Genomic DNA, 61352 nt, shown 5'->3' with positions numbered 1-61352 from the left:
TCTCTCTCTCTCTCTCTCTCTCTCTCTCTCTCTCTCTTTCTCTCTCACTCTCTCAAAAATAAGTAACCATTAAAAAAACTTTTTTTAAAAAAAGAAAAGAACTCAGAGGTTGAAACAATCCAGATGTCTATCAACTGATGAATGGGTAAGCAAAATATGGTACATCCATACAGAAGAATATCATTTGATCAGAAAAAGTAATGAAGTTCCAATCCATGCTTACATCATAGATGAATCTTGAAAACTGTGCTAAGTGTAAGAAGTTAGTCACAAAAGATCTTGCCTTATGTGATTCTATCTATATAAATTGTCCAGAACAGGCAGATCTATAGAGACAGAAGTTAGTTTGGTAATTGCCTAGTACTGGGAAGCATAAGTGTCAAAGGTGATAGCTAAAAGATATGGGGATTCTTTCGGTGGTGATGGAAATAGTCTATTGATTGTAATGATGGCTATCCAACTCTGTGAATATACTAAAAACCACTGAAATGTACACTTTAAATGGGTGAATTGTCAGGTATGTGAATTGTATGTCAACAAAGCTATTGCAAATAGAAAAAAATTAGACGAGCTGGAAACCATCATTCAGACAGGTGTGTTAAGGAGCAAGGAATACACACATTTTGGATGACATGCAGAGAATAAAACTTTTCACATAGATTACCTTATTTAGTTTAATTCCTACAACATTCACATACAATTAAAAAATTTGTTTTTTACATCCTCAATTCAGGGGATGCCTGCATGGCTTAGTCAGTTGAACGTTTGACTTTGGCTCAGGTCATGATCTGACGGTTCATGGCTTCCAGCCTCACGTCAGGCTCTGTGCTGACAGTTTACTCAGAGCCTGGAGCCTGCTTCAGATTCTGTTTCCATCTCTCTCTGCCCCTTCCCTGCTTACACTCTATTTCTCTCTGTTTCTCAAATAAATAAACAAAAAAAATTAAATCCTCAATTTACAAAAGTACAAAAGTAGGCTCACTGTGTTTTCAAAATCTTTACCTTTGGCATTTTTTGAAGCATAATGTCTCCATGTGGCTCCCTCCAACATCAGCTTATTTATTTTGTCCTCAGTTGGGTTCCTACGTTATTGTTCTTTTCGTTCTCTATTTTAATGGGTAGGTATTTTCAATAATCACTCCAAGTTCTTTTCTAGAGCATTACTCCATTCAAAGAATTTCAGTATTCATTTAGACTTTAGTGTTCAAATCTAGCTGAAACCCCTGTTAAAAATCCTACTGTTAAAAGTAGTTTTTGGTTTGTTCGTTTTCTTACAGTTTTCAAAATAGCATTCATTGTCCTACATATGAATGGGTTCAGCAATCTTTGGTCACACTTCTTTTCTTCCAGATTATGAGTGTCATCAGAGGTGAAATAATTACAAATAATCATAGTGTAGTGTAACTGTGTAGTAAGGGCTAAAATAGATTGCTTTTTCAATTACTATGTGCCAGGCACATAAACTGTTTACATATATTAGAGGAACTCAACAAATATGTATTTATTGGAATGAATGATGTATCTGAAAAAACAATTGTATGTAGCAGAGGATATTTAAGCTGAGTCATTAGGAGTTGGTAACAATTTTATGTCGCTAGTAACAGAGAAGTGCACTAAGGAACACTTTTGAGGAGGAACTGAGGTCAAGGTCATTGGTATAAGATAGACCTGAGTTCAATTCCTGCCTGAGCCTTTCTTTTTTTTTTTAATAGTTTATTGTCAATTTGGTTTCCATGTAATACTCAGTGCTTCTCTCCACAAGTGCTCCCCACCATGACATCACCCCCCCTCTTTCCCTCCCCCCCCCCCTTCAGTCCATGGTTCGTTTTCAGTATTCAATAGTCTCCCATGATCTGTGTCCCTCACTCTCCGGAGCTCTCTTTCCGCCTTCCTCTCCCCATGGTCCTTTGCCAGGTCTCTCCTGTTAGACCTATGAATGCAAACATATGGTATCTATCCTTCTATGCCTGACTTATTTCACTTAGCATGACACATAGATTTTCACATAGATTCTATCGATATAAATTGTCCAGAACAGGCAGATCTATAGAGACAGAAGTTAGTTTGGTAATTGCCTAGTACTGGGAAGCATAAGTGTCAAAGGTGATAGCTAAAAGATATGGGGATTCTTTCGGTGGTGATGGAAATAGTCTATTGATTGTAATGATGGCTATCCAACTCTGAATATACTAAAAACCACTGAAATGTACACTTTAAATGGGCGAGTTGTCAGGTCCATCCACTTTCCTACAAATGGCCATATTTCATTCTTTCTCATTGCCATGTAGTAGTCCATTGTGTATATATATATACCACATCTTCTTGATCCACTCATCAGATGATGGCCATTTAGGCTCTTTCTATGTTTTGGCTATTGTTGACAGTGCTGCTATGAACATTGGGGTACATGTGCCCCTATGAATCAGCATTTCTGTATCCCTTGGGTAAATCCCTAACAGTGCTATTGCTGGGTCATAGGAGAGTTCTATCGATAGTTTTTTGAGGAAACTCCACACTGTTTTCCAGAGCAGCTGCACCATTTACATTCCCATCAACAGTGTAGGAGGGTGCCTGTTTCTCCACACCCTCGCCAGCATCTATATTCTCTTAATTTGTTCATTTTAGCCACTCTGACTGGTGTGAGGTGGTATCACAGTGTGGCTTTGATTTGTATTTCCCTGATGATGAGTGATGCTAAGCATCGTTTCATGTGCCTGTTGGCCATCTAGATGTCCTCTTTGGAGAAGTGTCTATTCAGGTCTTCTGCCCATTTCTTCACTGGATCATTCATTTTTCGTGTATGGAGTTTAGTACGCTCCTTGTAGATTTTGGATACTAGCCCCTTATCTGATATGCCATTTGCCATTGTCTTTTCTTATTCTGTTGGTTGCCTGTTAGTTTTTTTTTTTTTTTTTTTGATTGTTTCCATTGCCTTGTGGAAGCTTTTTTATCCTGATGAGGTCCCAGTAGTTCATTTTTGTTCTTGATTCCCTTGCCTCTGGGGATGTTTCAAGGAAGAAATTGCTGAGATTGAGGTCTAGGAGGCTATTTCCTGCTTTTTCCTCAAGGGTTTTTATGGTTTCCTGTCTCACATTCAGATCCTTTATCCATTTTGAGTTTATTTTTGTGAATGGTGTGAGAAAGTGGTCTAATTTCATGTTGCTGTCCAGCTCTCCCAACACCACCTGTTGAAGAGGCTGTCCTTTTTCCACTGGACACTTTTTTCTGCTTTGTCAAAGATTAATTGGCCATATACTTGTAGGTCCAGTTCTGGGTTCTCTATTCTATTCCATTGGTCCATGTGTCTGATTTTGTGTCAATACCATACTGTCTTGATGATGACAGCTTTGGGAAACTAGAAAGGGAGCAGCAAGAACACCCCAAACCCAGCAAAAGGAAAGAAATAATAAAGATCAGAGCAGAATTAAACAAGATAGAGTCCACAAAAACAATTGAACAGATCAATGAAACCAAGAGTTGGTTTTTTGAAAAAATAAACAAAATTGATAAACCTCTAGCTAGGCTCCTCAGAAAGAAAAGAGAGAATATGCAAATAGACAAAATCATGAAGGATGGATCTATTACAACAGATCCCTCAGAAATACAAGCAATCATCAGAGATTACTATGAAAAAATATATGCCAACAAACTGGACAATCTAGAAGAAATGGACAAATTTCTAAACAAATATGCACTACCAAAATTCAAACAGGAAGAGATAGAAAATCTGAACAGACCCATAACCAGTGAAGAAATCAAATCAGTTATCAAAAATCTCCCAATGAATAAAAGCCCAGGACCAGATGGATTCCCAGGGGAATTCTACCAGATGTTTAAAGCAGAGTTAACGCCGATCCTTCTCAAGCTATTCCAAAAAATATAAATGTAAGGAAGACTACCAGACTCATTCTATGAAATACATATCACTCTGATTCCGCCAGGCAGAGACCAAACAAAAAAGAGAACTACAGGCCAATATTCTTAATGAATACAGATGCAAAAATACCCAACAAGATACTAGCAAATCGAATTCAACAGCATATAAAAAGTATTATCCATTATAATCAAGCGGGATTTATTCCTGGGTTACAAGCCTGGTTCAATTTTCCCAAAACCATTAATGTGATACACCACATCAACAAAACAAAAGAAAAAAATCATACGATCCTGTCAATAGATGCTGAAAAAACATTTGACAAAATACAACATCTCTTCTTAATAAAAACCCTCGAGAAAGTTGGGGTAGAAGGAACTTACTTAAACATCATAAAAGCCATTTACAAAAAGCACACAGCCAATGTTATCCTCAATGGGAAAAAACTGAGAGCTTTCCCCCTGAAATCAGAGACACGACAGGGATGTCCACTCTCACCACTGTTGTTTAACATAGTGTTGGAAGTCCTAGCATCAGCAATAAGACAACAAAAGGAAATAAAAGGGATTGGAATTGGCAAAGAAGAAGTCAAGCTTTCCCTTTTCGCAGATGACATGATACTCTCCATGGAAAACCCGACTGACTCCACCAGAAGCCTGTTAGAACTGATCAATGAATTCAGTAAAGTTGCAGGGTACAAAGTCAATGTACAGAAATCAGTTGCATTCTTATACACCAAAAATGAAACAACAGAAAGAGAAAGCAAGAAACAGATTCCATTCACAATTGCACGAAAAACCATAAAATACCTAGGAATAAACCTAACCAAAGATGTAAAAGACCTGCATGCTGAAAACTATAGAAGACTTTTGAAGGAAATTGAAGAAGACACAAAGAAATGGAAAAACATTCTGTGCTCATGGATTGGAAGAATAAACATTGTTAAAATGTCATTATTACCCAAAGCAATTTACACATTCAATGCAATCCCCATCAAAGTTGCACCAGCATTCTTCTGAAAGCTAGAACAAACTATCTTAAAATTCGTATGGAACCACAAAAAACCCCGAGTAGCCAAAGTAATATTGAAGAAGAACAATAAAACGGGAGGCATCACAATCCCAGACTTTAGCCTCTGAGCCTTTCAATCACCATGCTATCTCTGGAATTCCTAAATTTCTCTAAGATTCCATGTCCTTAGCTTTAATATGGGATGACAGAACCTATCTTTCCTATCTTTTGGGGGTATTGATTGTATAAAGAGCTTAGAACAGTACCAGGAACAAAATTCTAAGTGTATGACATTATAAAGTGTATTCTAAAGCCTCGATTTAGATTTTCTAGATTTGTTGTCTTGCTTGTGAAAGACTTTAGTGATTGGGAGAACAAATAGCCTTGGGAAATAGAACCGTCTTTACACCTCTTTTGAAGAGATAGAAAAGATTCAGTAGTGGTTGCTCTTATTACATCCATGCATAGTAATTGTCTGGGAAGAATGAATTAAGAGTATCAGTCATGGAGTAGAGATGGAACAAGACAAAACAAGAGATGGTAAGGTGAGGGGCCCTGTGTGTCATGTTACGAGATTATGGTTCCATCTTTTAAGACAGAGTCAAAGACACAAATTACTGAGGAGGACTAGGATTAGGTGACGAATGAATGAAGTAAACGGGTTATTAGAAAATGGTATTATAGGGGCCCCTGGGTTGCTCAGATGGTTAAGCATCTGACTTTGGCTCAGGTCATGATTTCACAGTTTGTGAGTTCAAGCCCCGCATTAGGCTTTGTGCTGACAGCTCAAAGCTGAAGTCTGCTTCGGATTCTGTTTCTCCTCCACACTCTCTGCCCCTCCCCCATTTGTGTTCCGTCTCTGTCTCTCAAAAATAAATGAATGTAAAAAAATTTCTTTTAAAAGTAAAAACAGAAAATGGTATTATGTTGACTCAGACACACAGTGTATGCATGCATTCACATCTGACAGAAATTTAGCTCTTCTCCTTTTTTCCCCCTTAATTCATTGCCATTTCAAGTCTATCTTTTGCATTCCCAAACTAAAAAAATTTTTTAAAGTTTTTATTCATTTTTGAAAGAGAGAGAGACAGCATGAGCAGGGGAAGGTCAGAGAGAGAGGGAGACACAGAATCTGAAGCAGGCTCCAGGCTCTGAGCTGTCAGCACAGAGCCCAATGGGGGACTGGAACCCACTCACTGTGAAATCATGATCTGAGCCAAAGTCAGACACTTAATTTACTGAGCCACCCAGGCACCCCACAACTTTAACATGAACATGGATATATGAATATTTCACCTTCTCTTAACTCTAAGGAAAGAACACCACAAAAGTAAGGACAAATGGAAGCTAACACTTGGTCTCAATGTGGATAGACAATAAGGCATGGTGGGTATTATGTTAAACTTGAGAATTAGGTCCCATTTAAAGAAGGTAGCTGGGCCAGCTGTGGCTTTGTTTGAATGAAGGGTTGACAGATCTTTAATTACTTTTTTCTTTTATTTAATTAAAAAGTTTTAAATGTTGATTTATTTTTGAGAGAGAGACAGACACAGAGAGTGAGTGAGAGAGCAGCAGAGAGAGGGAGAAACAGAACTTGAAGCAGGCACCAGGCTCTGAGCTGTCAGCACAGAGCCCTATGTGTGGCTCGAAATCACAGACTGCAAGATCATGACCTGAGCCAAAGTTGAACTCTTAACCAACTGAGCCACCCAGACACCCTGTAGAGCTTTAATTTTTTAAGAAAAATTAAATATGTTTACGTATGTAGGTGTGTGGCATGTTAAGATTTTTAAACATTGGAGAGAAATTAATTTTCTTTTCAAACAAATCATTATTGCGGCAAAACAAAACCTGTCTGTGGTCCAGATTTGACCCAAGGGGCTACCAGTTTGCAATAGTTATGTAGGGGTGGGAAGTCATTCGAACAGCTTAAGAGGTGAGTCATAGGACCATCATTTCCAAAAACAAACAAACAAAAAACCAAAAAAACAAAAAAAACCCTGTGAGAGCAAATTAGAGACTGGACTGGGAACTAGAAAAAGAATTTTACATTTGGGGAGAAAAATCTTGAAGCCTAAGTAAAATTATGATCATGTGGAAAAGAGAGCCTAGACTTGGGGGAAAACCCTGAAGTCTAATGTTTAAGATGTGACTCTTTGGAAGAAAAGGGTACTGGGAATCACCAGTGACCCCCAGGTTTCTAAACTGCATAGTGCCATTAACTAAACCACAGTTATGAATAGGTTGACCAGTCTTGTCCATGCCCAATGTGGTGTTAAATAGTGGGCTTTGAAAAAGGCACATTTGGGAAGCAGACCTCAAATGGTACATCCATGGAGATGGCGAACGTTCAGAACTTAAGCTTCGTTGTACTGGAGGATCAAGAAGGACTTCCCATGTAAGACCCTCCTCGGGTCATGCTGACTCTAATGGAAAAATACCAACCATTGTTTCACTCTCCAACCCTCTTTCTGGTGGACAATTAAGGGTTGGGCAATCGGGATCTGAAAGTCCTAAATTGTAACCCATAATTAATAACTTAAAGATTAACTTGTTTTTCAAGATACTGTTGCAATATCCCACCCATTAACTACAAAGTTCTTGCTTCTGTGCACCTGCTTCGCCTCCCCTTTGGACCTATGATTGGTCACTTCAAATTCCTCCCGAGACAAAGAACTCTAAAATTGATAGGTCTCTGCCAAATCTTACATTTGTGTGTTGAAATATGATTGACCACTATAGAATGCTGTAAACTATGATTGGTTAAGTAAATGATGACTTGTTTTGTCTTGCCAAAGCCCTTAAAAACTCTGAGCTCCTGCTTGGCGGTGCACTCTCCTGAGGACCTGTCAACACTCAGGAGGGATTGTTCCACCAACTAAAATAAAACCCACTCACTATCTCTGTTTGTGTCTGTGGGATTCACTCTCAGTGACTCACTTCAGGAGGAAAAGCTCTAATACCCAGAGGAGAAGCTACTAAGCTAAAAGTGAAAGGGCGAGTTGGAGCCCTGAAGCCATGTGCTGTGGCTAATCTGACCAATTCTCTGCCTTTCATTTCCAGCCCTACTGGGACTCAGTGGCTGAACACCTAGTACCTGCACTGGAATGTCTCATAATCCCTTCAAGAATCCATGTGCAAGAGCAGCTCCAGACTTCTGCCAGGCAACTTTCAGTTCATCTGGGGAGGGCCTGGAAAAGTCAACCCTTGGGGAACTGCATAGGTTAACACTTTATTAAACAGTCCCTTCCCCCACCCCTATGCTCTCTTCTCACTCAGGATTAACAGCCTAACTAATATCTGTCTCCATGCCTCTTCTCTCTGAGATTGCAAAGTTCCTTTGGAGCCCTCTGTATTTTCATAGGTCACAGAAGATGATGATCTTCTGCTCATGGAGACTTCCCTTCCACGACTTACAGAAAAGGTTACCCCCTTCCCACCTGCAAGTCATTTATGAGCAAAAACACTCTTCAACCCAGGTAAGCTCACAGAGCACAAAGGTCTAACCCTGAAAAAGTAACTTCACTTAGGAAATATCTTTTGCAATGTGGCAAAGGGAGGACAGTCACAAATGACTTTGGCTTTATAAGATTCTCCCCTGGCTTTAAAATTATCTGTATTTCATCCATGTAATATGTTCTCATCTAAGAACATAAGCCTTTCCTTTAGGTGACTGTAAGGCAAAGTAATTTTACGAGGTAAATGTGGCTTCTGGTTTGGGCTAACTCACACACAGAGCTGCAGACACTGCTTCAAGTAGTAAGTTCTTTTTTTTATTTTTTAAAAAGTTTTAAAAAGTTTTTTTAAATTTAATTATTTGAGAGAGACAGAGACAGTGTGAGTTGGGGAGGGGCAGAGGGTGAGGGAGAGAGAATCACAAGCAGGCTCCTCTCTGCCAGTGCAGAGCCCAATGTGAGGCTTGAATTCATGAAACCATGAGATCATGACCTGCACTAAAACCAAGAGCCTGAGGCTTAACTAACTGAGCCATCCAGGCACCCCTGAAATATTTTTAAGTTTATTTATTTATTTTGAGATAGAGACAGCTTGGCAGGAGGAGGGGCCAAGAGGGAGAGGGAGAGAGAGAATCCCAATGTAGAGCTCAGTTTGGGGCTCAAACTCACGTTACCATGAGATCGTGACCTGAACCAAAACTAAGAGTCTGATGCATAACAGACTGAGCCAACCACGCACTCTGAATACTGAGTGTGGCATTATGCTAAGCATCTTACATTCATTATACCTTTCAATTCTTACAAGTGCCTTGATGTATTATTTTTATTTTACAGATGAGAATATTGATGTCGTTAACGATAAGTGACTTACGCAAAGACACAGTTATAAAGTGTGATGTTCAGGACTCTAACTCAAGACCATTAAGATCAAAAGACTGCATTTTATTTCTTTCTTGACAACATGTGTGCTAAGAATGTATGCCTCATGAATTTTATTCACTCATTTTACAATTATAGAGTATCAGCCAAGTCTGGAGAACAGTTCTAGATGCTGGTTTTTAGGAAATAAAGAAATTCATCTGCTGGATCTGGGTGATTTATTATTAAATCCCCTCAAATAGGCAGGACCAGTGTTTGCCAAACATTGTATCATGTTTTCAATCAGTTAAAAAACATTAGTCATCATGTCCCCATATCTATTTCTTTTTTAAAGTTACATACATGTGGTACTGGTATATGTTATGCATATTTTATAAAACAGTAGATAAATCAAAATGAAGAAAAATAGAAGTAAAAAACTTAAATTGAAGTTTTAATATTTCTTTCATGCACACCAGGTGTTGTATGCCCTACTTTGGAGATCTCTGAACCAGAATATAAAGACCATAATATTTCTATACTACTCTTGAGCAATTTGTGATCCAGTTGGTGTATGTGCCATGGTACATGCTATTTGAGAAAGCATCTAGAGTTGCCTGGAAGAAACAGCAAAGGCTTTTTGAGACAGGTGACATTTTCAGTGAATTGTAAAAAGTGAGTAAGAGTGATGGCTAGTAGAAGTTCATTTCACGCAGAAGGAATAGCAGGGAAAATCATGAATTTGTGGAAGCCTTGAGTATGGGAGAGAAATAAAACGCTAGCCTGTAATGCGAACACTGGGTGTGGGGGAGAAATAAAGCTGGTGAGGTAGCTGGACTCAGATCATGGAGGTTGTTTGTGCCATGTTAAGGTCTTGGACTTTACACCGTAGGTAATAGTGAACCATTGAGTAAGTACACAGAATTGATAAACAATGGCCATGATTTGGAAAAAAAGACAGAAGCATGAATGAATGGTGTGGCAGTGGCATGGGACGAGAAAGTGGATTCAAGAACTGTACCTGAGATTGGATAGAATCGGTGTGGGCATGAGGAAGGGGGAGGCTAGAAGGAAGAGACCAGTGTCTCTGTCAGGAGTGGAGTGGAAAATTACTCCAGTGGTTGACACAAGGAACCTTTGTCCCAGTTTTCACGGATCAGTGTAGTCGAGTGTACAGCCTCTGGGACCAGAAGAACCCGAACCCAAATTGAAAACCTTGTTGCATCACTGTCTACCTCTGTGACCTTAATCACTGTATTACCCTCTGATCCACACTGTTCTCATTTGTCTCACTGACACGTTCTGGTGCTTTGTGGCAACGTGGCAATGGAGAAGGATTGCCTTAAGGAACTGAGCCAGTAGGCTCTGATAGTGCAGTCCTTGTAAAATACTTGTCTATGACTGCTGAAGCAAAGTACCATAAACGTGGTGGCTTAAAGCAGATTTTTATTGTCCTATGGGTCTGGAGGCCCATGTATCCTTGGGTCACACTCAAGGTGTCAGCAGGGCCATGCTCTCTGGGAGGATACAAGAGAAGGGTTTGTTCCTTGGTTTCTCCAGATTTTGATGGCTGCTGGCATTTCTTGGCTCATAGTAGCAAAATTCCACTTTTCGAAACCATGATCTTCAAGTCTCCATATGCTCTGTCTTCATAACGCATCTCTTCTGTGTATCTATGTTAAATGTCCCCGTGTCTCCTTCTTATAATGATTAATGTGATTACATTTTGGGCCCACTTGGGTAAACCAGGACCATCTCTCCACCTCAATACCTTTAATTTAATCACCCCCAAAAGACTCTTTTGTCATATAAGGTAATATTTACAAGGCCTAGGAAACAGGATCTGATGATATCTTTGGGTAGCCATAATTCAGCCTAAAGCAACCCTTTACTTAGTACTTTAGAGTTTTCAGATTTTACATGATGTAATCCACAGTGCATTTTTTCCCTAGATATATACCCACCCCAATGCAAAAGAATGAATAAACTTAGGGGAGGTACAGGTTTTGAAACACTTTCATTCAAAATCAAAGGAGCCCTACACACGTCAGTCAGGTCTTTTTATGTCCTTCCTTGTAGTATCAAACACTTGGAAATCTGGCATTGTGTAGCCATGGCTCATGAACAAATGGAAACTATGTGCTTAATCATTTCATTGATATTCAAAGTTGCCAGGTAACACTACTTGCATTTCCTCTGCTTTCAGTAGAATAGATTTACTTAAAATAATTTATTTCCCAAAGGGAGTAACTTCCATCACATTTTTCTGGCACTGTAGAGTTTCAGAATTTATAAATACAATACATTAGGACTGTGACACAGTGACTATGATAGATACTCAAGAAGGGCCTGCTCTCCTTTTAGAATAGTTTCGTGTAAACTGAAGGCTGGGAAGCTGAAAACCACATGGACCACCTTCCTGTGTGTTTACAGTCTTGATGCAAATTATGTTTTGTCTATTAGATGTAGTCATGACATACTTCGAAGGAGGAAGTTTGTACAGAAAAACTGTTTTTTCCCTGCTCTATACTTTACTTTCAATATGTCTCATACCACATGTGCAGGTGTTCCCACAATAAACAATTTTCCCATTCTGTGTAGACATCAGCTGGGTGTCCTACAGTTTGACTCAATTTTGACACTATCCACCTGGACATAGCATCAGACCCCACAGGTGAAGGAAGAGTCAGTCATCTGAGACTCTGCACTCCCCCTCCCACCCCAGTTCTGGTGCCAGTCTTAAGTCCAGGTTATTACCTGTGAGTCCAGCCTATCAGCTGCAAATTGGAGGCTCCCACAACCCCTCCTTAGGTTCAATAATATGCTGCAATGGCTCATAGAACTGAGGAAAGTAGTTTACTTACTAGATTACTAGTTTATTATAAAGGATTCAACTTAGGAATTCTTCCAGATGGAAGAAATGACAGTGGGAAAGGTATGAGGGAAGGGTGTGGAGCTTCTCAGAGGGTGTGTGTGTGTGTGTGTGTGTGTGTGTGTGTGAAAATTTCAGCAGCTAATCACTTGATTGGTTCCCCTGGCAATCAGCACTTGTTGGAGGCTATCCAAAATCACCTCATTAATATAAACTCAGTGTGATTGAAAGGGGTTTCTTATGAAAAATAAATGATACCTTCATCATCTTTGTCACTAAGGAAAAGCAAAGGTTTTAGGAGCTCTGTGCCAGGAATGAGAATAAAGCCCATATATTTCTTATTGCAATTTTTTTATGAATCACATGATTGCAGAAATATCTGGAAGCCATCTTCCTGCCCTTTTTTGCTTTCTTCTAACAGCTAGAAGATTTTTCTGCAACATTTTCCCAGTGTCGATTTTTCTGCTTCCTGGGCATGTATGCCTTTGTGGCAGAGACAGTAACAGTAATGGCGGTGACTTGATTCCTGTGTCTCCATTCCTGGATCACAGCTGTAGTGTGCCTTTCACCCAGTATTTCCTGTGGTGGCTTCAGGGACAGTAGCTCCTCCAGAAGTTCCACTCTGTTCTGTTCTAGAACTCGTTCTTGGAAACAGCCTGGAGCCTCTGTGTGAGACTTTCCAAAAATTTTGTCAGTGTCTAATTTCCTATATTCAATTCCTTTCTGCTTAGAATACCTATAGTCATTTGAGTGTATGTTTCACTAAATATGGACTGCCACAGTTGTTAAGGAACACAGAAATGAACAGAGAACAACCCGGTTTCACAATTCTGCAACCTTAGCCCTCATTTTAGGGAACATGATAGCCTTCCTTCCCATCATACAACCACCATTTTCTTTTCATTTATAAAGTTTCAAATAAAATATAAATATATGATATGTAATTTCTAATTCCTGAGAGTAAAATCCTTGGCATTTCCTCTCCAAAACATGTAGAAAAAGAATTCTCAAGGAAAAAGAAAACCACATAATAAAAAAGAAAAATACATATTATGGTTATTATGTATAACATGTGGGATTATGTGTTAGCTAAAGCCAGGGCAAAGGTTAACGTTATCAAAGCTGAGATGGCTTGTTCATTAATTTGATTGATTAGCTGATACTTGATATAATAATTGCTGGCTTTAGTTGTATACATTTACTGATAAACATATTGCAGTTTTCTGGTTATTCTAGGATACAGCAGACTAATTCACTAAATATTAAAAAATATTCTGTAATCTAATAAACAGTGGCAGAGTTTCTAATCTGGTCTTAATCAGCATTGGCTTTGAAGTATGCAAAGTAATTTGGGAGTCTCCAGGAAGTTTCTCTACCACAAATGATCTTCCTTAACATTTTCAGAAGTGTCATCTTTAATAAATAATACTAATTAATTTAATAATTAATTACTTATAATTAATTATGCTAAGTGTTACACCTTAGGCAATATGCTGGAGCATGGGGACCAGATGGGGGGAGGGGTCCACTCTATGTAGATTTATACTGAGATACTAGTTCAGTTCAGTTAAGACTGGCTCTTCTTATTCCACAATGAGGAACATGGAGTTTATATCTAGTTGAAGTTAAGTTGAATATGAAAGCTAATCATCAACCCAGAGCAGAGTTCTAAAGGCAGGTGGGCATCTTAAATAACGGTGTATACTAAGACTAGAATTTCAATTCAGAGAGTGGATTTCTAAAACAGTGAGGGCTTCGCAACATAGTGCTAAAGGCCATAGTTCCACATTTTAGATCCATGGAAGAAAACCCCCAGCATTCTTCTTTCCCATATACATGTCAGATTTTGCATATTGATCAGTTTTCAATTCTTCTAAATTGAGTCTTCAGTTCTTGTAAAGACAGCACTCTTAGAAGCCACTATCAATAAATAGATGTAAGAAGGAATGGCAGAAGCTGCTGATTTCCTACCCAGCAGCCATTTTCCCTCCTTATCCCCTTCTAAAGAGCCTGCCTCCACATAATAGAGTATGAAATACATACTAGATATTGTCTTATGATTCTTAATTCAAAGGCATAGACATGAGTCTTGGAAAGTACTGAATGAAACACTTATTCTTCAGCTGGATGTTGATGTGTCTACAAAGGGTGATTCCTCATATTTGCCTGCTATGGTGTGTGCATGAAGGGACAAATCTGTGTCCAAACCAATCTGATGTGGATGGCTTGGTAGAAGAACAAAAACAAAAATTCTTGTCTTTGATGCTTTTCTTGGGCCATTGAACCAACTTTGGTACTACTACTTTCTTCCAGACCTTTGTTATAAGAGAAAATGCATAAATCATAAACGCCTGAGTAAATATACAATATTTTCTCTTCAATTTCTTAAAATATATATTCGTACTTAAATGCAAACTTTTAACATTGTCATGTGTGGTTTACAATGCATGCAGATGTTACACGTATGACAACTGTGGAATAAAGGCTAGTGAACAGTAAATGGATCTCCAAGGTTGTAAGGTCTCTACATCTTTTACATCAAATGGTACAATTTTGACTCTAGATTAACTGCAAAAATGTTGAGGATGTATACTATAATCCTTAGCATAATCACTAAAAATTAATACACACAGATACATTTTACAAGCACATAGACAGATTAAATATTAAGAACTTTTTAAAATATTTACTTATTTTTGAGAGAGAGAGAGAGAGAGAGAGAGAGCGAGAGCATAAGCAAGGGAGAGAAAAAGGAAGACACAGAATCCAAAGCAGGTTTCAGGCTCTGAGTTGTTAGCACAAAGCCCAACATGGGGCTCACACCCACAAACTGTGAGATCATGACCTGAGCCAAAGTCAGACACTTAACTGACTGAGCCACCCAAGTACTTCTAAAATATTCTAAAAAAAAATCAAATAATTCAAAAGAAGGCAGGAAAAGCAAAACAGACAAATAAACCAACAAATGAAAACTAGACGGGAAAAACAGAAAACAGTAAAATGGTCTATCTAAACTTAACCATGTTGATAATTATATTACTGCTTATAATCAAATCACTCCAAATAGGGGTGACTGGAGTCTCGGACTCTTGGTTTTGGCCCAGGTCTTGATCTCAGGGTTCATGGGTTTGAGGTCTGCATCGAGCTCTGCATGTTCTGTTAGCCCAAAGCCTGCTTGGGGTTTCTCTCTCCCTCTTTCTGTCTCTCTCTCTCTCTCTCTTTCTCTGCCCTTTACCCCTTCAAAATAAATAAATAAACTTTTTAAAAAAAGAGTGAAAAAACTCCTACTGCAATTACAAAGCAGAGAGTTTCCAAGTAAATTACAAAACAAAGGAGACTGAGTGGCTCAGTCAGTTAAACATTTGACTCTTGGTTTCAACTCAGGTCATGATCTCACAGTTCATGAATTTGAACCCTGCCTCATGGGGTGCAGTGCAGTGTGGACTGCACTGGGCTGGGGCAGTATGGAACCTCTTTGAGGTTCTCTTTCTCTCTCTCTTTGTACTTCTCTGTCTTTGGCATGGGCACATGCTCTCTCTCTTTCTTTCTTCTCAAAATAAACAAGAAACCTTAAAAAAGGAAACAAAAACACAAAGCAAGACCCAATTGTAGGCTATTTATTGTAGATGCACTGTAAATATCAAGATATTGATAGGTTAAAATAAATGCATGGAAGAGGTATATCATTCAGGCAGTAAGCATACAAAAGATGGAATGGCTGTGTTAATATTGGCTATGACAGGCTTCAAGACACATTGTATTGTCAGAAATAAAGGAGAAGATTTTTGTAATGATAAAAAACTCAATTAGTTAGGAAGGTATAACAATAAATTCACATAACTTAATAATGGATTGGATCACAAAATCAAACCCAGCTGAATGCTGTGTATAATGCATATACCTAAAACCAAGTAATCTAGGAATGTTAAAAATGAAAGAATGCATACAATTCTAACAGACTAATGTGAACAAAAGAATAGAGGCTTTGATCCAAATATAATTGAAATTAAGACATAAGTAGTGTACTTACAATGTTAAAGAGTTGAATGAAGATTAGAAATTGTGACTATCTAGGCATGTAGTAGGGTAACCACAATGTTTATTGAGCCAAGATCATTAGAAAGAAAGGGAACTGGACAGAAATATGTTAATGGTAATAGGCATTAGTAACCCCTGTCAGTTCAAAATATAACAACCAGAAAAAAGTGAGGATATAAAATACCTAGATACTATTTAAGTAATGTCGATTTGATTGATAGATATTAAAACTAGAGAAGACAAGTGTCCATAGTAAAGACACAAAATATTATTTTTGGTTTGTCAGCTCCTTGGTTTTGGGTGTATTCTGAAACTGGCCTTCAAATTCAGAAGGCAGGGAGAGGTTGAAGAAAGAGGCAAGCCACTTATATACAAGGGTTATCTTGGGCATAGCAAGATGAGTCTTCCAATCACTAAATCTTAAAACTCATATACAGCCTTTAACTGGGTCCATTCATGTATACCATCCAGGTGGTTTCAACAACCACATCCCTAGCTCAAAGCTTTGTCCTTGGAGCAGCCTCTGGGAGAGGGAAAGATAAACAATATGCACATTCCGAGGACTGAAGAGGGTGTAAGTTGCCTCTGATTGCCAGGGTCCAGCTCACTGCATAACTGGTAGTCAAGTCTTCTCAATGACCTTCCCCAGTATTCCAAAGAATACTCAAGAAATATACGTTCATGAGAAAAAGACAACAAGAATATGTTCAAGGAAAAAAGACATATTGATCAAATTATTTAAAAATGATATGGAAGAAAGCTAAAAGAAATAAAAAGACTCTTAACTATAGAGAACAAACTGATGGGTACCACAGGGGAGGTGGTTGGGGGATGAGTGAAATAGGTGATGGGATTAAGGAGTACACTTGTGGTGATGATCAAGTGTTGTTTGCAATGTTTGAGTCACTACACTGTACACCTGCAACTAATATTACATACTGTATCTTAACTAACTGGAATTTAAATTAAAACTTTTTTGAAAAGGTGGGACCTGGGTGGCTTAGTTTGTTATGTATCCAACTTCAGCTCAGCGCATGACATGGGCTCTTGAGTCAGAGCCCTGCATTGGGCTCTGTGTTCACAACTGAGAGCCTGGAGCCTTTTCAGATTCTCTCTCTCCTTCTCTCTCTGTTCCTCCCCCATTCAGGCTCTGTCTCTCTCTCTCTCTCTCTCTCCCAAAAATAAATAAGCATTAAAATTTAAAAAAAAACTTTAAAAAAAGAATCAAAAAATAAATTTTATTGGAAATGTGTTCAATATGAGGTAGACAATAAGTAAACAAGATTCTTGTTCTCAAAAAATTTACAATCTAAAATGGAAGAGAGATAAGAACCTTTAAAATATAACAACAAATGAAACGTGCTATGAGAACAATATAAATATGTACTCTTGAGAACACAGGTGGGAGAGTAATTCCCCTTTTGTGGAGGAAAAGTTTAAGTCAGACTTGTTCTTCGACTGGGCTCTCCCAGAAGCTGACTTTGAGAAAAGGAGCTGAGAAGTAATATTCGGAAGCACTGGTAGGGGAATGGAAAGGAGTCAGGGAATGGATGGAAGCCAGTGTATATGAGGAGCAGTTAGGGTTCAGTCCCACAGGTGACACTGGGGAAACAGTGAACTGTGTACTGCCCAGCTGTCTCACCTAGGGAACTAACACTCATCCCCAATTGTTCACTGTTATTTAAAGGTTGCTTCCAGAGGTAACAGCTCATCAGTACTTCTGGCCCTCCCCCCAAGAGGGTCATACTTCTTTTTAAAAATTGTATTTATTTATTTATGAGAGAGACTGAGAGAGAGAGAGAGAGAGAGAGAGAGAGAGCACACAGGTGGGAGGGGGCAGAGATAGCAGGAAAGAGAAAAAGAAACAGCAGGACACAACGTTCCATCTCATGGACCATGAGATGATAACCTGAGCAGAAATCAAGGGTTATTCACTCAGCTGACTGACTCCCCCAGGGCGCCCCAAGATAGGCATACTGTGGTTCTATTGTCACAGGTTCCCAGGGATGTATGGGACAACAACAGCATTTCCTACCATATTGAAGTTTATATAGTGATTCTACAGAAGAAGATTATTTGTTGAGTAAAATACATAGATGGATGAATGAATGAATGGGTGGATGGGTGAGATAGTGGGATGGATGGAAAGGAATACTTATGTGAGATTAAAAAAATGAAACAACTGAAATGGAAACAATATTGTAGACTTTTGAACTTGTATTTTATTTTTATAGATGAGATCATGTATTGTGTATTAACCATTTTTTTTGGTCATATATACTACAAATGTTTTTTTCTAGTTATCATTATCTTAACTTTCATTAAGTTGGTTTTAGGCATTATAAACTATTTTATTATATTTTATTTTAATTAATAAATTTTCATAATGATTACATATCGAAATAGTCTAGTTGTATTAGGCTAAATTAAATACATTCTTTATATCATTTGTGGGACACCTGGGTGGCTCAATTGGTTGGGTGTCTGGCTTTGGCTCAGCTCATGATCTCATGGTTTGTGGACTTGAGCCCTGCTTCGGACTCTGTTCTGACAGCTCGGAGCCTAGAGCTTGCTTCAGATTCTGTGTCTCATTCTTTCTCTGTCCCTCCCCAACTTGTGCTTTGATTCACTCTGTCTCTCAACAATAAATAAATGTAAAAATAAAAAAAATAAAATCATTTCCACCTGCTTCTTTTTACTCTTTAAATGTAGGTATTAGAAAGGCTTAAATTACATATGTGGCTGATACCACATTTCTATTGGACACTGGATTTCTAGTGGAACACAATACTTAAATCTTTTTCTTTTTCTCTTAAATCCACGTTAGTTAACATGTAGTGTAATGCTGATTTCAGGAATAGAAATTAGTGATTCATCACTTACAATAACACCTAGTGCTCATCCCAAGAAATGCCTTCCTTAATGCCCATCGCCCATTTATTTTCCCATCTCTACGCCAGACATCCAGCCAGCAACCCTCAGCCATACTTAGATCTTAACGTGGTCATTAGCCCTTCATTTTCCTTCCTATAACAGATAGGTCAAAATTAACAATAAAGCAAAAAAATATATATAGTAATTGTGACACAGTCTGAGAGCCACCTCTCTATCCAGCTCAAGTATTGCATTTGTCAGGTAGTCATGAGACGGATAAAATTGGAAGGGTTGTGTGTGTGTGTGACTTCCAAGAAGCTTCCCAAATCAGAGGTGGTTTGAAAGTCTTTGTCCCCCTCCTGCCCCTGCCTATTACCTGGAATGTGGATGCAATGGCTGATCTTCTAACCGTCACCTTGGACTATGAGTTGGAAGGTCACAATTTAGACATGGCAGGGAGGTGAACTAGAACAATTCCTGACCTACCTACAGATTTCTTCTATTTGAGAGAGAAATAATTTTCTATGGAATTGAAGTTAGTGTTATTTTGGGATTTTCCATTATATGTTCAGATTGGAAATGGACCTTTGAGTTATTTTATTTTTTTAGATATGAATGTCACATTTATTTATTTTTTTAATATACTTTATTGTCAAATTGGCTAACATATGGTGTGTAGTTTTGGGTTTGGAGGTAGATTTCATGGTTCATTGTGACCATTGAGTTGTTCTAGATGGACTCTATCAGCAAAGATAGCTTCCTCTGCAGCTGCTCCAAGTGCTTGGAGGTACTTAGGGGCTCCTCTTTCGTCATCCTGAAACCCATTTCTGTCTCTTTAGAGATTAATTCTTCTACCAATAAGCTGTTCAGTGCTGGGAACAGTAGGATCTTTTATGTCACCCTGTCTCCTGCTCTCATGGTCCCGGTGGCCATGGTGGTCTGCAAGAGGAGTGGAGGGAGGCAGGAGGAGGGGAAGGAAGGAGGACATTATTGGTTATTTTAAAGTAAATGCAAGACTTGCTATTTGTAAAGAAGAGAAGACATCCAAAAGCAATGAAGAAATAAACAAGAGGCTGTTTCACTTTGGCGGCTTACATGAAAGATCCATTTCTAGGAATACACTTGGTTTGGTAATATGTTTTTATCATTTCAGACTGTATGCATTGATATGTATACGATCAGAAGGGTTTCTGTACCTGGAGAACTGTAACCACATAAAATGAATATTATCTGCTCTTTTATCTCTCAGTGTAAATAAAACACCTATTAAAATTTTTTAACATTTAATTTATTTTTTATTTTTAAAATTTATTTATTTATTTTTGAGGGACAGAGAGAGACAGCGTGAACAGGGGAAGGTCCTAGAGAGAGGAAGACACAGAATCCCAAGCACGCTCCAGGTTCTGAGCTAGCTGTCAGCACGTAGCAGGATGCGGAGCTCGAACTCAAGAACCATGATATCATGACCTGAGCTAAAGTCAGATGCTTAACTGACTGAGCCACCCAGGAACCTCTAAAGCACCTATTTAATATAACCTAATGCTCAAAGGTACTTTTCCAATTCCTTTCTACCTCTATATCATTTTTGTACTGTGCATGGATATACTATGGTGTATCTTTCCACATCATTTAAAAATATGATACTTCATTTCACACCTGGTCTGTTGATAATCTTGAAATCAGTAGAATTCCAAGCAGCAATTCTGTACTATAAAAACATTGTTCTAGCAGGTAATACCAGTAAAGCAGAAATGGATATCTTCTCAGAGTTCACAGCTGCTCATATGGAAAGTCTTTTAAATAGTGATACAATAAGACTAATTAAACCTTTTATAATCTAAGCATTCTGGTTTCCCCACTATCCTATGAACTAATACTTTTACCCAAGTTTCCAGTGAGTTGATTACTTATTTTCTTTGTGATCATTTTGTCCTCTTACTAGGAGTTACCTTTTTGTCACTAAATATGAATTCATAAATCTATTTACTCTTTTGTAAAATAGGAATAATACTTCTCCTAAAGATTTGATGAGAAAAAAAATAAAAGTTACGTTGCTTAAATACTTTTGAAAATCTAAGTATGATTATAGTTTTTCTCCCAGACCTGTCTCACCTGTCTGTTGGGCATAGAGATGGGAGCAGGTAACTGGCCTCCTTAGTGGACAGACCTTTGGGTAAAGAAGAGCTGGACTCCAAGAGCTGTACTTTGGACCCTAAATCTGAATTTCCATGATGAGATTCTAGACTTTCTGCTGATGTTATAGTGGGATGAGACTTTTGAAAGCGTTGGAAAGGAATGAGTGTGTCTTAAACATAGGGGGAATATATAGAGTGCATCCTGTGGTGATTTTTAAATATGTCTACAAAATCTTAGCTACTCTTCTTTTTTGAGAGATGGAGCCTAATTTTCCTCTTCTTGAATAGAGTTTGGACTTACTGTCTTTCTTCTGATGAATATATTAAAGCAAAAGTGACATATACAGTTTGGGGGAGACAAGGTTATAAGGGCCTTGAGCCTTCCTTTGTGTTTTCTCTCACGGACAAGGTAGCATGCGTTGAGGATACTCAGGCAGCCTGTGTAAAGGGTTTACATGGCCACTGACTGAGGTGTGTTATCAAAAGTATGTGAGGAACTGGGGCACCCTGTCCAAAGCTTTGTGAGTGTTCCATCTTGGGAGCATGTCTTCTAGCTCCAGTTAAGTTTTTTTTTTTTTTTCTATAGCCCCTGCCAACATCTTGACTCTAACCACTTAAAACACTCTTGAGTCAGAACCACCTAGCTACGACTCTTCAAATTCCTGATCACAGAAATGATAAGATATTAACTGTCATTTTAAACCATTCAGTTTGGGGATAATTTGTTACACAGCCATAGATAACTAATACAATGAAAGGGTGATGTATCAGTTAAATACCCCTAGAATTATGCTTACAAAATCTAAGTAACCTTTTTATTATGGGCCAGCTGTGGGTTAAATGATCTGGGCTAGGCTCAAGTAGGTGGTCCTGTTAAGCCTTCGCTGGACTTGCTTTCACATCTGGGGTGAGCTGGGAGTCATCCTTGTGACTTTCTCTTGCTCTCCCTAGACCACTAGGTAATTCCAGGCATGTTCCTCTTTGAGGTGTAAGAGAGCAAGCCTAATCATGCATATGGCTTCTACGTCTTTGGACAGGTCCCATCCACTACCATTGCATAAGCTTAAGCAAGTCACAACGTGGTCTGAAAATTTGAGCAGGTGGTGGTGGGGAGAAATATACTTTGCCATAGAAAAGAGAGGAGCTGCCAGGTTCCATGACAAAGGGTGTGAATACAAAGAAGGGTGAGAACATAAGGCTTCTAAGGCCATCTACTGCAAGTGAGGGGAAGGGACCAAGTTTTACAGCAAGTTGGAAATGGTATGAAAGGAGTAAGAGCCAGACAACACTGCAAGACTGCATGGTACGAGAGGATGGCCGATGCTGCTTTCATTGACGGTGAAATCGTCTTCTCCAGTGGATCGGGGAGAGCCATGGTGAAGGTAGTCATACCGCGAACAATTTTCAGTCTTGCTGAAATAGATACTGTCTTGTACATTCATTTCACAGATGAGAAAAAAGAAAGACACATAACCTCCTGAGATAAGCTAACACATTTAGGTAGACATTATAAACATGACGTTGAGCTCAAATTTAAGCTGATGAACCCCTTTATAAATTCTGCCCCTTCAAGAGTGTGAGTTATTATGAGCTACATCATTTTAAGAAAAGAGAATGAAAACATACCTATTTTGAGTTGGCATTCGATGTGTCTTAATTTTTTTTAATGTTTGGAGTTTATGCTCCAATATATTTATGTTAAACATAAACATGTTATGTTTATTCTGAGGAAATATTTGTTACTTGGAACAGTGTAGTACTACTCAAGTGTACTCATATATATGAGTAAACAGTCCTTGGGGTTTTAGACAAAGAGGTGTAGTTTATGAACCGAACAGTTTAGGGAAGATTATATATTTAAGTGTCCACAGTCATCTCTTTTTCCTTAATTCAAGTGAAATGTAAACAAATCCTTTTTGGCCTGTAGCTGTCAGGATAAATGTAGGTACTTGGTCCTTTGTGTGGAGTAAACAAAACGTGTGTTATAATTTAAAAAATTTTAAAGAAAGGAAGATACAGGAGAATTCTTAGGTTAAATTCTGAGCTTGTCCATTTATTTCCATTTTACTCTTTCCACTTCAGTTCCCTGATCTGAAAATTGGACATCATGTTATATCTGTTGTTGTTTTTTGTTGTTGTTGTACAAGGTATGCTTGGACAATTGATTTCACAAGAGTTATTCACACACATAAATATCTCTTCTTTCCTTCTCCATGGACTCAGAAGTTCTCCATGCACAAATCTGAAATAGGTAATGTTTCTTAGACTTGAGACTTACAAATTTGGACCAGATCATTTTCCTGTTACCTTCCAATGATAAAATATCATCAAGTATATTGGTGCAGTCCACTGCAACTGGGAGGCCTGAGATTGGGACTCAATTTGACTCATCCCAAATCTCTTTAAATAGGAATCTGTTTTCTCTCTCAATACCGAAGGCTGTTTTTAAAATTTTCTGACTATTTTATTTTCTCATTTGTACTAAAATGAGATGAAGGGATTTATGTTTTCTTTTTCTTTAAAAATATTTTTTAACCTTTATTTTTGAGAGAGAGAGAGCTAGAGAGAGAGAGAGCCAGAGTATGAGCAGGGGAGAGGCAGAGAGAGTGGGAGATACAGAATCTGAAGCAGACTCCATCCAGGCTCTGAGCTGTCAGCACAGAGCCCAATGCAGGCTCAAACTCATGAACCATGAAATCATGACCTGAGCTGAAGTTGGATGCTTAACCAACTGAGCCACCCAGGCATCCAAGTGATGAAGGAATTTAAAGAGATAGTGAGTTTTACAATAGCCAGCTATTTCTACAAAGGGCTCTTTTATCTTTAGAAAAGATTTTAGCCTCAAAATTTTTAAATGATCTGGAAAAAATACTGAAGGGTATAGGGCAAAAATTGTAATTGTTGTGTTATAGTATTAAAACTATGCAACCATTTTCCTTCTTTGGATTCACAATATTTTTGATTATGATTATATATTTTTTTGCCCTAAAAAACAGGTTTAAACAAAAAGATGGAATAGGGGCCAGGGGAGGAATACCAATCTTGTTACCAAAAATGTTTACTCTGCTATTTTTTTTAAGTATCATGTTCAAATGTTCTTTTCTGAAACCACTGCTAGACTTTGTCTGACAGTTTTCTAATGTTATTGAACAGGATTCTCACATCAGAATACCTTAGGGGAAAGAAATGGCCTTTGTCAAAGGAATCACTGGGGGTTAGCTCTAGCAGTTGAAAGGAACCTCTCTCTATTTTGCATGTATTTGACAAAGATCTAGAATTTCTTGTTTCATGCAATTGTATCACTTGGTAGTTTAACTCCTGTGTTTAAAGATGACTTCTCTTATGAATGTTTCTTTTTTAAAATTAGCTAATTTTAAAAAATGTATATCCAAGTTAGTTGGCATATAGTGTGACAATGATTTCTTTAGTAGATTCCTTAATGCCCCTTACCCATTTAGCCCATCCTTCCTCCCACAGCCCCTCCAGTAACCCTCTGTTTGTTCTCCATATTTAAGAGTCTCTTATGTTTTGGTCTCCCTCCCTGTTTTTATATTATTTTTGCTTCCTTTCCTTTATATTTATCTGTTTGTACCTTAAAGTCCTCGTATGAGTGAAGTCATGTGATATTGTCTACCTCTGACTGACTAATTTCACTTAGCATAATACCTTCTAGTTCCATCCTCATAGTTGCAGATGCCAAGATTTCATTCTTTTTGATTGCTGAGTAATACTCCATTATATATATATACTATATATATATATATATATATATATACACACCACACTCCATTATATATATATATATATACACACCACATCTTCTTTATCCACTCATCTGTCGATGGACACTTGGGCTCTTTCCTTACTTTTGCTATTGTTGATAGTGCTGCTATAAGCATTGGGATGCATGTGTCCCTTTGAAACAGCACACCTATATCCCTTGGATAAATACCTAGTAGTGCAATTGCTGGGTCATAGGATAGTTTTATTTTAATTTTTGGAGGAAACTCCATACTGTTTTCCAGAGTGGCTGTACCAGTTTGCATTCCCACCAGCAGTGCAAAAGAGATCCTCTTTCTCTGCATCCTCACCAATATCTCTTGTTGCCTAAGTTCTTAATTATTAGCCATTCTGATGGGTGTGAGGTGGTATCTCATTGTGGTTCTGATTTGTATTTCCCTGATGATGAGTGACACTGAGCATTGCTTCCTGTGGCTGTTGGCCATCTGGATGTCTTCTTTGGAGAAGTGTCTGTTCAAGTCTTTAGCCCATTTTCTAACTGGATTATTTGTTTTTCGGGTGTTGAGTTTGATAAGCTCTTTATAGATTTTGGATACAAACTCTTTATCTGATATGTCATTTGCAAATATCTTCTCTCATTCCATCAGTTGCCTTATAGTTTTGCTGGTTGTATTCTTCGCTGTGCAGAAGTTTTTATTTTGATGAGGTCCTAATAGTTCATTTTTGTCTTATGAATGTTTTTAAAGAGTCAGAGGTATGTACAGGATTTAAGATCACTTTCGATAGCATGGGCAAATACAGAGGACAGACTTTAACTGATTAACATGAAAAAGAAGTGGATGCTTTCCCAAACATTTTTGTTTAACATCGTTTGCTGTGAGAGCTTCTATCCCATACCTGTTCTCCCCAGTTGAAGGACAATGCTTCCCTATATTATCAGTCCTGTGTGAATTGTTTCTCTGATGGTTCAATGAATTGGTTTTTTAATTTTATCCAAAATTAAATCATTTTTACTTTAGGATGTCATCACCATCTTAAGCCATATGATCACAGGATGTGAAAAGAGAGTATACCATTGCAGCCTTGTGGCACAGTCAAAAGTTAAATCAAACCATCTGAGTTCTTTTCCTGGTTTGGAAACTTAGTAGCTGTGATGATCTCAGTCAGTTTCCTTGTAAGGAAAAGCTAGGCAAGTTTTACAGACAAGAAAACTGACATTCTGAGAAGGATGTGACTTCTCCATGAAGGGGCGTTAGAAAGCCTCAGGTTAGGGTATAATTTGCAGGTTTTGACTCGATCCTGATGTCTACACTACATCAGAGTCACAAAGACATGGATTTCAATTAGTTGTTTTTAATTTTCTTAAAAATATGTGTGTGTATCATTACTTGGCATTTTATCCAATCAATAGTATAAAAAACCCATATTTTGAGAAATGCGTGAGGGCAGTAGACATTGCCATTTGTATACTGAAAAATATTTAGGAATTTTCCTTTTAAAATGAAGTTACTTTTATATTAAAATTTTAATATGTATTATTGAAGAAAACTTGGAAAACACAGACAAACAAAAAAGAAAACATTTACATGCATTTCTTTGAGGTTACTTTAGGGCATTTTCTCCCTTTTTCCTTTGAAATGGTTTACATTATTGAGATAATTAGTAATTAGATTTTACTGATTAAAATTTTTTTTATATGTTTATTTACTTTTGAGAGAGAAAGAGACAGAGACGTGAGTGGGAGAGGGGTAGAGAGAGGGAGACTGACTGTGAGATCATGACCTCAGCTGAAGTCAGATACTTAACTGACTGAGTCACTCAGGCATCCCAGTAATTAGATTTTAGAAATGCACAACTAGTGGGCACCTGGGTGGCCCAGTCGGTTAAGCATCGACTTCAACTAAGGTCATGATCTCATGGTTCGTGAGTTTGAACCCTGCTAGGCTCTGTGCTGTCAGCTCAGAGCCTGGAGCCTGCTGCGGATTCTGTGTCTCCCTGTCTCTCTGCCCCTCACCTGCTCACACTCTCTCTTTTTGTCAAAAATAAATAAACATTAAAAAAACAAATAAATAACTAGTACCTAAAAATTAATGAATAATTAATTTTAAGTCTGTTTTCCTTTCTTCAGTTTAAAAGGAATTTTCACGTTACAAATCTGTAGAAAACTGTAAAGAAGAAAATAATGATCCTATCACATGTTTGATTCTCCTGCTTCCCCTTTCTTCACCTCTTTATGCAATTATTTTAAACAGAAGGTAGCAGTTTTTGTTCCATTTGAAGCAGGGAGATTCCAGGAAAAAAAACAAAGGTATGTCAAAATGATTTAAAGATTCCTAAATCCTATATAAATATAACTTTCTCTTGTTCTCAGTTTTTTGTTGTTGTTGTTGTTGTTAATAAAACTCAGAATTTAGGCTAGATGTTCCTCTCCATCGTTGCATCAAATCATAATATTGTATATTTAAACTTACACAATGTAATATGTCAATTATATGTCAATAAAGCTGGAAAAAATAAATCAGACAAAAAAAGTAATAATGAAGGCACTTGAGTGGCTCAGTTGATTAAACGTCTGACTTCAGCTCAGGTCATGATCTCACAGTCCATGGGTTTGAGCCCCGCGTCAGGCTCTGTGCTGACAGCTCAGGGCCTGGAGCCTGTTTCAGATTCTGCATCTCCCTCTCTCTCTCTACCCCTCCCCCACTGTCACACACACACACACACACACACACACACACACACTCTCTCTCTCTCTCTCTCTCTCTCCTCTCTCCCTCTCTGTCTCTCAAAAGGAAATAAACATTAAAAAATATTTTAAAAAGTAATTATAATGTGAGATAAAATTTTGAAATAGACTAAGCACCAAAACCAATATTACAGTAAAGGAAAGTTTCATGTATAGGTGGACATTGTTGAGTTTTCTTAATTATAGTTTGGGGTTTTTTTTTTAAACACTGCTATTTTATTTTGCTATCGATTTATTTTACTTGAAGTTTTAGATAAATTTCCTGAGGTAGGCTAATCTTAACTTTTCTGCCAAGTTTGAAGGTGATGTGGCACAAGTTTATGAGGCAGACCGTCGGAGTTCTGTTTTTCAAGTGCCAACGCTTGGGGGTGAGATGGGGTGAACAACCAAGGGGGCAGAAACCCGCCTTGTGCTCCATTCACTAAGCAGTACACACTTTTTGATGTTCTTTTTAATAAGTTGCATAAAAGGACCCCATTGGATAGCAGTGACCATGGCTGGGTAGTTGAGGGGAAATCAGGGTCAATGTGGTCCTCCATGTCATCTGTTGACAATGACATCCATTGGAACATCCATCATTTGATCTAGTCTGTAGATATCAGTCCATACAATTGACTAGAAGTTTCTCATTCCCATCTCCACAGGCTCTTCATTTTTATCTCTCTTGTTACTCTCCTTTAAGGGGACATAAGAATCATTCTCTTCTCAGGCTGTGCTGGAGCACTGGGAAGTCTATAACGTTTTTGGTGCCATCTGCTTAGGTACACTATGCAGCCATTTCTCCTTGGATTGCCTTGCCATTTCCACAGTCTCTGCCTGAACAATAGGTCCCAGAGGCTACCATCCCATTATACAGGTTTTGAATATTTCCCAGAAGTCAGCCCAAGAGGTAGGGACAAGGTTCCTCTTTCTGGGACTCCCTAGACACCGTTACCACTTCTCTCATTCCATTGCAGTAAGATGAAGACTTCCCTTTGCCTGAGACCTCTTTTCTAGGCTGAAGGTCAGAGTGGTGTGAGGCTGTGACATTTTGTTCCAACTAGTCATGTATTTTCCGATGTGTGTTGTATGTATCGTAGCTCCTTTTTTTTTTTTTTTTTACTTCCAAATAGCCTGTTTTAAAATCCTGAATCTAAGATTGAGCCTCTCTAAATCTCGTTATCTGTGGACACATTCTTTTCCCTAGGCAAGGAGACAGAACAATCTAGGTGTCTAGATGGTGGTGGTGGTTTGTGTGTGAGGAGGCAAGGTGGAAAGTCGGAGAAAATATTGGGGAATGGGGGTATGGTAATGCCTTACTATTAAAAATACTGAATAAAGCTTTTTCCTTGTGTTGTTTTTTTGATAGTCCTAACTAATACCCTCACGGTCATCATTTCCCCAGTTTGAGTGATGTAGGAACCTTGTTAAAAAGAAAATCATTTGGCACATGCCTGAGAATAAATCTGTGGGTCAAGTGCATTGAACTGCAGTTGTGAAACTGTATATTGAGGGAAGGTTACTTACAGGTTAGAACATCACATCTGGACTTGTCAGGTTTCTTTGACCAGGTTTCCCTGGAAAGAAGCCTTCACTGTTTTCAACAAAAGGTTTAAAGTCACAGTGCACATATGGGTGATGACTTTTTGGGTGCATTTCCTTTTGTGAGATCTAAGTTGTGATGTATATGGTGAGAGTATAGGAATTGCTTCCCTTTGGTAGAACTCTGCTTGGTTTTTTGTCTCTCTGTTTTTCTAGTTGCTTTTCCATAAAGTCTGCTCTGAGATCATTGTCTTCCTCTCTTTAGCTGCCCCTTAATTTTCTCTTTGGAATTTATGGCTTTCAGAAATCTAGAAAATTAAGGAGAGTCTGGGGGTGTTTTTTATTGGAAACAAGTTTGACTCTGTCTCTTGGTGAATTCTTCTTTTCCTTTCTTTTCTCTTAAAGTTTAATTTATATGCAGTGAAATGCACATATCTTAAGAAACAGTTTGAAGAATTTTTGCATATGTGTATCCACATGTAATCATTATCCAGATCAAAATATATACATTCCTATGGTACTGAAAGTTTTCTACTGCCCCTTCTCAGTCAATACCTACCTACTCCCCCAGGTAACCACTGCTTTGATTTCTGTCATCTCTTTTGAGACCCCGGCATTTTGTGAGAATTCTTTTCTCACAGCTGGTAAAGCAAGTTGGCCTGACTATTCCCCTGGACTGTGGAGGAAGGAATGAGTCTTTGGGTATTGTGGGAAAACCTCAGCTCTCCTATTCCATCTTCTAATACTTCTGAGCTGCTGTTTTTTGTTGAATGAGCTTTTCCCTCTGGATTGGAAAAGAGTGAGAGTCAGGTGTTTAGGGAATAAGGGCCAAAAGTAGGTCATTTGGCCTGCTTTGGTTCTAGGCCTTCAGCTGCCTTTAACTGAAGAACTGATATTTTTCAAATAGTCCATCCTAATTCATCAATAGGTAAAATGCTTTTGCTCTTCTCCATAGTCTACAGTTTTCCATTCAACAATACTATGTCTAGCATAGTCTATGGCTGGCAACAATTACATGGGTTTAGGTTGTAGTTTACACATGCAGTATATACTTTGGCTTAAGGAATACTCTTGGTGGTGTGTGGCTGCTGAGAATTAAACATGGGTCTTGCATTTTGTCCTGGAGCCATCTATAAAGTTTATTCAATTCAGTAGGTAACAGGCTGGTTTTGTGGACATTTTTAAAAATGGGACCCATAAGATCATAGGTTTGGGAGCAATCCAGCTTTGAAGGTGTTGAAGTTTGTGCCACCCCCATGTGATCCAGTAGCGAAAAATGCAGAAGTTGGTGCAAGCTGTTGAAGAAGAAGTAAGACAACCAACCCAGGCACCGGTGTGTGAACCCTCCTATAGATACAGAAAAGAATAATTTGGGGATGGGAAACATTTGTTATGTATTCTGAAACTTTATGTGGAAAACTGAAGGAAAGATCAACTGGGAGGGCATGAATTTATTCCTGGAACAAGAATAAACTTGTTAGTAGGAGAAGCTTTATTATCTCAAATTTATAGGGTGGTGGCCAAATTCAGGCTGCATTGGCATTTCAAACTTGCATTCTCGTGTGATCCATGCTGTGCGACCTTTCTGGTGAATTTGGTTGGAAAATTTAGCATAGCTTATTTTGATTGCTCTGAGTAGTCACCATGAGTTTTCTCTGCTGTGGTGTATGTAGGATGGCTTTCCAGTGACCTCTATGTATACAACAGGAAATTTGGTTAGGCAGACTTTTTGTAGGTGCAGACTTTCATCTGGGGAGAGGAAGGTCCAAATACTAGAATGGGAAAGACTTTGTTTTGTGGGCTTCCTCCCATCCTAGAAGCTCTACTTTTCCTCAGGAAATTGGTATAATTATTTTTTAAAGTATCCTCAATTTTTTTCCCCAGTAGGTAAAATGCTAGTGCTTGAATGAGTAGAGATAAAGATACGTCAAGATAGAAAGGACAGGTTGTGGGTCACTGACTGAGGCATCTTTTCCATGGTCAGAATTGTACTGTTGACCATCTCCCCTTACCTCCCCTCCCACCCTCACCCTGCGCCTGACTCCATTCTACTTCAGCCATGCATATTAGCAGTCCGAGAACCCAGGGGTTCTTTCTTCCTGAAATCCCTTCTACTTCTCATGCAAGACCCTGCTGTACTTGTCTTATTTCTGGTCTCTAGAAATGTGTGAGTTCTCACATCCCCTGACAACTCCTCATTCTCTTTTGTTATCTGCCATCTTGAACCAAAGAATGTCAGGCATAACTTTGGATGTCAATGGAATAGGTATAGACAGCTGTATATGGTGTGATTTTTAAGATTAAATTATAGCCCATTCTGGATTATTTCAGATGCTTCTAGATAAAGGGTAGAAATACTCACAAAGTACTGCAGGACAGATACGTGGGAATATTGGTCATTTTCAGGCAACACATTCTGATATTCTCTTCTGCTAATAGACCATTGAATTTCTATTGAGCTTTGAGGTTAACAGGCTAAGAAGCAAAATACCTGTGAATGTTGGCTTGGGAGAAGATTACAGTTCCTCCTCCAAATAATCCCATCTGTGGCAGAAACTTTTATTTCCCTTACTAAATCAAATTTACCTTTCTTTCTTAAACTGAAAAAGGCCCTCAGATTCATCTCTTATGATTCATATACTGAAATAACTTTTATTTATTCTAGATTTGAGCATTTGAATAGTTTGGTTCTTCCATGTTATTCAATTTTCTGGTGTATTAGTTTATTATGTTTCACAACAAACTAACACAAATTTAGCAGTTTAAAACAGCACATACTTATTACCTAGTGGCTGGATTCCCTGCTCAGGATCTCTTTCAAGAGGCTGGAACGAAAGTGTTGACAGGACCACATTCCTTTCTAGAAGTTCTGGGGAAGAATCTGCTGCCAAGCTCATTCAAGATGTGGGTAGAATTCAGGGTGTCTGGCTGGTTCAGTCTGTTAAGCATCCGACTCTTGGTTTTGGCTCAGGTCATGACCTCAGGGTTGTGGAATTGAGCCCCATATCAGTCTCTGTGCTAAGGGGGGAGCCTGCTTACCATTCTCACTCTCTATTTACCCCTCTCCCCCACTCTTACTCAGAGTCTCTCTCAAACATAAAAAATAACAACAACAACAGCAACAGCAACAAAAAACAGAGGACATTTAGTCACAGAAAGATACCAGGGATTAGCACACATGAGGAAAGGCCACATGAGAACACAAAGAGAAGGTGACCATCTACAAGCTAAGGAGGGAGGCCTCAGGAAAAACCAAACCTGCCCAAACCTTGATCTTGGACTTTGAGTCTCCATAACTGTTAGTAAACGAATTTCTATTAAGATATCCAGTCTTGTATTTTGTTATGGCAGCCCTAGCAAATCAATACACTCCCTTCTGAGGTCAACTGACTAGTCACATTTTGGTTACAAAATTTATTTTGCCATGTAACATACATAGTCATGAAAGTAACAGAACAAAAATTCTGCATATCACGTGTATGACAATGACTATGAGGATTAAAAAGTCAAACCACCTGAACATTTCCCATATAAGTGAAGAAAAAATAAAAGTAAAATCCATAGGCCACTCATGTTTCTTTATTTATGTTTTCTATACAACAAAATGAAATTACCTAATAAGTATTACTTAGTTCAGGGAGCAAGCGAACTTACATAACTTAGAAGTCAATAAGAAAAAAGCAAATATCTCAACAGAAAAATGAATGGAGTCTAACCAGGCAAACTGCCTGCACACAAGTACAAATGGATAATAAAATTTTTAAAAAGTTCAACCTTAGCTTAGTTTTATTTTTTGGTTGGTTTACTCCCAGAATGCAGGTGTTCCAAGTCTTGTGTTAAGTCATTTATTTTGGTAAATAATTACAGTGAGCATATTCATAAACAAACTTCCCAGCAAAGTAGACAATTGGACTCAATCCTGCTGGGCCCCTCCCAAAGCCCTGTCCAATATAATGGGAGACATATATATAATTAAAGTTTTTGGTAACTATATTAAAAAATAAAAAAAGCAGGAAATTAATTTTAGCATATGTTTTACTTAAGCCAATAAGTGAAACTATCAGCATTTCAACAGGTTATCAATATTTTAAAATGTTGAGAATTTTTTCACTCTTTTTGTTCATTTTCATATTGTCCTTGAAATCTGGTGTTTATTTTACATTTACAGCATAATCAGTTTGGGCTTTTCACATTTCAAGCACACAATGGTGTCAATCTAAATAAAGAGGTAAGCTGAGGCAAGCTTGAATAACCAGAAATTGAGTATATCTGGGAAAAGCAGAGAATTACAATGGGGGAAACTCATACCGTAGCAAGCTGGAGGCACATTTGTCAAGAGTCTAGGGTTTGTTTGATTTATGGGCAAGAGGTGCAAAGTAGGAGAAGTCCTGCCAGAGTCCAAGGGGTAAGTTCATTGGGTAGAGGATGGGGAGAGATTCTCGGTGGATGTCCATTGGTCTGGAGATAAGTGTTTTAAGTGTTGGTCTTTTGTAAATAAGTCATTTACAGAAAATCAGTCTTTCAGTTTTTAAGTTCTGGTTTTCTAGGGGTACATGCATGAGAGTCTTCCTTTCATATCGTCTGTCTCGATTGTAGATATTGAAATTCCTTTCATAGTGAGCACACGTGTCTGGTAGCCTCCATCTTGGACAGTACAGGTGGAGCAGTCACCTCAAAATTGCCAGCCGTAGGGAAGGTTAAGGAAACATTCATCCACTTACTCCTTTAACCCTATAACCACTGGTGAAACTTTGCCCTACAGAAGTTAACTCCCTTGCATTCCAGTTTTGCATACATATGGTGGCCAGAGGATTGCCATAGAATGTCTCACTGCAACACCAGCAAAGTTCCAGAGCCGAAAGAGAGAAATGTGCTGTGCAGGTGAGGCAGAGCACTGTTGGGTTGCACTTGTTCAAAGCTGGATAGCAGGGCAAAAACTAGAATTAAAAGTGGGCAGAGAAGTGAGACAGGTTACAAGGGGTGTGTGATTTATCCAGCAAGCCAAGAAATTTTTTAAAAAAGTAAATAAATAACTTGTTTATCCTAACATATTGGGCAAGATTTTAGAAATGGGAGCCTGGGTAGCTCAGTCGGTTAAGTGTCAGACTTCTGCTCAGGTCACGATCTCACAGCTCGTGAGTTTGAGTCCCTCATTGGGCTTTGTGCTGACAGCTCAGAGCCCGGAGCCTGCTTTGGATTCTGTGTCACCTTCTCTCTCTGTCCCTCCCCCACTTGTGCTCTGTCTCTCAAAAAATAAATAAATGTAGTGGTGCATGGGTGGCTCAGTCAGTTAAGCGTCTGACTTCGGCTCCTGTCATGATCTCACAGTTCGTGGGTTAGAGCCCTGCATCAGGCTCTGTGCTGACAGCTAGCTCAGAGCCCGGAGACTGCTTCTGATTCTGTGTGTCCCCTTCTCTCTGCCCCTCTCCTGCTCATGATCTGTCTCTCAAAAATATATAAATGTTAAAAAAATTAAAAATAAATAAATAAATGTAAAAAAATTTTTTTTAAAAAGACAATTCCATTTAGGAAGCTATTCAACTGAAATCTACATACTAGCTCTGGAAATGAAAAGGATTTAGGAATCATTGAGAGATAGCATCATATTTAGGAGATAGCGTGACAGGGTGTGGCCACTGGTTAGATGTAAGAGATCAGGGGAAGGGAGGGGTATCACAGGGCTCCAGCCTGAGTCACCGGAAGGACTCCTCCATTATTAGCTTAGACTGGGGTTATAGGAAGGAGAACTGGTTTTTCAAGAGCAAGAAAGGCTTTGAAATGTTCAGTTAAAAATTTGTATTTGGAGTTTGTTAGTGAGGTAAGATTTGTGAGTCACTGCAAAAAAGTAGTAGCTAACACCTTTTCCAGTAAGATAGTGAGATTTTAAAAGGGCTTAAGTAAAAATTCCAATACTAAAGGTATTCTGAAGGCTGGAGCTAGTAGAGGATGGCATGTTTGGAGAGGTAGGAGAAAAATAAAGAAATCAAAAGTCACAAATTGTAGAGATACTTCTGAGGGAGAAGTTTAACAGTTGAATGCTGCAGAAAGGTGAAGTGTAAGAATAATACAAAGGTGCCATTCAACGTGATGAGTAGAATATCATTTGAGAGCTTTGAGGGAGTAATATCTGTGGAATAAAATGGGCAAAAGTCAGGATGCACAGGGTCAGAAGGTTTTTTGCTAACACAATCATGTGGAACTTGGGTTTCTCGTTAATCTATCTGTCTTTGGTTGTACAAGTTCATCATCATTTTTTTTTTTTTTGAGAGACATACAGGTCCTAGCTACAGAAACTCCCTGAGCCCATCTCTACATCCATTCAGGCTGGCCCTGTGGTTAGTAAAATTTTTCTAAACAAGAGAATGTTGATAAAATTTTCTGATCACTCTTGATGTTCTTTAATTACAGAGAAACTCTAGTTCTCGGTGAAAACTTCTTTATGGAAAATGATATGCATGCCTATAGGATATGCTATATTTTTTCCCCTACGTATTGTTAATTTTACTTGTCATGGATCAGAGAAATGTATGCTTAGAACATCCTCTTTTTTATATAATTTTTAAATGTTTTTATTTATATTTGAGAGAGGGAAAGAGAGAGACAGAGCATGAGTGGGGAAGGGGCAGACAGAGAGGGAGACACAGAATCTGAAACAGGCTCCAGGCTCTGAGCTGTCAGCACAGAGCCTGATGTGAGGCTCGAACCCATGAACTGTGAGATCTTGACCTGAGCTGAAGTCGGTTGCTTACCCGACTGAGCCACCCAGGTGCCCCTAGAATGTCCTCTTTACCCTTGACTATTTTTAGGGGTAAAGTTTAGGAAATAATCTTTGATGTAATACCTTCACTTTCATACAATAAGACTCAATAATAGAGACGCAATAAGAACTCACTATTATATTTACTCTATGGATATATGTATTGATGATGTTGACAATGTCATCTACCACATATGCACATATCAACCTTCAAGAGGAACCATGGAAGAAATGGCCATAATTTCAGGAAAAGCTATGCTTGTTCCTGTGTTGCAGGCAGTCTTTGAATATATACTTTATTATACATTTTATTAGTTTCCTTCTTTGCTTTGGTTGCTAGGAAACGTCAAACTTGTTTCTTATGTTTGACAGATGTATAGGAACTTCCTATAAATTTTATTTTGGATTTATTACATTTATCCTCCTGAATTCCCGTTCACTTTGACTAAACGAAAAAAAGTTTATTTATTTATTTTGAGAGAGAAAGAGAGAGAGAAGAAGCAAGCAGGGGAAGGACAGAGGGGACAGAGGGAGAGGAAGAGAGAATCCTAAGCAAGCTCTCAGCTCAGAATGGAGCCAGACTCCAGGCTTTATCTCACGAACTGTGAGATCATGACTATAGGTGAAATCAAGAGTAGAATGCTTAACCTACTGAGCTACTCAGGCACCCCCGATTTTTAAAAATCTGTTTTGTCCCAATTAATTGTATTATTTTTGTAAGCTGCCTCAAATCCTTTTTTTAATGGAACTGTAAATAACAAACAAATAAAATAAGATTTGTTCAAGAAGAGCAGATATACTTGCAACTTTTCCACGCCCAATATTTTTCTATTTTTTTTTCTTCTACCACCTGAAAAATTTACCCTGGATGTCAGTTATTAAATGAAAACTGGTGTCTTTTAAAAACCATACAGAATAGTTTAGTTGCTTTATATAAATGAAATACAGGATACTGCAGTTGACCAGCTCATTCTTTTGTATTATTAACTTTACTAAATGAAGCAGCTGCTAATGAAATATTCAGGAGGTGAAGTTATCAAGATTCATGAAGCATCACATTTCACCTGAGATGCTTTGTTGTCAGGTATTAAGCATAAAATGAGTAAGGTGAAAAATGAGCCTAAGAAAAATAATCTAAAAGTTATGAGCATAATAATTTATAGGTTGGACATTTTCCATGTTGGTAATAAGTGACATTTAGTTACTTAGCATTCTTTATTGTGTCTCCTCTCCAAAATTATTTCTTGGGAAGTTCACAACAGTTAGGCAATTTCTTAGAACTCCGAGGCTGACCTCAACTACTTCTTTTCTATTTCATTTCTCAGGCCATTGGCCAATGGAGGATTTGGCCTAAACCTGCTGGCTGTGTAATTTCTAAGTTGCAGTTTTCATTTATACACAAGTGGTATAGTCTGAGCAGACTTTCTGGGGAATATCTCTTTTTCCCCTATGGGGGAAGTTTAATCTGTGATCCTCTGAGTTACTCAGATAAAAGACTTCCAGGAGGTCTCTAAGTCTTTTTTAAGATCTTGAATCCAAGATGACGATTCGTGAAAAATTGGTCTAGGAACTCTGTTTTGATGAAGAGCTTCTGCCAACCAGTGAAAGGATAATGAGCATTCATTCAGTTTCTCTATTTGAAACTAAGACTACCTAGAAGTCATTCCCTTTGAGCATGATTCTTCTGTTCATTATTTAAAACTGGAAGAGCAAAAGAATGGTACAGAGTGAACTAAAGCCCAGGGGGTGTCCTTGACAAACACGGAGGCGAAAATGTCTCCTTTAGCATTTTGTTAAATGGAGTATGGAAGTCAAGAGAGAGTGACAGAATCAATGGAAGTGAGGTTGAGCATCAGTCAATTAGGGTCCAATCAGGAAAAGAAAAACTACCAGAGCTATATATTTTTTTAATTCTTTTTTTTTCACATTTATTTATTATTGAGAGAGAGACAGAGCAAGAACGGGGTAGGGGCAGAGAGAGAAGGAGACACAGAATCCGAAGCAGGCTCCAGGGTCTGAGCTGTCAGCACAGAGCCCGATGCAGGCCGAACCTGCGAACTGCGAGATTATGACCTGAGCCTGAGCTGAAGTCGGTCGCTCAACTGACTGAGCCACCTAGGTGTCCCGAGCTATATTTTTTTAACGTTTATTTATTTTTGAGAAAGAGAGAGAACACACACACACACACACACACACACACACACACACACACACATGAGCAAGTGGGGGAGGGACAGAGAGAGGGAGACAGAGGATCGTAAGCAGTCTCTGCTTGGACAGCTGTGAGCCCAATGTGGGGCTCCACCTCATGAACTGCAAGGTCATGCCCTGAGTCAAAGCCAAAGCCAAAGTCAAAGTCAGTTCAACTGACTGAGCCACCCAGGTGCCCCTACAAGAGCTATTTTAACCAAGGAAATTTAATATGGGGAATTAGTTGAATGAGTATTAAAAAGAACATAGAGTTGATAACTTCAGGAAGTAGCTTCATTCCTACTCCTAGTCTTGAAGACACAATTAGAAAAGATTGGGGTTCTCAGGAAACCTGAAAGCTTGAAGCAGAGGTCATCAGAACCTCTTGCCTGGTGCTGGGGTATCTCTGGGGTATCCCACCAACATGGTGGGACTTCAGAGAGCAACACAGCAGCCCTGAGTGGAAGCAGGACCTGCTTACAGCAAAGCCTGCCCCTCTGTGCCTGGCAACTGTTTATTTCTTGGGGCAAGACTGACTCTGAGCCAATACAGCCAGCCTTTCCTCCAGACCAGCACAGCCAACCCCTCCCCCACTCCCGGGGCCTCCTGGGCACCAATATCCAACTCATTCTCTCTCTCTTTTTTTTTTACTTTCTCCTTTTTTTTTCTTTTGAAATCAGGTTTATAGTTCCTTAATTGTTTCTTGTTTTATTTTGGTTTTTGTTTGTTTGTTTGTTTGTTTGTTTGTTTTTTTCATTTCCTTGTCTCTCTTTTTGGGAGTAGGTCAACCTTTTTTTTCTTTCTTCTTTTTTCTTTTCTTCTGCTTTTGTCCTCCTGTTTTTTTCCCTTGCAATCAGCCTTATAGTTTTTTGATTCTCTAGGGTTTGTTTGTTTGTTCCCTTCTTTTTTTGGGGATCAGGCTCCCTTCTTACCCTCCCCCCATTTTTCCCACAGGGTATTTCAACAAACAAATCAAAGCACACCTAGTTAAAGGTCCAAACACTCCATCACTGCAAGCAAGGGGGAGCTCTACAGAGGACTGACCAGCAGGAAAGAGCAGCCTGAAGGCAGCAGCAGAGTGCACACAGCATAAACCAGAAACACTTCCTGAAGTGCCAGGCCCTGGAGAGTGTATGGCCCCTTTTTAATGTAGTAGTTCTCTCAGGTGCAGGAAGCATAACAAGCTTTTAAAACATGCAAAAGACAGAAACTTAGCCAAAATGAAAAGATGGAGGAATTCTCCCCCAAAAAAGGTCAAGAAGAAATTACACCCAGGGACTTGCTCAAAACAGATATAAGCAATATATCTGAACAAGAACAGTCATAAGACTACTAGCTGGGCTTGGAATAAAAAAGCATAGATGATACCAGAGAAACCCTTTCTGCAGAGATCAAAGAACTAATAACTAGTGAGGGTGAATAAAAAATGCTATAACTGAGATGCACAGTAAATTAGATACAGTAACAGTGAGGATTGAAGAAGCAGAGGAGAGAATAGGTGAAATAGAAGGTAAAATTACAGAAAATGATGAAACAAAAAAAGAGGGAAAGGAATTTACTAGATTATGAGGAGAGACTTAAAGAACTAAGTGATTCTGTAAAACAAGAGAATATTCATATCATAAGAGTCCCAGAAGAAGAAGAAAAAAGAGAAAGGAGCAGAAGGTTTACTTGAGCAAATTATAGCTGAGAACTTCCCTAATCTGAGGAAGGACACAGACATTGAAATCCAAGAAGAACAGAGAACTCCCTTCAAAATAAACAAAATCAGGTCAACACCATAACATATCATAGTGAAACTTGCAAAATACAAGGATAAAGAGAGTATCCTGAAAGCTTCAAGGGACAGAATGTTCTTAACTTACAAGAATAGACACATAAGGATAGTGGTAGACCTGTCCAACTTGGTAGGCCAGAAGGGAATGGCAGGAAATATTCAATGTGCTGAATAGGAAAAATATGTAGCCAAGAATACTCAATCCAGCAAGGCTGTCATTCAGAATAGAAGGAGAGATAAAGACTTTCCCAGACAAACAAAAACTTAAAGGAGTTCATGACCACTAAATCAGCTATACAAGAAATTTTAAGGGTGACTCTCTGAGTGAAGGGGAAAAAAAAGACCAAAGCAGCAAAAACTACAAAGGACCAGAGGACATCACCAGAAACACCAAATATACAGATAACACATGGCACTAAATTCATTTCTTTCAATAATCACTCTGAATGTAAATGGACTAAATGCTCCAATCAAAAGAAATAGGGCAGTAGAATGAATAGAAAAAAAAAAACAAGACCCATTTATTTGCTGCCTACAAGAGACTCTTTTAGACCTGAAGACACCTGCAGATTGAAAGTGAAGGGATGGAGAACCATCTATCATGCTAATCGTGGTAAAAAAAAAAAAAAAAAAAGCCTGAGTAGCCATACTTCAGACAAACTAGATTTTAAAACCAAAATCAAGAGTCAGATGCTCAATAGACTGAACGACCCAGTCGCCCCATTCCATGTACCCTCTTAAGAATACAAACACCTTTGTAGAACTTTTGAGCTGAGTTTTGAAGAAGAAAAGGAACAAAAATTAATAAAAAGAGAAGGGTACATTATTATATTACCACTTTAATCATTACGTGATACGTTATGAAATGGATGAGGCTGGCTTTTTCAGGGTTTAATTAAGTTAATCTTTGGGATATAATAATTATTTCACCTCTATTTTAATCTGTATGTGTGTGTGTGTGTGTGTGTGTGTGTGTGTGTGTGTGTGTCTAGCTATTTGTTAGATTGTCTTTGATTTTCATAAGAACTCTTGGAGATAATTAAGGTAGATTTAAAAATAAAAAAAAAGCGTCTGAGGTGCTAAAGGGGTTATTTGGTTCCAAATATGTGAATAAGCTAATCTTATGATACTGCAAACAATGTTCCTTCAGACTTTTCCAACTTCCACAAATGCACAGTTTGCATCCAGAAAGAGTCTTGTGTTCTAGGACATTTGGGGCCAGTGATGTTCCCAGATGCATGCTCCTTGGATGACTGCCTCCTTTCTTAAACATTTTAGTTATGTTTCTGCTACTTTGTAACATATTTGAAGCTGCTGATTTCATAGCCCTGCTGTGCATATGCACTGCATTCTCTTCCCTCTTGTGTCTGTCACTGCAGTTGGTTCTTGAGATCTCTACAGTAAACACAACAGATACACTCTGCCAGCTTCAGAGTTTCAACAGTTTTGAGGAACTCTCTGCACCTGTGTTTTGTATATAGAAGAAAGAAAAGTGAACATGTGCTCCTAAATTTCTAGGTAATTATTTAGAGGTGAATTATGAAACAGTTGTTCACTTGGATAGTTTGTATATGTGACAAAAAGATTTCAATAGAGGTAGGATGGCTAGATACTTGACAGAGAATCCCATCTCCTGGATTGTCTTAGAAGCTTGGAACGGATACCTCGTGTTCCTTCAATTTAAACCTTTGTCCTCAATTAAGTAAATAATGGACACAACTCTTTCTTTCCAATTGCCATAGATATGTGAGGAGAAATTATATTTTTTTACACAATTGTTCCAGGTCCTGATAAAGGTAGTATGAAGAAAGATAGCATTCTCTTCATATTTGTCCTGAATTTGGCAGGAGAAATAAAGTTGTGTGTCTTTTTCTTTCATTTTGAAGGGTTCCAGTGAAATCTAGTCCTGCCTATGAGGGACAAGGAGCTGAAAGCAGAGAGAGGACGAAAAGCCCCGAAATGATCCAGGCTTCTAGCGTTCTTAAGGTTATGGGTTTCCTATTTGGTTGTAAACCTTGACAACTCTAACCAGAGCCCAGGAAGAGGCAAGACTGAAGGCAAGGAAAGGAAGGAGTTAAAGGGCAAGGGGGAAGGAGAGGTAAAGAAAAGAGGAAGGGAAAGTGGAAAGGGAGAGGGAGAGAGACATAGATCTTGTTGAAAAGACCATTTTTTTCTTCAGTGAATGGCCTTGGTGACTATACATGGAAGGGTTTATTTATTTCCAGGCTTTCTATTTTATGTCATCCCACTGTGTGTCTGTCTTTAGGCCAGTACTATTGTTTTTTAACAGTCATTACAAAGGAGTTTTGAAGGTGTGGAGCATGAGGGCCGCCTGGGTGGCTCAGTTGGTTAAGCGTCCAACTTTGGCTCAGGTCATGATCTTACGGTTCGTGAGTTTCAGCCCCATGTTGGGCTCTGTGCTGATAACTCAGAGCCTGGAGCCTGCTTCTGATTCTGTGTCTCCCTCTTTCTGCTCCTCCCCAACTTATGCTCTATCTTTCTCTGTCTCTCAAAAATAAATAAACGTCAAAAAATTTAAAAAAATAATAAAACTAAGGACCATGAGTCCTTCAGCTTCCTTTTTCCTCTTTCAAGATTGTTTTAGATATTTTGGGTCCTTGCAGTTTCCATATGAATTTTAAAATCACCTTGTTTTCTGCAAAGAAGGCAGCTGAGATTTTAATAGGATTGCACTGAATCTTTAGGTCAATTTTGAGAGTATTGCCATATTAACAACATTAAGTTTTCTGATATATAAACATGGGAATCTGTTCATTTATTTAGATGTTTAATTTCTTTCAACAATGCTTTGTAATTTTTAGACTATAAATTTTGCACCTTTGTGAAATATAATCCTAAGTATTTATTACTTTTAATGCTATTATAAATGGAATTATTTTCTTAATTTTGTTTCTGAATGTTCATTGTAAGTGTATAGAATATTGACTTTTATATATTAAACTTTTATCCTATAATCTCACTAAACTTGTTAATTATTTCTAATAGTTTTTAAAGTGAACCCCTTAGGATATTTTATATATACGACCGTTTCATCTGTGAATGGAGATGGCTTTAGTTCTTCCGTTCCAGTCTGGATTTTTTATTTTCTTGCCTAATTGCCCTAGTTGGAATCTCCAGTACAATGTTGAATAGAAGTGGTGATCACAGACATCTTTGTCTTATTCTTGACCTTCAGATGAAAGCACTCTATCTTTCACAATTAAGTATATTAGCTGTAGGTTTTTCCATATTTTTAAAATCAAGCTGAGGAATGTCTCCCTATTCCTAGTGTTGTAAGAGGTTTTATTCTGAACAGGTGCCAGAATTTTCCAGTCTCCTATGCATTGCTTTTCAACTCCATTTCTATGGTTTTTGAGAGCATCTTGAGGTTTGAATTTCCCTTTCCTCCATTGCAAACTAAATCTGTTCCTTTGGAGAGAGATTCAAAGCTCTCATTTATGGCCTGGCTCTCCCCCTTTGCAAAATTTCTGAGCCAAATTTTTGGAGTTGTAGGTAGGAACCGTGATGATCTTCTTTCTCAGTTACACATCTGCTCTAGCAACTGGGTACTTGGCAGGGGGGTGAAGCTGTAGTCTCTGGTCTTCTCAGCTTGCGCAAACAGCCTCTCTTTATGAAGGAGCCAGAAGAAGGGCAAATGGGACCCCACTATTCTCAGTGCACTGCACCCAAGTTACAGCCTGTGTCCCATGAGTTGGGGTGGTTGATAGAAGGGACCATCACTGGAACTCCTGTTCAAAGTCTCCTCTGTATTATATTGCAGGGAACTCCATGTCCCATAATCTCCTTTTCCATATGAATCTGAGTTAGATTTTGCTAATGCCAAACTTGAAAGAGATCCACAGAGGCATTTGAGAACCACCTGCCTCAGTGCTTTGGCATTAGTTAGTTGATGGAAACTTGTTGAGAGAAATTTGAAAATTCCAATTTTCTCCATGGACTTTAGATAGATAACATGTTGCCTTAGTGTTTCAGGTTGTTCCCATCAGTGTCTGTTTCACTTTTTTTGACCACTGGGGGTGAATTCCCTATTCTTTGTTTTCCCAGCTCTTCCATCCTTTGAGTAAATTTTAATTCTTATATTAAACTCTTTATTTTTGGAGTTCTTAGAGTGCCTCTGCTTTCTTAACTAAATCCAGACTGAAAAGAATCCAATTCCCAGGGTAGTTGTTTTAGTAGTTGTTGTTTAGGCGAGAGAGGCTACAAATACCAAGAAGATAATGAAAGTATTATAAGTAAGAGTTAGAGAGGCAACAAGGTCCTGGAGAAGACAGAAGGGATCGAGGCCAACAGTATTGTTGAATGAACTACACTTGAGCAGGAGGACAAAGGGACATACCCTTAAGACTAGAAAGACGTTAAAAATGAATAATGTGTTAGCTTGGTTCCTTTGAGAAACATACATCAGGATGGAATTAAGGTTGTGCACTATTTGCAGGGGAAAATGCCTTGAGGAGAAAATGGGAAGGACTTTGTTTTCAGGAAGTGTCATAGTAGCAGCACTGTTCTACGAAAGTTTTGACAAGGCCATGGGAGGTCCTGGAGTCAAAGTCAGAGGAGTCTCACAACATGCAGGGGTGAGTGTGGCTTTGTATCTCTGCCACCTTAGTCATTGGCTGCCATGTGGGAATTGTGGTCACAGCTAAAACTCAGGTGGATTTGGAGCATAGCAGCTGGGGCCATCAGTGGTTGAATTCTCCACAGTCAGGAAACCACGAGGCACATATTTGTGTCTACTACTGATGGAGATCTAGATGTTGGTGAGTAGGTTTCAGAAGAATAAGAAGTTGTGGTGATTTATGCCTTAGTTTTCTCTTTGGGAAATGGGGTAACTAGAAAAATAATTTGAGAAGTTTCTTATACTTCTTAATCCTAATATTTCCAAGTAATACAACACTTTTGGGTTTTTTTGTTTCATTTAAAATAAGAAAAAATTAAACCAGTGTAATTACTGTATATATTTTTAAAAATCACATAATACAGAAGAATTTGTAATGATAATAACAATACTAGCAATAATGATGATGATACTAACAATGTTGTTTACTGAACGTTCTCTAAGCAATTTTTAAGAAATCACTCAATCTGGGCCCTACTCTTTTCAGTTCAGTTCTGCTCTACTAGGGCAATCTATTCTAGTAATTTCTATTTTGAGTACTTCTGAGGTTACTTCCATTCCTTAATATGTTTAGATTGGTATTTCTTGGCTTATCACCTTTGTCTATTATTTTGTGATAGGTGGTCACCTTGGAAAGCAGCTTTGGTTTCAAGAATTAGGTGGTATGAATGGGTTACTTACACTAACAATAGAGAATATGGTTCAAAAGGATTTGTTATATATAAATAAGAAACATGCATAGATTATTATGGGTATAGGCGAATATATATAAAATACATCTAACAGAATCAAACACAGAAATAACCAAATATATTTCACTAATCCTTTTGAGCAATATGCCTCAAATTGTAGTTACCTATTCCTCATTGCCTTGAGAAAGTAAAAGGAGCATGGAGACTGCCATTCTAAACATTATCCATGATATGCTGAAAACGTCAGGGATTAATTAATTAATCAGGGATTAATTCGTATGTGCCACGTGACCAGAGGGGCACATGTTGGGCATTTGTGAAATAATGGATGGTTCCTTTATCAAATGGCTTTGCCTATGCTCATATTTAACCTAATAACGGAGTAATAACTTTTATGAAAGTGTTCATGTTTTTTTTGAATCACTCTGAATCACGTAGCTTACGTCTTATTCATGATGCAATCTGTGTGCTGTATGTAGACGTTGCATCTCTTCTTCCTACTAAAAGTAAGAGCTCATTAAAAAAAATCAAAGTAAAACAGAGAGAAGAAAAATATCATGAATTGTGAGAGCATTATTTAAATGTTTAAAATTATTTCTATTTAAACCATATCTGTCTTACACAATAGGAAACAGTCTAGCTTTTCTCTACTGGAAGTACAGCTTCTAAAAGGCAGGAGAAAACCTCTTCTATGCATTTCTTGTCAAATTGCTGGCAGTTAAGGCACAATTTTGGTCCTTTTAAACAGGCTCATTTAGACTGATTTATGTGGGGAACATATTGAACAATCGTGCTGACAGTTTGAAATAGGTTCTGTCAACACTGAACCGAATTATTTCAATAGTTTATTTTCTCTCTTTGTGCAGCTACCCAGAATGAGAGGATAGGCTTGGTCCAACATTTACACTGAAATTAGTTCAATTAGAACTTTCGCAGCAGAACCATAACCTTGCTAGCTCCGGGCTGAATGTTCCAGAGGTGCTTGCATGTGGTCAAGGCATGTACACGGATTGCCTTTGGCATCAGGTACAGGCCGTTCAGAGCATGATAAGTTGTGTCACTATTCACTCTGTTCATGGAGTGAAGAATGACCCTTCCCTGGGAGGATTTATCATGTTCACAGTGGAACTGATGATATTGAAATTATTAAATGCTATCATGTTCTAGTCAGTTTATGCCCGTGTCATGCTTTTATCCATAGTGAATTGAAATGGATTTATTGGGTTATTAATCTTAAAAACAGGAAAAACATTTAGATCTTATCTTCCATTGAATACGTCTCCTACTCTCTGTGGTGGCTTAGAGCTCCTAATGTTAGAAGCACATAACTGAATTTTGCTGATTTAATATGTAATAATGGCACATTATAAAAGTCTGGATCCCACCTCTCTCTGGAATAACATCTGAATAGAGTGACACCATCTTGGGCAAATTGTAATGTTTATTCAGAGTGCATTTTTGTATTTCCCCCTGGCACTTAGTAAGTACTCGCTGAGTGTTAGCTGCTGTGCCTCCCACCCCCACCCCTACCCACCTCCACTGCTCCTACATCCCTTCCTCTCACTCCTGGCTCCCCACACCACTGTGCTATTTCACATTCCTGTCCCTGGAATTGCTCTTTTTGCCTAACTTCTTGTTTGTTTTTGTTTTTGTTTTAATCCGTTTATGTTCTTTCTCCTTCTGATAATGCTCTTCAATGTCTCAGGTCAGACCAAGTGACCATATTTCCGTGTAAAGCTGTGAAAACTTTGATCACATTGCTATATACTCTGTAATATATTATAATTATCTAACGTTACCTGTCATTTCAACTATAGCAATGGTTAACAAACTGCAGGCCTGGGGTGAAATCCAACTCACTTCTGCCTGAAATGAGATTTATGGAAATAATGTTTTAATAATGTTTTCATAAATTACATTTTTTAGGAGGTTTTTAAATTGAGACATAATTGACATGTAACATTATATTAGTTTTAGGTGTACCACATGATTTGATATTTGTTTATATTGTGAAATGGTCACCACCATAAGCTGACATTCATCAGCACACGGTTATAAAATTAATCTTCTCATGATGAGAAATTTTGAGATCTATTCTCATAGCAGCTTTCAAATGTGCAGTACAATATTAGTGACTATAGTCACTCTGCTGTGCATCATATCCCCATGAATTATTTCTTTCATAACTGGAAGTTTGTACCTTTTGATCTCCTTCATTCATTTTGCTCATCCTCACCCTATAATCCTACTCTCCAGCCTCTGGGACTCATCTATCTGTTCTCTGTATGTATGAGTTGTTTATTTTTTTTTAAATGTTCACAATTTTATTTAAATTCAAGTTAGTTAACATATAGGGTAGTATTGGTTTCAGGACTAGAATATAGTGATTCATCATTTACATATAACACCCATTGCTCACCCCAATAAGTGCCCGCCTTAATGCCCATCGCCCATTTAGCCCATCCCCCACCCACATCCCTCCAGCAGCCCTCAGTTTGTTCTCTATGGTTGAGAGTTTCTTATGGTTTGCCTCCCTCTCTGTTCTTATCTTATCTTACTTTTCCTTCCCTTCCCCTATATTCATCTGTTTTGTTTCTTAAATTTCACATATGAGTGAAATTATATGGCATTTACCTTTCTCTGACTGACTTATTTCACTTAGCATAATACTCTTTAGCTCCATCCATGTCATTTCAAATGGCAAGATATCATTCTTTTGAGTAATATTATACTGTGTGTGTGTGTGTGTGTGTGTGTGTGTGTGTGTATACCACATCTTCTATATCCATTTGTCAGTTGAAGGACATTTGGGCTTTTTCCACAATTTGGCTATTGTTGTTAGTACTGTTATAAATATCAGAGGCACGTGCCTCTTCAAATCAGTATTTTTGTATACTTTGGATAAATACCTAGTAGTGCTATTGCTGGGTTGTAGGGTGGGTCTATGTTTAACTTTCTGAGTTTTTTTTTTTTAATTTCTACATTTTAGACTTACACTGTTCAGTATGGTAGCAATTAACAACATGTAGCTATTAAGCATTGAAATGCAGTTAGTTCACATTAAGATGTTCTGTAAGTATAAAATACATACCAGATTTCAAGTCTTAATACAAAAATAATAGTTATTGATTATATGTCGAATCAATAACATACACATATACTAATTAATTTTAGCTCTTTATTTTCACTTTAGATTTACATGCATGGCTCACATTATACTTATATTGGACAACACAGCTATAGAATATTCCATAAAGAAATAGGAAGAAATATCAAGATATTTGTCTACTACAAGGCAAGAAAAAGATTTAAAAAAAAGCAAAGAAAAAGCAGAGTGAGTAGAAATCAGGAAAAATATGGTGGAAATAAAATAAATATATAAGTAGTCACAATAGATATAAAAGTTTCACGATCTTTTAGATGGGTTCAGAGACATTTATATGAGACCAATGTGCTCATGAAAGGAACAAGTGTCTTTCAGTTTTTCAAGCTATTCTGTGTCAGGAATATCAGCATGTTGTATTTAGTCTTCTCTTCTAATGCTAGGGCTATGGGCATACTGTTCTAGAGATAGGTGGAGGAAAAATTTCAGAACTATGGTGAAAAGAAAAAAAGGTTTCTTTTAAAATTATATTTTATTATCAGGGACAAGGAGCTATAGGACATCTAATCATCTCAAGGGTATTATCACTCTGAGTACCGTATTACTACACTCTTAATTTTGAAGCCCTTTCTATTTAACTTCAAAGATTCTGTTCTCGGAAAAATAGCTCACCTTTTTAAAAAATTTTTGAGAAAGAGAGACAGTGGGAGCAGGGGAGGGTCAGAGAGAGGGAGACACAGAATTCGAAGACAGACCCCAGACTTTGAGCTAGCTGTCAGCACAAAGCCCAGCGCGGGGTTTAAACCCACAAATAGTGAGATCATGACCTGAGCGGAATGAAGTTGGACGCCTGACTGAGCAACCCAGGTGCCCCAACTTTTGTCTGGAAGCCAAAGCAATGGCCTCATCCCTTTCTTTATCCTGCTTCTGACTCTGTGTATCCATCTCTCTCTGCCCACCCCCTCATGCCCTATTTCTCTCTCTCAAAAAGAAGTAAACATTAACAAACAAACAAACAAATATGGTCACCTTCTGCGGTACTGGGGGTAAGGATTTCACCATATGAATTTGGATGGGGATTCAATCCATAACACCACTGAACATATTACATATATTTTTTTATTATGCTATTGTTTTTTTTTCTTATTTAAAGATTAGCTGCCAGGAGAACGGGTATTGTCAGTCTTCCCAAACTAGCTAAACAACAAATGAACAGCCCAAAACTGGATTCTAATTACTTTGAAGACAGGGTTTGGACTCTGTCAGTTTTGGACTCTGTTGAATCATCATTGCCTATAACAAAACCTGGCACACAGTGGGCATTCAGTTCCTGGATGAACTAATGACATTTAGATTTAGATGGCCTTTATTTTATAGACTCTATCATAAGCAATAAATGTAGTACTCACTTATGGAGAAAAAAGAGGGACACTTGCATTTCTGAAAATCAGGACATGAAAAGAGTATTTTCACTGGGAGGCAATACTCTCTATTCATGACTTTTAATAATGATGTGAAATAACTAATACACCAGAAAAATTACAATTACTACCTTAAAACTTTCTTTGATTATTCAGATATGAGATCTGAGATTATCTACATTTCCATAGATGAATCTTTGTTTGTTTGTAGTATTTAAATTACACAGTATCAATAAGATGATTTGGGGGGGTGTGATAATTACATACAAACTGTTTTTTTTTAGGATTCATTTATTTTTTTATGTTCTTTCTTCCCCTTTGGTTAAATTTAAATTTCAGTTAGTTAACACAGTGCAATAGTGGTATCAGGCATAGAATTTGGTGATTTATAATTTACATCCAATGTGATGCAGTCTTCTGCCTGTTGCCATCCAGTTTTCCCAACTCCATTTGTTGAAAAGGGTGTCTTTTTTCCATTGGATATGCTTTCTTGCTTCGTTGAAGATCAGTTGACCATATAGTTGTGGGTCCATTTCTAGGTTTTCTATTCTGCTCTATTGATTTCTGTGTCTGTTTTTGTGCCTGTACCATACTGTCTTGATGACTACAGCTTTGTAACGTAGCTTGAAATCCAGATTCATTATGCTTCTAGTTTTGTTTCTCTTTTTCAGGATTGCTTTGGCTATTTGGTGTCTTTTGTGGTCCCATAGAAGTTTTAGGATTGCTTGTTCTAACTCAGTGAAAAATGTTGGTGGTATTTTGATAGATATTGCATTAAATGTGTAAATTGCTTTGGGTAGTATAGACATTTTAACAGTATTGTTCTTCCAATCCATGAGCATGAAATTTTTCCCCATTTCTTTTTGTCTTCTTCAATTTCTTTCATAAGTGTTCTAGAGTTTTCAGAGTATATATTGTTTACCTCCCTAGTTAGGTTTATTCTTAGATATCTTATTGTTTTTGATGAAATCACAAGTAGGATTTATTCCTTGATTCCTTTTTCTGTTGCTTCGTTATTGGTGTATAGAACTGCAACAGATTTCTGCACATTGTTATTATATTCTGCAACTTTGTTGACTTTATGTATTAGTCTTAGCAAGTTTTTGGTGGAGTCTTTTGGGTTTTCTACATAGATCATCATGTCATCTGCAGATAGTGGAAGTTTGACTTCTTCCTTCCTGATTCAGATGCCTTGTATTTCTTTTTGTTGTCTGATTGCTGAAGCTAGCACTTGCAGTACTACGTTAAATAGAAATGATGAGAGTAGACATCCTTGTCTTGTTCCAGACTATAGAGGAAAGGCTCTTTGTTTTTCCCCATTGAGGATAATAATAGCTATGGGTCTTTTGTATATGGCCTTTACAATAGTGAGAATGTACCATCTATCCCTAGTTTGTTGAGGGGTTTTATGAAAAATGGATGCAGTATTTTGTCAAATGCGTTGTCTGCCTGTATTAACAGGATCATATGGTTCATATCCTTTATTTTATTAATGTGTTATATCACATTGATTGAGTTGTGAATTTTTTTTAAGAAACCATTTTCTTTAAAAAAATGTTTTAAATATTTATTTATTTTTGAGAGACAGAGAGAGACAGAACATGAACAGGGGAGGGGCAGAGAGAGAGGAAGACACAACATCCGAAGCAGGCTTCAGGCTCTGAGCTGTCAGTACAGAGCCTGATGTGGGGGCTTGAACCCGAACCTGGAGATCATGACCTGAGCTGAAGTTGGGCACTTAACCAACTGAGCCACCCAGGCTCCCCAAGTTGTAAATTTTTAAAAAATAGTTTATTATCAAGTTGGTTTCCATAGAACACCCAGTGCTCTCCATGACCATCATCCTTTTTCCCCTTCTCCCCAACCTCTTCAGCCCTCAGTTTGTTCTCAGCATTCAAAAGTATCTCATGATTTGCCTCACTCCCTCTCCCCCACTCTTTTCCCCTTCCCATGGTCCCCTGTTAGATTTCTCCTGTTAGACTTATGAGTGAAAACATATGGTATCTGTCCTCTACCTGACTTATTTTGCTCAGCATGACTCCCTCCAGGTCCATCCGTTTTGCTACCAATGGCCAGATTTCATTCTTTCTCATTGCCATGTAGTATTCCATTGTATATATATACCACATCTTCTTGATCCATTCATCAGTTGATGGACATTTAGGCTCTTTCCATGTTTTGGCTATTGTAGAAAGTGCTGCTATGAACATTGGGGTACATGTGCCCCTATGCATCAGCAATTCTGTATGCCTTGGGTAGATCCCCAGCACTGCTATTGCTGGGTCATAAGGGAGTTTCACTGAGAGTTTTTTGAGGAACCTCCACACTGTTTTCCAGAGTAGCTGCACCAGTTTACAGTCCCACCAACAGTGTACGAGGGTGTCCCTTTCTTCACACCCTCACCAGCATCTATAGTCTCTTGATTTGTTCATTTTAGCCACTCTGACTGGTGTGAGGTGGTATCTCAGTGTGGTTTTGATTTGTATTTCCCTTATATTGAGTGATGTTGAGCATCTTTTCATGTGTCTGTTGGGCATCTGGATGTCCTTTTTAGAGAAGTGTCTATTCATGTCTTCTGCCCATTTCTTCACTGGATTATTGGTTTTTCAGGTGTGGAGTTTGGTGAGTTTCTTGTAGATTTTAAATACTAGCCTTTATCTGCTACGTAATTTGCAACTATCTTTTCCCATTCCGTTGGTTGCCTATTAGTCTTTTTTATTGTTTCCTTTGCAGTGCAGCAGACTTTTTTTTTTTTATCTTGATGAGGTCCCAATAGTTCATTTTTGTTCTTGATTCCCTTGCCTTTGGGGATATATCGAGCAGGAAATTGCTGCGATTGAGGTCAAGGAGGCTATTTCCTGCTTTCTCCTCTAGGGTTTTGTTGGTTTCCTATCTCACATTCAGGTCCTTTATCCATTTTCGGTTTATTTTTGTGAATGGTGTGAGAAAGTGGTCTAGTTTCATTCTTCTACATGTTGTTGTCCAGCTCTCCCAACACCACCTGTTAAAGAGACTGTCTTTTTTCCACTGGATACTCTTTCCTGTTTTGTCGAAGATTAATTGGCCATACACTTGTGGGTCCAGTTCTGGTCTCTCTATTCTATTCCATTGGTCTATGTGTCTGTTTTTGTGCTAATACCATACTGCCTTGATGATGACAGTTTTGTAGTAGAGGCTAAAGTCTGGGATTATGATGCCTCCCGTTTTGGTTTTCTTCTTTAATATTACTTTGGCTATTTGGGGTTTTTTTGTGGTTCCATATGAATTGTAAGATAGTTTGTTCTAGTTTTGAGCCCAAGTTGTGAATTTTAAACAAGCATTGCAGCGCAGGAATAAATCCCACTAGATCACAGTGAGTAATTATAATGTACTGTTGGATTCTATTTGTTAGCATCTTTTGGGCATTTTTGCATCCATGTTCATCAGGGATACTGGCCTGCAATTCTCATTTTTAGCAGGGTCTTTGTTTGGGAATCAAGGTAATGTGGACCTGGTAGAATGAGTTTGGAAGTTTTTCTTCCGTTTCCATTTTCTGGAAGAGTTTGAAAAGAATAGATATTAACTGTTCTTTAAATATCTAGTAGAATTCCTCTAGAAAGCCACTTGGCCCAGGACTGTTGTTTGTTAGATTTTTTTTTTTTTTTTTTTTTTTTTACTGATTATTACTGATTCAATTTCTTTGTTGCTTATGGCTCTGTTCAAATGTTCCGGTTTTTTTTTTTTTCCTGTTTAAGATTTGGTAGTTTGTTTCTAGGAATTTGTCCATGTTTTCCAGATTGTCCCGTTTGTTGGCATATAAGTTTTCATTGTATTATCTTATAATTGTTTGTATTTCTGTGATGTTGGTTGTGATCTCTCCTCTTTCATTTGTGATTTTGTTTACTTAGTTCCTTTCTCTTTTCTTTTTGGTAAGTCTGGATAGGGGTATATCAATTTTGTTAATTCTTTCAAAGAACTAGCTCTTAGTTTTGTTGATCTGTTCTTCTGTTTTTTGTTTCTATAACATTTATTTCTGCTTTAATCTTTATTGCTTCCCTTCTTCTTACAGCATTAGGCTTTATTTGCTGTTCCCTTTTTAGCTACTTTACGTGTAAGGTTAGGTTGTGTATTTGGGAACTTTCTTGCTTCTTGACATAGGCATGAATTGCAATATACTTTCCTCTGAGGCCACCCTCTTAGGATGCCTTTGCTGCATCCCCAAGGTTTTGGGCTGTCATGTTTTATTTTTCATTTCTTTCCATGTATTTTAAAAATTTTCTTGGGGCGCCTCGGTGGCTCAGTCAGTTGAGCATCTGGCTTCGGCTCAGGTCATGATCTGACAGTTTGTGGGTTTGAGCCCTGCATTGGGCTCTGTGCTGACAGCTAGCTCAGAGCCTGGAGCCTGCTTCAGATTCTCTGTCTCTCTTTCTGACCCTCCCCTGCTCGCACTGTCTCTGTCTCTCAAAAAATTTTTCTTCTTTAATTTCCTGGTTAAATCATTCATTCGTTAGTACAATTTTCTTTTTTTTCCTAAAAAAATTTTTTTTACAATTATTTATTTATTTTTCTTTTTTTCTTTTTAATTTTTTTTATGGTTTTAATTTATTTTTGAGAGACAGAGACAGTGAGAGCAGGGGAGGGTCAGAGAGAGAGGGGGACACAGAATCCGAAGCAGGCTCCAGGCTCTGAGCTAGCCATCAGCACAGAGCCTGACGCGGGGCTCGAACCCACGAACCGTGAGACCTGACCTGAGCCGAAGCTGGCGCTTAACCGACTGAGCCACCCAGGCGCCCCTACAATTATTTATTCTTGAGAGACAAGAGTGTGAACAGAGGAGGGTCAGAGAGAGAGGGAGACACAGAATCCAAAGCAGGCTCCAGGCTCTGAGCTAGCAGTCAGCACAGAGCCCAACACAGGGCTCGAACCCACAAACTGTCAGATCGTGACCTGAGCTGAAGCCGGACACGAAACTGACTGAGCCACCCAGGTGCCCCAGTACAATTTTCTTTAACCTCCATATATTTGAAGGCTTTCCCCAATTTTTCTTGTTGTTGACTTCAAAGTTCACAGCATTTTGATCTGAATTTATGCATGATTTCAATCTCTTGGTACTTGTTAACGGCTAATTTGTGACCCAGTATGTGATCAATTCTGGAAAATGTTCCATTCACACTCAAAAAGAATGTGTAATCAGATGCTTTAGGATGAAATGTTTTGAATATATCTGTTAAGTCTGTCTGGTCCAGTGTGTCATTTAGAGCCATTGTTTCCTTTTTGATTTTCTTCTTAGAAGATCTGTCCATTGCTCTAAGTGGGGTGTTAAAGCTCCCTACGCATTATTATCAATGAGTTTCTTTATACCTGTGATTAATTGTTTTATATATTCGGGTTCTTTCAAGTTGGGGGCATAAATATATACAATCATTATATCTTCTTGATGGATAGTCCTCTTAATTATGACATAATACCCATCTTCATCTCTTGTCACAGTGTTTGGTTAAAATCTAGTTTCTTTGGTATAAGTATGGCTACTCTAGCTTTCTTTTGACCCCCATTAGCATGAGAGATGGTTCTCCATCTCCTCACTTTCAATCAGCAAGTGTCTATAGGTCTAAAGTGATTCTTTGGTAGGCAGCATATAGATGGGTCTTGTTTTTTATACATTCTGATACCCTATGTCTTTTGATTGGATCAGTTAGTCTATTTACATTCAGAGTGATGATTTAAAGATATGAAATAGTGCTACTGTGTTTTCTGTGGAGTTGATGTTTCTGGTGATGCTCTCTGTTGCTTTCTGGACTTTTTCTTTTTTACCTCTGTGCTCAAAGAGTTCCTCTTAGAATTTCTTGTATGGTTGCTTTAGTGGTCACAAACTCCTTTAGTTTTTGTTTGCCTGGGAAACCCTGTTTCTCCTTCTATTTTGAATGACAACTTTGCTGGATTGAGTATCCTTAGCCGCATAGTTTTTTTTCATTCAGCATATTGAATATATCATATCATTCCTTTTTGACCTGTGAAGTTTCTGTGAACAGATAGTTATGAACATGTTTTGTCTTCTCTTGTAGGGTAAGGACTTTTTTTTCCCTTGCTGTTTTCATGATTCTTTCCTTGTATGTGTATTTTGTGAATTTGACTATGGTTTATTTTGATCATGGCTGGCTTTTGTTGAATTTAATGGAAGTTCTCTGTGCTTCTTGGATTTTGATGTCTATGTCCTTCCCCAGATTAGGGAAGTTTTCAGTGATAATTTGCTTACATAAACCTTCTGCTCCTTTTTCTCTCTCCTCATCTTCTGGGACTCCTGATATGAATGTTATTATGTTTTAATAAATCATTGAGCTCTCTGATATATGTCTTTATGATCCTTGACCTTTGTTTCCTTCTTCTTTTCAACTTCATTATTTTGCATAATTTTATCCTCTACATTGCTAATTCATTTCTCTGTCTCATCCATCCTCATTTTTATGGCTTCCATTCAGGTTTGCATCTTGGTTACAACATTAAAAATATTTTTTAGTGCTCGCTTCAGGAGCACATATACTAAAAATATTTTTAAGTGCTTATTTATTTTTGAGAGAGAGAGAGTGTGGGGAATGGGTAGAGACAGAGACACAGAATTCAAAGCAGGCTATGGATTCTGAGCTGTCAGCACAGAGCCTGAGGCAGGACTTGAACCCATGAATGTGAGATCATGACCTCAGCCAAAGTCAGATGTTTAACTGACAGAGTTACCCAGGTGCCCCACTTATAGCATTTTTAATTTCAGACTGACTAGATTTTAGTTCTTTTCTCTCTGCAGAAGGGATTCTCCTGCCAAGCCCAGCCAGTGTCCCTATAATTGTTTTAAATTCTAGTTCAGACAGTGTACTTATATCTGCATTGAGTGAATCTCTGGCTGTCATTTCCCCCATTCTTTCAAATGTATTCTTCTGTCTTGTCATTTTGGAGGAAGAGAAACAGCAACAATAATAATAGAATGAAATAAAAATTTTAGAATTAGAAGAAATCATGTAAAGGAAGCTAGATCCTAAGTGTGTCTTGGTCTGCTTGCTAAGAGAAGCTTGACAGAAAAAAGAGAAAAGAGAAAAGAAGAAAGAACATTAATAATTAAAAATATAAAAAATAAAAACAAAATATGTTAAAATAAAAAATAAAAAATTTACTCTTTTTATATCCAAGAAACAAAAGAAAAGAAAAACAACAATAAAAACAGAACAACAAAAAAATGAACAAACAAATCCAAATGAAGCTAGATCCAGTTTCCCCTAGAGCTGAAATTTTGCAGCAGTCTATGGTCAGTAGACTAAACTCATGGAAAGGATTTGTGCTGTTTTCTGGGGGGAGAGAGAGGTCTGCTGCTCCGATTCTAAGGCCCACTTGCCCTAAGTGGAGATGTACCTGGAAAGCCCAGGGTGGGCGGGGCTTGATGTAAGGACTCAGTTCTTCACTTGGTGGCGCTGTTTAGGTCACCGGGTTTGATCAGTGTTGTCGGGCTAATGGTGAAAATGTCTTCCCTTGGCTCTCTGGTCTCCAGAGCAGGAAGTTGATGCTCTCACAGATGTGCACTCAGTCACCCCTCCTGTGTCCCCAGCTTCAGTCAGCTCCTCCCATTCCCCTTGCCTGTGTTCAAACTTTCCACCTACCAGAAGGTGTTACTCCCTAGAGTTTTATTTCAAATATGGCTGTGTTTCAGAACCCCACACTTCAACGACCTGTGGTAAACTTCTGGGAGAGTATTTCTTAGCACTGTAGCCAGGGCTACTTTGTCCCCAAAAATAGTTGGGCCACTGTGTGCAGCCACAGCAGCTCAAAGTTTATGGTAAATTCCAACATACAGTGGGTTCCAGGGTTGGCTTCTTTCAGTCAGCGTCTTTGTTCCTATGCGGGTGAATGTGGTGGCCTGATGGCACTGCCGGGTCTTCTGCCGAGGAGACTCTATATCACCCCTATCAAATGCACTCCAAGCAGGGGAAGGACTTTGCCCCATGTGACCTAGGAAATCCTCAGGCTACACTGCGTGCTTCCAGCCCTGCTTCCTACCCAAGCACCGGCAGGCACTGATCTCTGTTTATGAAAAATACTGGTGGTATTGAAACCCTCTCTTTTCCCCCTCCATCAATGGTTTTGGGGAACAGTTTTCTTGTGCAGTCCCTTGTGCAGGGTTTCGTTTTTTCTCTCTAGTTGGTTTCAGGAGTGCTTTCTTGTGCAAACCCAGCGTGCTGCTCTCCTTCTGTTTTTCTTCTCTTTCTGGAAATGGTTCCCTTCTTCCTCTGGCACTGAGGCTCTTTTCTCCCCCAATTAATCTCTCTGTACCATAAGACTGCCTCCTTCTCGCCCTCAAATTATGCAGATTGTTCTGTTAATCCTCAGATTGATTTCCTAGGAGTTCAAAATAGTTCGACGTTGATGTAGCTGTGTTCGAGGGACGAGAGGAGTCCAGGGTCTCCTTACTACTCCGCCTCTTAATCTCTCCTCCCTCAAATGTATCTTAAGATTTTACTTTTTAATGATATCTGTGCCCAATGTGAGGCTCAAACTCACAATCCCAAGATCAAGAATCACATGCTTTACTGACTGAAGCAAGCAGTAACCCCAAACTTATTTCTTATAAAAGAAGAGAAAAAATTTTAGACTGCCAGATAAAAAGTTTTGTGTGACAAGGAAGATAAAACAGAACAAAGTTAAAAACTTCACTATTACACTATCTTAGAGAACAAATTGCTTCCCAAAAGGCCTAAATTAGTTATTTCATCGAGATCAGCAGGCTGACAGCAGATGGTGCTGTTCCATTTTACTTCTTAGAACCGTACAAGGAACCTCCTGGGAAATGATTGTGAGAGTCAGCGGCAAATGCCCCTCTAGCACTGTATTTTGACAACTGACCTAGAGTTAAAAATCATTTTATGGAATGCTCACATTTTACTTTCATGAAAATTATCTAAATGTGGGTATTCTAATCATTGATTGATGTATAGAAAATTAAAGTAGTGAAGGAAGGGATAAAGAAGGGGAAACAAGGGCACCTGGTGGCTCAGTCAGTTAAGTATCCAACTCTTGATTTCAGTTGAAATCATGATCTCACGGTTTGTGAGTTCAAGACCCACATCCATCTCTGCAGTATCAGCACAAAGTCTGCTTGGGATTCTTTGTCCAGATCTCTCTCTGCCACTTGTGTGCTCTCTCTCTCTCTGTCTTTCTCTGTGTCTCTCAAAAATAAATAAATGGATAAAAAAAAAAGGATGGGAAAAAAGGGTGGAACCTCTGTGGGCATTTTTTCACCATGTCCAGAAAGTCCATTTAAAAATTATGTATGTATGTATGTATGTATGTATGATTTTAGAGAGAGAACGTGAGTTGGGGAGATGGGGCAGAGGCCGTCTCAAGCAGGCTCCCTGCTCAGCAGAGACCCTGACATGGAGCTTGATCCCATGACCCTGGAATCATGATTTGAGCCAAAGTCAAGAGTCAGATGCTCAACTGACTGAGCCACGCAGATGCCCCAGAAAGTCCATGCTTAATTGGTTGGCATTTAATTAATTCAGTTCATTAAAAAGTAGCTAGTGTTCACAATATGTCCAACCAAATCGTAGGCGCTTAGTGTATATATGTATATGAACACAGTAGACAAAGATTCCTGTGGTTGCAGAGCTTCTATTGTAGTAGAGCAAGAAGGTCAAGATAAATAAGAAATAAGAAAACTGCATAGAGTTGATGAGTGTAACCATGAAAAGATAAAGGTAAAGCATGGTAAGAAAACTCAAGTGTTCTGGGTGATAGGGAGGGTTTGACTTTGTAGAAGGTCTTTATTCACCGAGAATAAATAGAGAAGGTGAAATTTAAACAACAACAAAAAAAGATGTAAGAGAAATATTCAGGTAAAAATCTGGGGGGAAAAGTAGTCCATGTAGAGAGAATAGCCTATTCAAAGATCTTAAGGTAGAGGCTGTCTGCTTGTGCAGAGAATCGAGCAGGAGGCCAGCATGGCTACAGTGCGGGGAGCAAGAAGAAGCACAGTAGGAGATGAGGTCAGAAAGGTAAGGCGAGAAGCCGATCATTCAAAGCCTTGAGACCGTTATGGGAAATGGAGAGCCATTGTCAGGTTTTGAACCAAGGAGTCATAAGTCTGATTTATGTTTTTAAAGAATAATTCTGAAAAAAGAAAAAAAAGAAAAATTTTTTTTAAAAAGGAGCGCCTGGGTTCCTCAGTCGGTTGAGCGTCCGGCTTTGGCTCAGGTCATGATCTCATGGTTCCTGGATTCAAGCCCCACGTCGAGCTCTGTGCTGACAGCTCAGAGCCTGGAGCCTGCTTCAGATTCTGTGTCTCTCTCTCTCTGCCCCTCCCCTCCTCACGCTCTCTCTCTCTCTCTCTCTCAAAAACAAATAAAGCATTAAAAAAAAAAAAGAATCATTCTGTCCTGTGATGAGAAGAGCAGACTTTAGAGAGCCAAGAGTAAGTGTTGGGAGACTACCAGGGAGCTACTGCAGCAGTGCAGCAGAAGTTAATAGTGGGTCAGCCCAGCCAGCCATTAACAGAGACATCACAAAGTAGCTGGATTTTAGTTATCATTTATCCAGATAAATGCTCATAATTAGAGTCGACAGATTTTTTTTTTCTAATGAATTGGATGTTAAGTGTGGTGTCAAAGAGAGGTGTTAAAGAACACTTCAGGGCATTTTCACTTATTGACTGGAAGAGTGAGTTTTGCAGCATAAATCAGGAGCTCCCAACTGATTTTCAAATGTCTACCATCAACTGAGGTGGAAAGATTAGTCTGGAGGGGAAGATGAGGGCCACAGTTTTGGACATACTAAATTGGAGATGTCTGTCATCAAAGTGGTACAAAGGAGCTTCTGAAGGTTTTGAGTGTGAAATTGGTCATCTGTTTGCATCAATGAGAGAATCTTGAGCTAATGGTCTAGAAGGCAATACAAATAAGGGAGCCTGATTTTGAACTGGCAGTTGGTGTGGAAATGGGGAAAAAGCACAATGATATTGTGTAGGCAGAATGTCCAGCATTTAGCCACTGGTTAGAGAAAGAGATTAAATTCTTGGGTTACAATATACTACTTAGTGACATTGGTAAAATAGAAGACATGAATGGCAGAAGATTGTTTTTCCTCTGTGTATATATTTGTCTATTCATTCCTCAATTCTCTTGCATTTTGCAAAATTCTCTTTGTATCATTTCTAAAAAGTCTCAAAGAAACTGGGAAATCTACCCTACTGGATTTAGGGGGGAAAACCCATGATACTTTCTTTCCATTGTGATTCTTTTAGATAAATCTCACTTGAGCCATGTTTTGTTTACTATGGAAACCATGAAATTCACATTGCTTGTAAAGTAACTGGCACTGCTTTTAGTAATGAATAACACAGGGAATGCATTTCCCCTCAAAAAGGCAGGAAACAGCTCAAGATCAGTTCTACTGACAAGGAAGGGTACTAAGCACCCATCTGCATTGTCACTTTGGTATTTGCCCTTTTAATGCATATATTTGCAAAATGTATGTGAAATAATATGTACCATATATGCAAAACATATAAAAAACACTTCCCTTCTTGCATTTTGCAAAATGCCTTTCTAACTTGCAATTTGCCTACAATACCTGGTAATGTCTGAACATGAAATAGAACAAAGGTGACATTCTAATCATATTTATAGACATTACCA

General features: G+C 38.3%; 1 long non-coding RNA gene across 1 annotated transcript; it reads left to right on the top strand.

Annotated features, from left to right (window-relative positions):
* The first annotated feature begins 8020 nt into the window (after positions 1-8020).
* On the top strand, positions 8021-9427 carry LOC115275299. The gene is made up of 3 exons (XR_003901490.1): positions 8021-8108; positions 8250-8364; positions 9175-9427. It is a non-coding gene; the product is annotated as an uncharacterized LOC115275299 (long non-coding RNA).
* Positions 9428-61352: the final 51925 nt, after the last annotated feature.

Source organism: Suricata suricatta, chromosome 1 (genome assembly GCF_006229205.1).
Source record: "Suricata suricatta isolate VVHF042 chromosome 1, meerkat_22Aug2017_6uvM2_HiC, whole genome shotgun sequence".
Taxonomy (NCBI): domain Eukaryota; kingdom Metazoa; phylum Chordata; class Mammalia; order Carnivora; family Herpestidae; genus Suricata; species Suricata suricatta.
The sequence above is the reverse complement of the archived record's forward strand: the minus strand, read 5'-3'. Positions and strand labels throughout refer to the sequence as shown.